This window comes from Nannobrachium achirus (assembly GCF_963921795.1).
Source record: "Nannobrachium achirus genome assembly, chromosome: 17".
Taxonomy (NCBI): domain Eukaryota; kingdom Metazoa; phylum Chordata; class Actinopteri; order Myctophiformes; family Myctophidae; genus Nannobrachium; species Nannobrachium achirus.
The window spans coordinates 40,831,005-40,903,093 of record NC_137824.1 but is presented as its reverse complement, the minus strand read 5'-3'; the positions used below and the strand labels follow the sequence as shown (position 1 = coordinate 40,903,093).

The following is a 72,089-nucleotide window of genomic DNA, read 5'->3' as shown; positions in this document are numbered from 1 at the left end:
GAGTAGACTACGATTCCCTGCATGCACTAGCGAGTTCAACTGGTGACGTCAGGACAGACAGGCACGACTGTGTTAGCGGAAGCAAAACAAGTTCGCACGTAAACTGTATAGCCTGCGGGTTTTCCTCCTCCCAGGAGCTCACACGGAAAACATCCTTAATAGGCTTCTCAAAGAGAGGCGATTACTGTTTTTAATAGTTCCTCCCGCGAGGGCTTCTACGCCACGGTAAATGGCAGCAGCCCTACTATGGTCCAAGAAGCGACAGGAACCATTTAGTAGCTGCTAAGGTATAGCAACTAGCACCTCATAAGCAGCAGCTGTTAAGACGGCCAGAGGAAAACATACACATAACCCGAGGCGAGGCAGAAGCAATATAGGCCCCATACTAACTAGATTAAGCACGCTGCGGGCGAAGCTTGCTACTAGCACGACGCCTAGGCTTGGCATGATAGAGAACTACATTTCCCACACGCAGCGCTTAGTATTTGCTGCCGAACGTCATGCCGTAAATCACCGCTTGACGTGACTCGGCTAGCTCAGGAGCTAGGTGAACTCTGCCGTTTACAGACACCTGCAACCTACAAACTGAATCCTCCTAGCGTGATTCATTACCTGCTACGGGGCTGTGTTTTCACGCGGGCCGCCGCTCTATGCCTTGACATGGCTAGCACATTGATTTACCAGCTAACAGCATCCTTACCGAAATAGCCGGCTAGCAATAGCCACCAGCTAGCTCCTAGCTGACTATACATTAAACCTGTTGTTCCGCGCTAGCCGATACGGCCCGCGGCGCGCCGTTGCAAAGTACTGACATGATTATCGACAAACCCAACGACTGAAATTACTTTAACTCATGGTAGCCCAGTAAAGGCCCACCAGGGCACGAAATAAGTTAGCATTTAGCCCGTAGCCACAGCCAACTTCTATGATACTGAGTTTACCTTTAGCAACTTTAGCAAACCTGTAACACCTTTGAAATAGCTTTAGCAACAAACTGAAAGTACAGAAATCAGCTAGGCACCAGCAACGATAGCAAGAAATCTGAACCTTGAAACAGCAGTTTAGAATTCAGCGATTACCAGAATAACAATCTCAAACTTCCCATACAACCTGGCCAAGAACACAGCTTCTTAGTTTGGCAGCTAAGTTTACAGTTTACAGTTTACAGTTTAGGCATTTAGCAGACGCTTTTAATCCAAAGCGACTTACAATAAGCAGATACAACATCGCAATAATAAACAAGATAATAGGTCAGTACATTAACAGCAATATAACAATGTAAATGGATATCTATCTAGAGAAAAACACAATATAATCAAGTTCTAAAGAAACCTAACAACAAATGTTAACTAGCTTCATGTATGGTCATTGAACATACATGAATTGAGCGATAGAAAAATAGCAGAAACAGACAGAAATACTCAGCCAAGTTAGGCACCCTCTCCAAGCGGTGGGCAGCAGCACAGCTACCTGCAAGCAACAAGTGTGGCACTTGTGTGTGTACTGCAGCATGGTAGCAAGCAGCAGTGCTATGCAACAAGACTGAGTCCCACCATCTGACTTCCCTAAGAACTATGGGTAAGGGGGGGGGGCAGGACCTAGTGACCCACCCCCCTCCGCGCGCGCGCTCCCTTGGGACCGCCCCCTGAACTCGCTTTGATCCTTACGAATCGTCGCACTATATATAGTATGTCGTCTCTTGGGGTTTTTCGAAGACTTTGAAAAAAAGGTGGAGCATCTTTCGTTTCGACATAAGGCTATAGTATGTCGTCTTTTGGGGTTTTCGAATACTTTGAAAAAAAGATGGAACTTCTTGCGTTTCGACATAAGGATATATATAGTATGTCGTCTTTTGGGGTTTTTCGAAGACTTTGAAAAAAAGGGGTAACTTCTTGAGTTTCGACATAAGGCTGTGGGTTTCAACATAAGGCTATATAGTCGTATTACACCGCATATTTTATCATCTTCCGCAACATGTGGTCTCATACACCGCAACACTTTATCATCCACCGCAACACATGGTCTCATACACACAATGGAATATAACATACACTCTTGGAACCCTATAGGTCTAAATCTACAAGCCAAGCTCACAACAATATAGACTGGCTTTTTTGGTGGTTATTTACTGTATAGGTTTTAAGTGCCCGTCATTTAGTATGTTATATAGCTTGTTGAGACGAACGCGTGGATATGAAATTATTTTTCTTTTCTTTTTCCAGATTGTCCCCAAAATTACATAAAAAATACATACATACACAATGTATGTGTAGTGGGTTGAGCATTCACTCCAGTCATGTGACGGCCCCTAATTACACATTCATGACAGCTGAGACACCTGGCTGAATAAAAGGGAGCCACACCCAGCCACCAGAGTAGCTGGCTGGCTTGTGGCGTTTGCCTGGTGGTGTATTGGGTCGTAAGTGCTAGAGCTTCATTGATGGTATGCACTGTCCTCACCTGTATGTTTTAGTAGATATGATTCAAGTTCTGGGCTTAATATGAGTGTTCTTTAATGTTACAGACATGACGGTGGGAATCCCCTTGTGGGATAGGCTGTTATTTCCCCCCACCTGTCAATAGGCCTATTAGCCTTGTATGGGGATTCGCATGCGGAGCCGCTATATCTAGCTCCTGATGTTTCTGTTGCCTTGTGGACCAGCCGGAGCACTGACCGCGTGGACCCCTCCATGCCATGGCTTCATATGGCAAATTGTTTTAGATTGTATTGTTAATATCTGTTCTTCTGTTAATAGGAGGAGCTCTGTGCCCCTGCTGTTTTTGTCCTTATGATTTTGGTTATTTGATTATTTTATTTGTGCAAACCAGCTCTTAAGGCATACACTCACGATATGAGGAATACTTGGCTATGTCAATACCAGTAGTGCGGGTGTGCCATAGTTGTAGTCCCCACAGGTGGTTGGTCCTGGTATAGGATGTAGTGGGGTTTTAGTGTTTGCTAGTGCATGGTAGCAGTGTGTGGCATGCTTATTTCCATTCTTGGTGTGAAGAAAACCAGTTTTTGTGTTTCTAACATACTTTTGTGTCTTACAGTGAGTGATGCGTGTTTGTGTGTGCTCTTGGTGGCGTTGAAACCCCTTTCCCTCACTACCTCACTTCCTGCCTCCTCCTGTGTGCAAGGACACCCTTGGTACCCCTGGCTACTGGTAGTAGGCTATTGTCATTTTAACCCTTGATGCATTTTGATACATTTCGTAATCTCTTTTAAATAGTGTTTTGTAAATGAAATAAATATATTCCTAACCTCATGACCTCTTCCAGTTTGAAGTCTGGAGTACATCCATTCTGACTTGAACTATAAATAAAACGATTGTTTATTATAAACTGGAAACACACGTCTCTGCTCATCTCCTTTACTAAACCTGTGATTGGGTATTCAATATACACTAGCCCTTACCCGTTCAAAGATATGAGCTCTGAAATGATGTGCAGTGTGTGGGTTATGGGGTGTGCACTCGTGCACACAGTATATGAGGGATGGAAAGTAACTTTAACTGGTGCTTGCATGATAATATGTAGGAGCATCAATGTAAGAAATACCCGTTTCGTTTAATGGCTACAGAGATACTGTGTACCGATCTGCATGATTTTTGGACAAAATCTGTAACAGGGCCAGACAACAGACCCCCCCCGCCCACCCACACACACACACACACACACACACACACACACACACACACACACACACAGAGCTGGTTAAACATGTTGCCTCATGCTAGATGCAGAATAGATATGCCTCAAGCTAGATGCAGAATAGATATAGATACACCATAAAAATGCTAATATACAGCATACGATTTGTGAAAGTGACAAACGGGCTTCACAGTTATGTCAGGTGTGTTCATATGCTAATGGTGATGCGATTTCAGATCAATTGCTCCAGCCACTGAGGAGAAACACTGTTACAGACGGACACTCAGACAGACGGACGGACGGACGGACAGACGGACGGACAGACATTCGGAAAATTATGTTTGATGGTCTATATGGTATTCTTTGGGTGAAATTCCCAGAGTGGCGTTGTCTGGTTGCCTGTTTCCGGGCCTAAGTGCCCTGGTCGCATATGTATGTCGTCAAAACATAGATTTTAAGTCTTAATTTTCCGATAGTGCCTATCTTTTAGTATGTTGTATAGCTCCTTGAGACCAACGTGTGGACACATTGCTGTGCGACCCCTGGAACCCGACTTTTTTACGACAAATGCTAATGTTAACAAATGCTAATGCTAAAAATGCTAATGCTAACACCATCCGCTACACAAGGTTGCACACACTTAGCGAGCTGCAGGCACACTTAAAATGTCTTAGAAATGTTCTCCTTAACTCTAAATCTAATCCTAGATTTTTCAAAGTGCCATAACGCGGAAACCAAAAGGTTTTAAGCGCCTGTCTTTTAGTAAGTTGTATAACTCGTCAAGACGAACGCGTGGATGTGTGACACATTGCTGTGCGACCCCTGGAACCCTACTTTTTTTCGTCAAAACATAGATTATAAGTCTTAATTTTCCGAGAGTGTCTATCTTTTAGTATGTTGTATAGCTCGTCGAGACGAACGTGTGGATGTGTGACACATTGCTGTGCGACCCCTGGAACCCTACTTTTTTTCGACAAATGCAATCCTAGGATTTTTGTGTGATAACTCGGAAACCAATAGGTTTTAAGCGCCTGTCTCTTAGTATGTTGTATAGCTCTTCGAGACGAACGCGTGGATATGAAATTAATTCATTTTTTCAGATTGTCTTCAAAACCCTCAAAATTACATAAGACTATAGTATGTCGTCAAAAATTAGATTTTAAGTCTTAATTTTCCGATAGTGCCTATCTTTTAGTATGTTGTATAACTCGCCGAGAAGGAACGTGTGGATGTGTGACACATTGCTGTGTGGCCCCTGGAACCCGACTTTTTTACGACAAATGCAATCCTAGATTTTTCAAATTGCGATAACTCGGAAACCAATAGGTTTTAAGCGCCTGTCTTCTAGTAAGTTGTATAACTCGTCGAGACGAACGCTTGGATACGAAATTAATTCAATTTTATCAGATTGTCTTCAAAACCCCCAAAGTTACATAAGACTATAGTATGTTGTAAAAAAATAGATTTTAAGTCTTAAATTTCCGATAGTGCCTATATTTTGGTATGTTGTATAGCTCGTCGAGACGAACGTGTGGATGTGTGACACATTGCTGTGCGACCCCTGGAACCCTACTTTTTTTTGACAAATGCAATACTAGATTTTTCAAAGTGCGATAACTCGGAAACCAATAGGTTTTAAGCGCCTGTCTCTTAATATGTTGTATAGCTCTTCGAGACGAACGCGTGGATATTAAATTAATCAATTTTTTTCAGATTGTCTTCAAAACCCTCAAAATTACACCAGTGAGACTCCCTAATCGGGAGATAAGTGACCGTTGGTCGCTTATCTCCACAATCTGTCGGTAGATAATGCCGGTCTTATATAAGGGTCATTTGTGTACGGTGTGATGTCATACTGATGTCAGCAGTGTGATGTCATACTGATGTCAGCAGCTATGTCTCTATATATGGAGTTATATGTTGTTCGTGTCCAACTATGGGGCTTGTGAGGTCAGACTTAGTGAGATTCGTCGGTTATCTCCATATATGGAGGGATGTAGGGTAAAAAACATGGTTGCTATGGTAAACAGTTGGTTGCTAAGGTAAAAAAAACATGGTTGCTATGGTAAACAGTTGGTTGCTAGGGTAAAAAAATGGTTGCTATGGTAAACGGTTGGTTGCTAGGGTAAAAAAACATGGTTGCTATGGTAAACAGTTGGTTGCTAGGGTAAACAGTTGGTTGCTAGGGTAAAACCATGGTTGCTAAGGTGGTTGCTAACGTACACTAACAGACCAGCAACAACAGACTGTTGCCACAGCAACGTACACAAAGGTTTGTGTACACATGTGGTGTGATGTCATACTGATGCGGAGATATGAGCAGGGCAAAGGTGTGACGTGTGACCGACCGACGGACGGCCGGTGGAGGTTTTGATACCAGTAAGACTCCCTAATCGGGAGACCAGTAAGACTCCCTAATCGGGAGATAAGCGACCGTTGGTCGCTTATCTCCTGTCACACTGCTGACATCAGTATGACATCACACCGTACACAAATGACCCTTATATAAGACCGGCATTATCTACCGACAGATTAGTAACAAGATGTCAAAATCATTGAAGGTTTACCCTACTAACCAACTGTTTACCATAGCAACCATGTTTTTTACCTTAGCAACCAACTGTTTACCCTAGCAACCAACTGTTTACCACAGCAACCATGTTTTTTTTACCCTAGCAACCAACTGTTTACCCTAGCAACCAATTGTTTACCATAGCAACCATGTTTTCTTACCCTAGCAACCAACTGTTTACCCTAGCAACCAACTGTTTACCATAGCAACCATGTTTTTTACAGGGCCTGGGATTGATGACATCAGAAATCTCCATATATGGGCATGAAAGGGATTTTGTTTCTGGAAATATGTCTGTGGGGTGCCACATTTGGAATAAAACACTTACATCACACATCTGGATATCCATACAGCCCATCTAGTTTGCCTGTGTCCATTTATGCCCATATATCTGATGACATTGGGACAATGATCTCCATATATGGGCATAAAACTTATGTTAATTAGTAAAGCCTGGGGATCTCCATATATGGGCATGAGGGGTACCCTAAAAGGGCATCATCTGGGAATAGCAAATATAGTTATCCTAGAAAGTGAAAATCTTACATCAAAGGCCATAACTACCTACCTACCACCATACTGCATTGCATTCCTCATTAAACTACCTACCAGTAAGATGCCTAAGGGAGAAAAGCAAAGGGCGAGGTTGCACCATTTCTTGATCTTCTGGCCAGTGATGTATATCGGACCATTTAACCATATATGGAGACATCTGGTACCCATAGATATTCACAGATATGGGCTTAATATTGATGACATAAGGGATCTCCATATATGGGCGTAAAAGGGATTTGGTTCCCCTGGCATCACAGGGATCTCCATATATGGGCATAAAATGGATTTGGTTACCCTGGCAACACGGGGATCTCCATATCTCCATATATGGGCATAAAAGGGATTTGGTTCCCCTGGCATCACAGGGATCTCCATTTATGGGCATAAAAGGGATTTGGTTCCCCTGACATTACAGTGATGTCAGTGGCTGGTTCTACAGAGGGGATCTCCATTTATGGGCATAAAAGGGAATGTATGTATGATGATGTCAGATATCATAGACGTCATAGGACTTTCACATAACGAATAACTGAGTAAGCATGTAAACCCGTAAAATCTATATTTGGGCATGGCTGATTTATGACCTCATCATGATGACACGAGCAAACACAGCTGAATTGTATAAATGATCAGTGCAGAAACCAACAGAAGTATTTGACCAAGACTCTTGATCTTCAAGAACCCTGAGAACCTGTATTGTTTGGTATTTTACCATTTTTGGTGTTTGAAATGTTGAACTGGACTTTACATCGTGAAAGTGGATTCAATATATTGAGACTAGGGTAAACAGTTGGTTGCTAGGGTAAAACCATGGTTGCTAAGGTGGTTGCTAACGTACACTAACAGACCAGCAACAACAGACTGTTGCCACAGCAACGTACACAGGTTTGCGTACACATGTGGTGTGATGTCATACTGATGCGGAGATATGAGCAGGGCAAAGGTGTGACGTGTGACGTGTGACCGACCGACGGACGGACGGCCGGTGGAGGTTTTGATACTAAACTGCGATACTAGATTTTTAAAATTGCGATAACTCGGAAACCAATAGGTTTTAAGCACCTGTCTCTTAGTATGTTGTATAGCTCTTCGAGACGAACGCGTGGATAGGGAATTAATTCTTTTTTTTTCAGATTGTCTTCAAAACCCCCAAAATTACATAGGACCAGTAAGACTCCCTAATCGGGAGATAAGCGACCGTTGGTCGCTTATCTCCACAAATAGGCCAAAAGTTTGTTTTACCAATTATTACACTCTATGTGAACATTTACATCAACAAATCCCAAGTACTATGCAGAACGACCCATTTCAAGTTTAGGACTATGGTAAGGCGTCAAAACATAGATTTTAAGTCTTAAATTTCCGATAGTTCCTATCTTTTGGTATGTTGTATAGCTCGTCGAGACGAACGTGTGGATGTGTGACACATTGCTGTGCGACCCCTGGAACCCTACTTTTTTTCGACAAATGCAATCCCAGATTTTTCAAAGTGCGATTACTCGGAAACCAATAGGTTTTAAGCACCTGTCTCTTAGTATGTTGTATAGCTCTTCGAAACGAACGCGTGGATATGAAATTAATTCGTTTTGTTTTTTTCAGATTGTCTTCAAAACCCCCAAAATTACATAAGACTAAGGCGTCAAAACATAGATTTTAAGTCTTAAATTTCCGATAGTGCCTATCTTTTGGTATGTTGTATAGCTCGTCGAGACGAACGTGTGGATGTGTGACACATTGCTGTGCGACCCCTGGAACCCTACTTTTTTTCGACAAATGCAATCCTAGATTTTTCAAATTGCGATAACTCGGAAACCAATAGGTTTTAAGCACCTGTCTCTTAGTATGTTGTATAGCTCTTCGAGACGAACGCGTGGATAGGAAATTAATTCGTTTTTTTCAGATTGTCTTCAAAACCCCCAAAATTACATAAGACTATATAGTATGTCGTCAAAAATTAGATTTTAAGTCTTAATTTTCCGATAGTGCCTATCTTTTAGTATGTTGTATAGCTCATCGAGAAGGAACGTGTGGATGTGTGACAGATTGCTGTGTGGCCTCTGGAACCCGACTTTTATACAAATGCTAATGTTAACAAATGCTAATGCTAATGTTAACAAATGCTAATGCTAAAAATGCTAATGCTAACACCATCCGCTACACAAGGTTGCACACACTTAGCGAGCTGCAGGCACACTTAAAATGTCTTAGAAATGTTCTCCTTAATTCTAAATCTAATCCTAGATTTTTCAAAGTGCGATAACTCAGAAACCAATAGGTTTTAAGCGCCTGTCTCTTAGTATGTTGTATAGCTCTTCGAGACGAACGCGTGGATATGAAATTTATTCTTTTTTTTTTTTTTCAGATTGTCTTCAAAACCCCCAAAATTACATAAGACTATAGTAAGGCATCAAAACATAGATTTTAAGTATTACATTTCCGATAGTGCCTATCTTTTGGTATGTTGTATAGCTCGTCGAGAAGGAACGTGTGGATGTGTGACACATTGCTGTGTGGCCCCTGGAACCCTACTTTTTTTCGACAAATGCAATCCCAGATTTTTCAAAGTGCGATAACTCGGAAACCAATCGGTTTTAAGCGCCTGTCTCTTAGCTCTTCGAAACTAACGCGTGGATATGAAATTAATTCATTTTTTCAGATTGTCTTCAAAACCCCCAAAATTACATAAGACTATAGTCTTATGTAATTTTGGGGGTTTTGAAGACAATCTGAAAAAATGAATTAATTTCATATCCACGCGTTAGTTTCGAAGAGCTAAGAGACAGGCGCTTAAAACCGATTGGTTTCGATAGTGCCTATCTTTTGGTATGTTGTATAGCTCGTCGAGACGAACGTGTGGATGTGTGACACATTGCTGTGTGGCCTCTGGAACCCGACTTTTATACGACAAATGCTAATGTTAACAAATGATAATGCTAAAAATGCTAATGCTAACACCATCCGCTACACAAGGTTGCACACACTTAGCGAGCTGCAGGCACACTTAAAATGTCTTAGAAATGTTCTCCTTAATTCTAAATCTAATCCTAGATTTTTCAAAGTGCGATAACTCGGAAACCAATAGGTTTTAAGCACCTGTCTCTTAGTATGTTGTATAGCTCTTCGAGACGAACGCGTGGATATGAAATAAATTCTTTTTTTTTTCAGATTGTTTTCAAAACCCCCAAAATTACATAAGACTATAGTAAGGCGTCAAAACATAGATTTTAAGTCTTACATTTCCGATAGTGCCTAACTTTTGGTATGTTGTATAGCTGGTTGAGACGAACGTGTGGATGTGTGACACATTGCTTTGCGACCTCTGGAACCCTAATTTTTTTTCGACAAATGCAATCCTAGATTTTTCAAATTGCGATAACTCGGAAACCAATAGGTTTTAAGCGCCTGTCTTCTAGTAAGTTGTATAACTCGTCGAGGCGAACGCTTGGATACGAAATTAATTCAATTTTATCAGATTGTCTTCAAAACCCCCAAAGTTACATAAGACTATAGTATGTTGTAAAAAAATAGATTATAAGTCTTAATTTTCCGATAGTGTCTATCTTTTAGTATGTTGTATAGCTCGTCGAGATGAACGTGTGGATGTGTGACACATTGCTGTGTGACCCCTGGAACCTGACTTTTTTACGACAAATGCAATCCTAGATTTTTCAAAGTGCGATAACTCGGAAACCAATAGGTTTTAAGCGCCTGTCTCTTAGTATGTTTTATAGCTCTTCGAGACGAACACGTGGATATGAAATTAATTCATTTTTTTCAGATTGTCTTCAAAACCCCCAAAATTCATAAGACTATAGTAAGGCTTCAAAACATAGATTTTAAGTCTTACATTTCCGATAGTGCCTATCTTTTGTTATGTTGTATAGCTCGTCAAGACGAACGTGTGGATGTGTGACACATTGCTGTGCGACCCCTGGAACCCTACTTTTTTTCGACAAATGCAATCCCAGATTTTTCAAAGTGTGATAACTCGGAAACCAATAGGTTTTAAGCGCCTGTCTCTTAATATGTTGTATAGCTCTTCGAGACGAATGCGTGGATATGAAATTAATTCATTTTTTTCAGATTGTCTTCAAAACCCCCAAAATTCATAAGACTATAGTAAGGCTTCAAAACATAGATTTTAAGTCTTACATTTCCGATAGTGCCTATCTTTTGTTATGTTGTATAGCTCGTCAAGACGAACGTGTGGATGTGTGACACATTGCTGTGCGACCCCTGGAACCCTACTTTTTTTCGACAAATGCAATCCTAGATTTTTCAAATTGCGATAACTCGGAAACCAATAGGTTTTAAGCACCTGTCTCTTAGTATGTTGTATATGTGATCGGGATGAAAGGAGGGTGTTGTTATTTTTCATTTTTTGTATTGTTTCTTTAACTACAATGATGTTTTCTTTTTGTTTCTTTTATTTAAACACATTGTATTTTCGTTATGGTATTTATGTGTAATAATATTCCTTTCTCCCTAACCATGTCCTCCTTTTTCTGAATGGACTGTGGGACTTTAAGTGAATGAAGGTTCTGGATAGGATAACTAGCGGCTATGTCGCAGCCTATGCAGTGTGGGTTGACGTCACGGCTGACCAATGAGCTGGCAGCTGGGCGGGACGCAGGACTGTGAAATGGGACATTGTGCTCAGTCAAGCGGAGAGGGGGAGCAGCACGGACGGGTTGAGTAAGAGCCGAGGCTCACGTGGTTGAGCGAAGTAGCTAAGCTACACTGAGAGACTTTGTGTGAACCTTGTAGTTACAGCGAACGGAGAGACTGGCACGCCGGTGAGAGAGGCGAACCAACTGCCTGGCCCGCTGTGAGAGAAAGACGACTACCTGACTGCCGGTGAGAGAGGCGGAGAGGGACGGTCCTGTGTGTCGCACGCCTACACCACTCACCGGGGAGCATTCGCTTCCCTGGTGTGTAAGTAACTTTCCATAGCGACACATGAAATTAAGCACCGTACCCTTAAGACAACTATGTTACACCTGTGAGCATATGATCTGGCGGCCTCCCATTGTGTGTTCCAGGAGATGACGTGTGATGTACGCTGTTGAGTACTGCTGAGCTGTGTGGCTACTCTGGCTCCCTGGTGCCAACCCCTTGCTATCAATCGGAATAACGATACTAGTGGATCAAAGAACCTTTTAATAACATTTTAACTATTTAATAAATGATTTGTATTGTGTTTTAGTCTAGTGGCGCCTTTTAGGTTTTTCTTTTGTATTTGTTTTTAGGGCATTTTAGAGACCCCGCTTGTATAGGCACAATAAACTTCTTGTACTTTTGTAACCCCCTGAAACAAACGTCTGGTGTCAATCTCTCTGGGTGTTCGTACCCACTTATTGCTCTCCCAACCTGGTATAATTACGAACCTGTGTCTAGCCTAGTGGTGTGAAACCTTTAATGGTTTTTTGGTTAAAGTCCAACTGGCGTTGTCCGGCAACAAAGGTCCCCCTTTTCCATTTGGGTTTATATAAGAGTAATCATACAACAGTAAAATATATATATTCCTTTAATGGTAAATGGTTAATAGTATTGTATTATTATAATACCGTTATTTTTGAACGTAACAGTAAGACTGGCCCATCTTACATATAGCTCTTCGAGACGAACGCGTGGATATGAAATTAATTCTTTTTTTTTTTTTTTCAGATTGTCTTCAAAACCCCCACAATTACATAGGACTATAGTATAGTTGGTTAAAGTCCAACTGGCGTTGTCCGGCAACAAAGGTCCCCCTTTTCCATTTGGGTTTATATAAGTGTAATCATACAACAGTAAAATATATATATTCCTTTAATGGTAAATGGTTAATAGTATTGTATTATTATAATACCGTTATTTTTTAACGTAACAGTAAGACTGGCCCATCTTACATATAGCTCTTCCAGACGAACGCGTGGATATGAAATTAATTCTTTTTTTTTTTTTCAGATTGTCTTCAAAACCCCCAAAATTACATAGGACTATAGTAAGGCGTCAAAACATAGATTTTAAGTCTTAAATTTCCGATAGTGCCTATCTTTTGGTATGTTGTATAGCTCGTCGGGACGAACGTGTGGATGTGTGACACATTGCTGTGCGACCCCCGGAACCCTACTTTTTTTCGACAAATGCAATCCTAGATTTTTCAAATTGCGATAACTCGGAAACCAATAGGTTTTAAGCGCCTGTCTCTTAGTATGTTGTTTAGGTCTTCGAAACTAACGCGTGGATATGAAATTAATTCATTTTTTCAGATTGTAAGATTGTATTCAAAACCCCCAAAATTACATAAGACTATAGTAAAGCGGCAAAACATAGATTTTAAGTCTTAAATTTCCGATATTTTGGTATGTTGTATAGCTCGTCGAGACGAACGTGTGAATGTGTGACACATTGTTGTGAGACCCCTGAAACCCTACTTTTTTCGACAAATGCTAATGTTAACAAATGCTAATGCTAACAAATGCTAACGCTAACAAATGCTAATGCCAACACCATCCGCTACATAAGGTTGCACACACTTAGCAAGATGCAGGCACACTTAAAATGTCTTACCCATTTTCTCCTTAATTCTAAATCTAATCCCAGATTTTTCAAAGTGTGATAACTCAGAAACCAATAGGTTTTAAGCGCCCGTCTTTTAGTATGTTGTATAGCTCGTCGAGACAAACGCGTGGATATGAAATTAATTCAGTCTTTTCAGATTGTCTTCAAAACCCCCAAAATTACATAAGACCATAGTATGTCGTCAAAACATAGATTTTAAGTCTTAATTTTCCGATAGTGCCTATCTTTTACTATGTTGTATAGCTTGTCGAGACGAACTTGTGTATGTGTGACACATTGCTGTGTGACCCCTGGAACCCGACTTTTTTACGACAAATGCAATCCTAGATTTTTCAAAGTGCGATAACTCGGAAACCAATAGGTTTTAAGCGCCTGTCTCTTAGTATGTTTTATAGCTCTTCGAGACGAACGCGTGGATATGAAATTAATTCATTTTTTTAAGATTGTCTTCAAAACCCCCAAAATTCATAAGACTATAGTAAGGCTTCAAAACATAGATTTTAAGTCTTACATTTCCGATAGTGCCTATCTTTTGTTATGTTGTATAGCTCGTCAAGACGAACGTGTGGATGTGTGACACATTGCTGTGCGACCCCTGGAACCCTACTTTTTTTCGACAAATGCAATCCCAGATTTTTCAAAGTGGGATAACTCGGAAACCAATAGGTTTTAAGCGCCTGTCTCTTAATATGTTGTATAGCTCTTCGAGACGAATGCGTGGATATGAAGTTAATTCATTTTTTTCAGATTGTCTTCAAAACCCCCAAAATTACATAAGACTATAGTAAGGCGTCAAAACATAGATTTTAAGTATTACATTTCCGATAGTGCCTATCTTTTGGTATGTTGTATAGCTCGTCGAGAAGGAACGTGTAGATGTGTGACACATTGCTGTGTGGCCCCTGGAACCCTACTTTTTTTCGACAAATGCAATCCCAGATTTTTCAAAGTGCGATAACTCGGAAACCAATAGGTTTTAAGCGCCTGTCTCTTAGTATGTTGTTTAGCTCTTCGAGACGAACGCGTGGATATGAAATTAATTCATTTTTTCAGATTGTCTTCAAAACCCCCAAAATTACATAAGACTATAGTAAGGCGTCAAAACATAGATTTTAAGTCTTAAATTTCCGATAGTGCCTATCTTTTGGTATGTTGTATAGCTCGTCGAGACGAACGTGTGGATGTGTGACACATTGCTGTGCGACCCCTGGAACCCTACTTTTTTTCGACAAATGCAATCCTAGATTTTTCAAATTGCGATAACTCGGAAACCAATAGGTTTTAAGCACCTGTCTCTTAGTATGTTGTATAGCTCTTCGAGACGAACGCGTGGATATGAAATTAATTCGGTTTTTTTTTTCTTCAGATTGTCTTCAAAACCCCCAAAATTACATAAGACTATAGTAAGGCGTCAAAACATAGATTTTAAGTCTTACATTTCCGATAGTGACTATCTTTTGGTATGTTGTATAGCTAGTCGAGACGAACGTGTGGATGTGTGACACATTGCTGTGCGACCCCTGTAACCCTACTTTTTTTCGACAAATACAATCCCAGATTTTTCAAAGTGGGATAACTCGGAAACCAATAGGTTTTAAGCGCCTGTCTCTTAATATGTTGTATAGCTCTTCGAGACGAATGCGTGGATATGAAGTTAATTCATTTTTTTCAGATTGTCTTCAAAACCCCCAAAATTACATAGGACTATAGTAAGGCGTCAAAACATAGATTTTAAGTATTACATTTCCGATAGTGCCTATCTTTTGGTATGTTGTATAGCTCGTCGAGAAGGAACTTGTGGATGTGTGACACATTGCTGTGCGACCCCTGGAACCCTACTTTTTTTCGACAAATGCAATCCCAGATTTTTCAAAGTGCGATAACTCGGAAACCAATAGGTTTTAAGCGCCTGTCTCTTACTATGTTGTTTAGCTCTTCGAAATTAACGCGTGGATATGAAATTAATTCATTTTTTCAGATTGTCTTCAAAAAACCCAAAATTACATAAGACTATAGTAAGGCGTCAAAACATAGATTTTAAGTCTTAAATTTCCGATAGTGCCTATCTTTTGGTATGTTGTATAGCTCGTCGGGACGAACGTGTGGATGTGTGACACATTGCTGTGCGACCCCTGGAACCCTACTTTTTTTCGACAAATGCAATCCTAGATTTTTCAAATTGCGATAACTCGGAAACCAATAGGTTTTAAGCACCTGTCTCTTAGTATGTTGTATAGCTCTTCGAGACAAACGCGTGGATATGAAATTAATTCTTTTTTTTTTTCAGATTGTCTTCAAAACCCCCAAAATTACATAGGACTATAGTAAGGCGTCAAAACATAGATTTTAAGTCTTAAATTTCCGATAGTGCCTATCTTTTGGTATGTTGTATAGCTCGTCGGGACGAACGTGTGGATGTGTGACACATTGCTGTGCGACCCCTGGAACCCTACTTTTTTTCGACAAATGCAATCCTAGATTTTTCAAATTGCGATAACTCGGAAACCAATAGGTTTTAAGCGCCTGTCTCTTACTATGTTGTTTAGCTCTTCGAAACTAACGCGTGGATATGAAATTAATTCATTTTTTCAGATTGTCTTCAAAACCCCCAAAATTACATAAGACTATAGTAAAGCGGCAAAACATAGATTTTAAGTCTTAAATTTCCGATATTTTGGTATGTTGTATAGCTCGTCGAGACGAACGTGTGGATGTGTGACACATTGTTGTGAGACCCCTGAAACCCTACTTTTTTTCGACAAATGCTAATGTTAACAAATGCTAATGCTAACAAATGCTAACGCTAACAAATGCTAATGCCAATACCATCCGCTACGTAAGGTTGCACACACTTAGCAAGATGCAGGCACACTTAAAATGTCTTACCCATTTTCTCCTTAATTCTAAATCTAATCCCAGATTTTTCAAAGTGTGATAACTCAGAAACCAATAGGTTTTAAGCGCCCGTCTTTTAGTATGTTGTATAGCTCGTCGAGACAAACGCGTGGATATGAAATTAATTCAGTTTTTTCAGATTGTCTTCAAAACCCCCAAAATTACATAAGACCATAGTATGTCGTCAAAACATAGATTTTAAGTCTTAATTTTCCGATAGTGCCTATCTTTTACTATGTTGTATAGCTTGTCAAGACGAACTTGTGTATGTGTGACACATTGCTGTGTGACCTCTTGAACCCTACTTTTTTTTCGACAAATGCTAATGCTAACAAATGCTAATGCTAACACCATCTGCTACACAAGGTTGCACACATTTAGCGAGCTGCAGGCACACTTAAAACCTTTTGGTCACGACTTTGATAGCTAAATCTTTGTTCAGAGTGTCTGTCACCCACATGGAAAATTCATTAAGAAATTCAATAACCATAGTTTCATCGGATACATAGATGAAGACACTACTAAACTAATACACATTACATATTTAGACACATTACATATTTAACATCTACATGTCTAAATTACTAACTACACTTACCCCCAAAATGACTTTTTTTCTATTGATTACTCATGCCATGGAGAGTAGAGTTCAATAATATTTTTTGTTTTTTGTCACATTCCTAAGACAAAAATTTGATTAGAGTAAATTTACCCCCATTGATTCCGGATGGAGACCCGTTTCAAAACGGGTCCACATCCGGAACAAATGGGGGTACATTTATTGTTATCACATTTTTGTCCTAGGAATGCGACTTTTTGTCGCATTCCTAAAAATATTATTGAACTCTACTCTCCATGGCATGAGTAATCAATAGAAAAAAAGTCATTTTGGGGGTGAACTACTCCTTTAAGTACAATCAAACCCCCAAATCAAGTGCAATCAGCAGGACACCACAGGGAATTGAACCCCGTCCTAGTAAAACCAGGAGTGCCACACCAGCGTCTTTTGCTTCTTGACATGAACAGGTTGAAGACACACTTAACAAGACTTTTACTTTTATGACACTGAACTCTTCCACTTTTTTGCCTATTATCACCTGAGCAATAATATATAGTATGTACCTGCAGAATCATTTCAGTGTTTGACAAATTAAATGGCTCTTAACCTTAATGTTATGTAGAACTAGAAAGGAAAATTTCTAAGACATTTTAAGTGTGCCTGCAGCAACAAAGTGTGTGTGCAACCAAACAGTACAAAGTCGTGTGAGCGTTTTAAAGTTGAAATCACGTTGCTAGGCAAAAGTATGCCAGAGTGGTGCCAAAGTATCTGTTTTGTTCTGCTTTCCCCCATTCAAAGTCAATGGGGTTTTTGGGCGTAATTTTTTAGCTAATTACATCGCCATGGTAACGCGGATCGGAAATAAAAGTAATAGCAGACCATTCCCGGCCGAGCCGCACGTTTTGATGTATATATTGCGGGGGTTGCATGAATTGTGCGGCAGTTATTACGTGCCGAAATTTGCAAGAACATTACTGACTTACTTAAGTATGGTGGATTACAATAAGTGTTTTGCCATTGCATGGCAGGCACATTTAATGAAGTATTGGATTTTACAATAAGTGTTTTTGCCATTGTATGGCAGGCACATAATTAATGTTCTTGCAAATTTCTGTAAAAACTGCGGCAAAATTTATGCCACCCCCGCAATATATTCATAAAAACGTGCGGCTCGGCCGGGAATAGGTTGCTATTACTTTTCTTTCCGATCCGCGTTACCATGGTGACGTAATTCGCGAAAAATGCCGCGCAAAAAATGCCGCCCAAAACCCCATTGACTATGAATGGGGGACTCAAAAATGATATTAATAAAAAAGAGAAACTTTGGCGCCAAATTACTCTGGCATACTTTTGCCTAGCAACGTGATTTAAACTTTAAAACGCTCACACGACTTTGGACTTTTTTCGGCCAATAGGGACGAGCTGTAATTGATTAAGCCCCCCCCCCTCCCTGTATTCCTATTGGCTGGGCTTTAAACAGCGATAACTCCAGTTCACAGCATGGTACCGTCTTGAAACTTGGTGTCTGGACTTAAACCGCTTGTGGAAAACATAAGTGGAAAGCATCTGCGCTGTGCCATTTCCACAGGAGAAGGAAAATGTGGTGGATCTTTTCAACTTGGTCAAGTTTTTATTTATTTATATTTTTTATAATTGTAATAAATCTGTATTCAAAAGCTATGACATACAAGACAATACAAAACAGACAGTGAAAGACAGAAAATGCTTTTCGGTGGTCTTGAACCACCAACACTTGATTCTCTAAGCAAAGTTCTTTCCTCTGTGCTATAGAACCAAAGTAAGTCTACTGGGGCAAAAATCCCTTTCCTTTGACACCTTTATGAACATTTTCTGTCTTTCACTGTCCCGCTAAAAGGGGGGAAAAAAATCGCACCCGTGCGAAGTGAGCGGTGCAAAAATATTTAGGGAGTATGATATATTGTGGACTTCGATTTTCAAGCCTTTTCTTTAAATAATCATAAATGCTTTTCCCTTTTAAATTGAAGATATTAAATAATATCTTTATTATTACACACATTACATGTATATGTTTGCATAGAAAATTCTAATGTAGTGCATCATTGAACTATGGGAAGACTGGGATTTGAAAATGGCACCTTTGAGGCAAAGAACCAATCATTAGACCACTATACCACCTCTCAGAATCTCTTGGCACATGTCTCTTATTCAATATTTACTTTTTTCTCTTCTTCTTCTTTTCAAGGCTAGAATAATAGAAAAGGAGAAAAAACACTTTAAAACACAGAGGGAGCTGTACCCTGAGTGTCTGACAGGTAGTAAAGTGGTCTAATGATCTGACTTTCAGCAGAGAGGTTCCATATTCAAACCCCAGTACCTGTAGTTTGATGATGGAGCACTTTGGAATGTTCTTTGTAAAGATATGCATGGGTGACTCAAAATGTGTTTGAAAATGAACTGGGTACTTACAGCATGTGTGATTAGGTGGCTTGGAAGAGCTCTGGACTCATCACCAAAAGGTTGTGGGATCAAATCCCAATGCTGGCAATACTGTATCAGAGCATTGACACTGATGGTTCCTTTTTCCCTCCATCGTCATTGACAATGCATTGGGCGCTTAAAGTTAAATATTTCAAAAACTACAAATTATTTCAAAGTAAAAATCTCAAGCATGCATGTCCACAGTAGGGTGGAATTTTTGAATTGTGAATCAAGTTGCTCGGTTAAAGTATGTAGGAACAGCGAGGTGCCAGAGTTTTCAGATTTAAGATTTTAAAATTAAATATCTCCAAAAGTACAAAACATTTCAAAGTAAAACTTTCAAGTATGTGTGTCCACAGTTAGGAGAATTATAAAAAGTATGAATGGAGTTCCTAGGCGAACGTGTTTTTTTTAGGCACGCAAATCTGCCATTGAGCCCCATGTTAATTTTCCGAATTTTGTAAAGCTTATATCTCTAAAACCATAAAACATTTCAAATATTCATTTTCAGGCAAACATTTCCACAGTAAGCTCAACACGATAAAGTGTGAACAGTGTTTCTAGGTGTACGTTTGTAGCTCTAGTAGCTTGCCAAAGTTTGTAATTTTCCATTGACAATGCATTGGGTGCTTAAAGTTAAATATTTCAAAAACTACAAATTATTTCAAAGTAAAAGTCTCAAGGCATGCAAGTCCACAGTAAGGTTCAATTTTAATGTGTGATTTTACTTAGAAATGTTTTGTAGTTTTGGAGATATTTAACTTTTAAAACTTAAATCTGAAAACTTTGGCACCTCGCTGTTCCTACATACTTTAACCAAACAACATGATTCACAATTCAAAAATTCCACCTTACCGTGGACATGTATTCTTGAGATTTTTACTTTGAAATAATTTGTAGTTTTTGAAATATTTAACTTTAAGCGCCCAATGCATTGTCAATGACAATGGCCTTTTAAAGGAGAGAGAAATCAAGCCATCAATGTCCACTGCTCAGATGTAGAGTTGCCAGTGTTGGGGATTGATTCCATGACCTTCTGATGATGAGTCAAGATCTTTTCCAACAGAGCTACCATGACTCAGAATACACAAGGGCCCAATGCATTCAAAAAGAGATTTTGAGTTACCTATGTATATGTTTGCATAGAAAATTCTAATGTAGTGCATCATTGAACTATGGGAAGACTGGGATTTGAACATGGCACCTCTGAGGCAAAGAACCAATCATTAGACCACTATACCACCTCTCAGGCTCTCTTGGCACATGTCTCTTATTCAAGATTTACTTTTTTCTCTTCTTCTTCTTTTCAAGGCTAGAATAATAGAAAAGGAGAAAAAACACTTTAAAACACAGAGGGAGCTGTACCCTGAGTGTCTGACAGGTAGTAAAGTGGTCTAATGATCTGACTTTCAGCAGAGAGGTTCCATACTCAAACCCCAGTCTACCTGTAGTTTGATGATGGAGCATTTTGGAATGTTCTTTGTAAAAATATGCATGGGTGACTCAAAATGTCTTTGAAAATGAACTGGGCACCTGAAGCACGTGTGATTAGGTGGCTTAGTTGGAAGAGCTCTTGACTCATCACCAAAAGGTTGTGGGATCAAATCCCAATGCTGGCAATACTGTATCAGAGCATTTGACATTGATGGTTTGCTTTTTCCCTCCTTTAAATCTCCATCGTCATTGACAATGCATTGGGCGCTTAAAGTTAAATATTTCAAAAACTACACATTATTTCAAAGTAAAAAATCTCAAGCATGCATGTCCACAGTAAGGTGGAATTTTTGAATTGTGAATCAAGTTGCTCGGTTAAAGTATGTAGGAACAGCGAGGTGCCAGAGTTTTCAGATTTAAGATTTTAAAATTAAATATCTCCAAAAGTACAAAACATTTCAAAGTAAAACTTTCAAGTATGTGTGTCCACAGTTAGGAGAATTATAAAAAGTATGAATGGAGTTCCTAGGCGAACGTGTTTTTTTTAGGCGGGCAAATCTGCCATTGAGCCCCATGTTAATTTTCTGAATTTTGTAAAGCTTATATCTCTAAAACCATAAAACATTTCAAATATTCATTTTCAGGCAAACATTTCCACAGTAAGCTCAACACGATAAAGTGTGAGCGGTTTGTTTGTTTGTTTGTTTGTAGCTCTAGTAGCTTGCCAAAGTTTGTAATTTTCCATTGACAATGCATTGGGTGCTTAAAGTTAAATATTTCAAAAACTACAAATTATTTCAAAGTAAAAGTCTCAAGGCATGCAAGTCCACAGTAAGGTTCAATTTTAATGTGTGATTTTACTTTGTCATGAAATGTTTTGTAGTTTGGGAGATATTTAACTTTTAAAACATAAATCTGAAAACTTTGGCACCTCGCTGTTCCTACATACTTTAACGAACAACATGATTCACAATTCAAAAATTCCACCTTACCGTGGACATGTATTCTTGAGATTTTTACTTTGAAATAATTTGTAGTTTTTGAAATATTTAACTTTAAGCGCCCAATGCATTGTCAATGACAATGGCCTTTTAAAGGAGAGAGAAATCAAGCCATCAATGTCCACTGCTCAGATTTAGAGTTGCCAGTGTTGCGGATCGATCCCTTGACCTTCTGATGATGAGCCAAGATCTTTTCCAACAGAGCTACCATGATTCAGAATACACTAGGGCCCAATGCATTCAAAAAGACATTTTGAGTCGCCCATGTATAAGTTTGCATAGAAAATTCCAAAGTAGTGCATCATTGAACTCTGGGAAGACTGTGGTTTGAACATGGCACCTCTGAGCCGAAGAACTAAGCATCAGACCAATATCGTGTGTGTGTGTGTGTGTGTGTGTGTGTGTGTGTGTGTGTGTGTGTGTGTGTGTGTGCGTGCGTGCGTGCGTGCGTGCGTGCGTGCGTGGCCATGCATGATCAATCAATAGCTAGCTGTTCTAAAAATAAATTTGCCAAATTCAACACTAGCAGTTTAGTATTCACAATCACCAAGTCAGCATTTATCTAGCCTGACTGCAAGCGTCAGACTCTTCACACACTACGTTTCACTTCGTTTTGCCCACCAACAGGGGGTGGTGATGTGCGGACTGATTTATCAGGCTAGCATTTATCAGCAGCGACAAGTTAGCATTCACAATCACTAGGTTAACATTCACAATGTACATCATCAATCTAAACCAATTATATTCAATCATGTACATGATGTCATGTTTACATCACAATAGATGGTATATAGTAGGCGAACGAGGCATCTAGCTCTTTATATATGTGGTAGTTACTGGGAGAGGAAACCAAAGGACAAGGTGACCATGGTGGAGCCTTGGAGCAGAGGGGAAGCGTGTGGATGTCTGTGGATACTTATCTTTTCCAAAATAAGTAGAGCTACAGAGAGTCGATCTCCAGAGAGGCGAGAAGAGGCCAGAAGATGAATATTTTAGTTTTTCAAAGTCTGTTCATTTGTATTTTAAACTTGTATTAGCTGCCTGTCATTTATAACCTGTGAAATTATCCACAGTCTGTCTAAAAGTGTGGTTATTTTATCGCTTATCAGTGATATTCATCTAATACAATTTTGAAATTCAAATTCAATGGCCTAAAGGGTGAACCAATCGGGTGCCTCCGTGTCTATGACATTGTTTTTTATGACGTATTTTCTCCGGCCTAAACGTGTTCTAAATCAGGGTGAACCAATCGGGTACCTCTGTGACTATGACATCATGGACAAAGCAACAGAATCGAAGTGTTTCATTGGTCTAGCTAAATCATGTCATCATCATTAGTGACATAATTTTTTTTTTCAAAAGCTCTTTATTTGTATTTTAAACTTGTATTAGTTGCCTATCATTCATAACCTGTGAAATTATCCACAGTCTGTCTAAAAGTGTGGTTGTTTTCTCTGCTTATGGGTGATATTCATTTAATACAATTTTAAAATTCAAATTCATTGGTCTATTCAGTTTGGTCAATTCATAATCAAGTAAGCATTTGATTGGACACCATGTTTATTTTCTCCGGCCTAAAGGGTGAACCAATCAGAATCAGGTACCTCTGTGCCTATGACATCATTTTTTATGACGTATTTTCTGCGGCCTAAACGCGTTCTAAATCAGGGTGAACCAATCGGGTGCCTCTGTGCCTATGACATCATGGACAAATCAACAGAATCGAAGTGTTTCATTGGTCTAGCTAACTCATGTCATCATCATTAGTGACATCATAATTTTGGTAAAAAAGCGGTCTATAGGAGCGGTTTGCACCGCTCATAAAACGTTTACATTATGTAAAGAAAGCTTAGGCTTCGGAATCCTATGAGATTAATAACTTTGTTGTCCCTTATGGACTTACTATTAGCTCTATAGCACAGAGGAAAGAACTTTGCCTAGTTAACCAAAGGTTGGTGGTTAAAGACTAGTGAAAACATTTTCTGTCTTTCACTGTCTGTTTTGTATTGTCTTGTATGTCATGGCTTTTGAATAAAGATTTATTTAAAGAAAATATATTAAAAAAAAACTTGACCAAGTTGAAAAAATCCACCAAATGTTCCTCCTCCTGTGGAAATGACACATCGCAGAGGCTTCAGAGGCTTTCCACCTATGCTTTCCACCGCTTTCCTCCTTTGTGGAAAACATAGGTGGAAAGCCTCTGCGTTGTGCCATTTCCACAGGAGGAAAATTTGGTGGATTTTTTTCAACTTGGTCAAAATTTGTATTTATTTATATATATATTTTTTTTTTAAATAAATCTTTATTCAAAAGTCATGACATACAAGACAATACAAAACAGACAGTGAAAGACAGAAAATGCTTTTCACTGGTCTTGAACCACCAACCTTTGATTTTCAAGGCAAAGTTATTTCCTCTGTGCTATAGAGACATAGTAAGTTTCCAGGGGCAAAAATCCCCTTTCTTTGACACCTTTATGAACACTTTCTGTCTTTCACTGTCCACCTAAAAGAAAAAAAAAAAAATTAATTATGAAAAGAAAGCTTAGGCTTCTGAATCCTATTAGATTAATAACTTAGTTGTCATTTGTAGACTTACTATCGCTCTATAGCACAAAGGAAAGAACTTTGCCTAGAGAATCAAAGGTTGGTGGTTGAAGACCAGTGTAAACTATCCTCAATGAAAGTATTGTCTGTGCTCAGAGTTCCTCTGAACTGAAAACAGACTGCTGCCTGTGTCACGACCTGGCCCGTAGGCAATGACAAATCGAGGAGGACACACGGTAGTGGTATAAAACATAACAATAATTTATTAACAAAAGATATAAATAATATTTACAAAAGGGTATGAGGTGTGTAGGTCAGTAATCAGTAGTGTCAGCAATGATGTGTGGTAAGTGTAGTGTGGGGTGTTGTAAAGTGTGATAACTCAAACAAAAGGTGCTGTCGTCTGGAGAGGGAGAGAGAGACTGGCTTTCCACCCAGTCTTTTATGGGGAGCCAGGGAGCACTCCAATGCACCTAATCATGATCAGGCTCCATTGGCCGCCACCCATAGGCTCTGTTGAAGAAGCACACATACAGGGATCCACCATACATAGGCTACACAGGCCCTACAGGCCAGGCCAAGGGGCCGTGACACCTGCAACCAGTTTCCCAACAAGATGAGGGCTGAGCTGGAGAACCAGGTACTGACTGACTGTACCTGGTCCTGGCCACCTCTACTGCACAGCTTTGTAGCAGGTCCTGAAGCACACTATTCAAAACACCACAACACTGTTAAAGGTCCCACTGTAATCCTAGAGTGGCTGTGAGATATTACATTGCGTTCATTTAATGTATTCCATATACAGTATAAAGCCATAGATCACTCCTATGCCCTCCTGTGTGGGTGACATTGTGAAATGTAAGTGATATCATCACAGCCATTCTAGGGATGAATTATCAGATAGCGTCCATACTCACTCAGAAACCTGTTGGAATGTCTCCCAAACACTCTCTTCTGCACTGTCAGATTGTTTTCCTTCCTGCTTCTTTTAGCTCCATCCCTTCTTGTAACTGCAAGGTTGTCTTTCCTAGAGTTGATTGACACCTGAATACATGATCTTGGTATAAATCAACACTGCCCCCCTAGTGGCAAAAGAAAAAGAACTTCTGGGAACTCAGATTGATCCAACACATATCTGACCAAGTAGATGCATATCTGCCCCTAGTGGACATGGTGCTTTAGTGAAATGACAAAACTGGGTTAAAGTCCTCATCTGATGATCTCAAGGTTAAGAGATCAAACATCACTCTGACAACATTTAAAGTGTCATTAATATGATGATGATGATGATAATAGGGGCAACAATAAAACTGCTGTTATTATTAGATGCAAAATCTAATAATATATAAATTCACACTTGTTTTACAAAAACTTTGCCATATATGAGATGTTGGCATAATGTGGTGGCTAGGTGGCTGATGAGCTGTAGACCAGCTTTGCAAGCTGGTAAAAATATGACAATTGGAGGCAAATTACAGTTTTGTCTTTATTAGTATTAAGTATTTGTCACTGGTATATGACCATGTTAGACGTCATTATCCCAGCACACAAACATTGTATTGTTTATTACAGTGGAGTATAGAGAATTGGCACAAACAATATATTAATGTTGAATAATCTCTCACATGAAAGTCCCCTGTACACAATAATACTGACTTTAAAACACAGAAAAGAATCAATAAATATGCAGTGTAATAGAAATTAATATAAATCAATTAGTGTCAGAACAGCAAAATAGCAGATTCAAGTTCCACATCCAGTTGTACCAAGATTTCCCCTCTCAGTGCAACATTTGGCAAAATAAAACACGTCTGAAAAAGTTCCTATAATTCTTCATAGAATGTACAACCAACCTTGGTTAACCAGGAAAACCAGGCTGAACATGAGTTTTAACCCATTGACTGTTTTATAAACAGGTTTTAACCTCAAGCAAGTATTCTCCAGCTTTTACCTTGAATATTTGTCATACAGAGAGGCATTTTAAAGTATAGACACGAGGTGATTCAATTAAAAGCAAATACAGCTTCTCACATCTGAAGTCCCCACAGTTGATGAAGGCTGAGCTTCCTCCCATTTGAGATGAAAGTGGTTTGTCAAGAATTTCAGATAAGAGTCAAAACAAATACAAACAAAAGTTAGATGTCCAAGTGTGTGACTAAGGCAAGCAAGCTCATTTATACTGTCAGGTTTACTATTTACATACTGTCTACATTTGGTGAGTAACTTTGCAAACAGTTGTGGGGTATGTCTCCCCCTACTGGTTAAAACTACAGTTGCACTGTTGACAGCAGCAACAGTGAAGTGTCATTCTTCCAAACACTCTTTACACCACACTCAAAAGAAACCTTTAACTAATAAAATAGCATGGCCCAAGAGAACCAAACCACCACCAAAAGAAGATGCAATCTGTTCTGAACTGCCCTCATCCCAACCTCCTAATTCAACGGAATGGTATGAGCAAATATCTGCCTATAAAGTATCCTGACACAAGCTTTGGTCAAGCCAATTCCATATTGTTTACTTGAATAGGCCTATTCCGACTTCCAATATCTGTGTGTTAAGGAGGCATTGTATTAAAGCAGTCGTTCTCAAAGTGGGATCCGGGGACCACAACTAAATTCTTGATATTTAGAAACTAAATGGTCGCTTACAGGTCTTTAACTAAAGGTTTGAGAACCACTGTACGGCGTTTTCCAAGTCATCACATGGTCCAACATACCCTCTACTGTGACACAAACTACACACTGCATTAAGGTAGTGGAACAACTATTCGCCAAACCAGACTGTTGCCATCACAGACATTCCAGTCCTAAAAAGACAAGGATATTGTTTGCAATCGGGAAGAAAACTTGCATGTCCATAATTCATATTATGTTTTATTTTTCCATAAATGAAATCACAAATGATTGTGAGCTTGTAGGTGTAGATTGGGTGTTCTCACCATTTTTGAAAGATATTGAACATATTTTGAAACCCATAATGATATGCCCAAAAAGGGACACCACTTTGCCCGCTGTCTGTTCATTCTAAAAATATTTAAATCAATGAAAAGGATACATTGGAACAATGTAGGCTCCTTTTTCCATTTTCTGAAAAACAACGCCTTTGGACATAAAAGGTTTCAACCTGACAGCGAGGATACGATGGTACTGTAGTGTACACAGTACCATCGTACTTCGCGCCACGTTGTGAGCTTGTAGATCAGCTATTTTCACTACTTCTTAAACATGTGTTTCCTAATTTATGGAATTTCTTAGATTTGTCTTTTATTTATTCATGAAATTACTTTGCTTTATCGTGAAATTGTTTGCTTTTTTGGGGGAATGTTTTTTGAAAATGTTTTGAAATAATAATTAAGGGAGCCATGAAAATGTGTCCGTGACCCACAAGTGGGTCCCGACCCCCTGTTTGGGAAACAGTGGTCTAGACTCTAGAGGACACATAGCTAAACTCCCGTAGTAATGTGACTTGATAGGAAAAAGGTCCGTCAGAGAGAGAGCTCACCTAAAGATGAGGTTTGATCCGTCATCAGAAGTTCTTAAGCGTAACATACTGAAAATGGCAGACTCATGACGCATGGCAGACGCGTTGTGAGCTTGTAGGTCTGCTATTTTCAGCGCGTGACACCGTCGTATGACAGAGCATCAGGACGTAGCAGAGAAAAGTCTGAATTACCCTTAAAACAAGACTCCATGCTAGCGTCCCTCCAGCATTACAGGGAAACAGTGGACCAACAGTATCGATGTCCATGTCCAGTTTAAGTCAGTTTAAAAGTAAAGCACTGAAAAGTGATTCAACCATTAGGCCGATATAAATAGTGCTGTTTAACTAGTTAGTTATGCACGACAGTGTAAGACCCAGTGGTTGCTGATAGTGGTAGGAGTTGAGTGTCGCGCACACACACACACACTGCATGCCTGTGCAGTACTGTTGCAAGAGCGTGGGCTTGGAGAGGAAACAAACAGGTCTCTGTCAGCTTGTGACTAAATGTTTGAGACTGCAGCCCACCTCTAGTCCAGGAATAGAGAAGTCACCACAACATACTTCTAGCTAATTGCCTCGGTAATGACATTACACATGATCTCCAGGTGAACATGTCCACAGCTCTTCAGAGGACCTAGGCGAGGAGCTGCCAACCTGCTCAGTACGAAGAAGAAAGGGGCTTCTCTTCCCTTTCTCAGTTTAAATTTGGTTAAAGTAGTCTGCAGATGATTAAAGCAAAAAGGTAAGACTGGGAAGGTTAGCCAAGGTGGGAAAGATTTAATAAAGCCCACAGACGATTACTGACGCGTGTTTTCTATTTAAGAACAAAAACGAAACAAAACATTCCCTACCACGATAGCACTGGCATCAGTGGATTGTGAGCAGAACCTCGTCACTGGCCTACAGAAGCACGTCAGACTGAAGAGCTGAGCTAACAAACAATCAGCTGATTCAATCAACGTCGTTGTAAAATAAAAAGGACGAGAAATATAAAATGACTGTTGACCCCACAAGGCTTCAAAATCCACACCTGGCTGCTCTCTCCGCACACAAAAATACAGCAAGTGACAATCTCGACATGTGCTTGGTGTGTGTGCATATGTCTGTGTGTACATTATTTTCTGTGGGCAACTTGGATAACCTGTCGTTAGAGTGTGTGTGTGTGTGTGTGTGTGTGTGTGTGTGTGTGTGTGTGTGTGTGTGTGTGTGTGTGTGTGTGTGTGTGTGTGTGTGTGTACGGGCGTGTGTGTGTGTGTGATGAAGACAGCGTAGACCAGAGGATTTAAGGCGTCTCTGCAGTAGCTGTAGGTTTCTTTTTTGTCTGTTTCTTCACCGTCTTGGTTTGAGTCTGCAGGAGGAGAGAGGAAGAACAGAGGGATAGAGAGAGACAGAGAGAGAGAGAGAGAGAAATAAGAAATAATGAATCAGGATGCAGCATATCATTCTCTTTCAACAACTATATTTTCACTTTTTTTGAATTACACTCTTGTACAACGCAGCAAGGCACACTTTTTCTTCTCAACATTAAAGGTTTAAATATGGGGATACCAAGGTTTCTGCCCAACGGTGACGACATGCATTATGTTGCCGTTTTATGTCCCTGAACAAGACTCCTCAAACCTCTAACTGTGCCTTGCGCCGTCAGTGCATTAATGATGTGAATGCACATCGCAAAGCGCACTATAGAAATGCACCATTTACCATTTTACAAGCCACAGTTCAACAAAGGTTGAGCAATGTGTAGAGAATACACGCGCAGAGCCCTGACACACAGCTGCTACTGATGTTCTTAGCTATGGTGTGATGAACAGTACACAACTCTGTGTTACATAACGCTTTCATCATCTCCCACAGGAGCATCCCTGATGGATATCGTAGTAGTCAGGCACACTGCACGTGTGTGTGGTTTGTGTGTATGTGTTTACCTCTGTCTTAGCAGCTGCAGGTTTCTTGGTGGCCTTGACGCTGGCAGTGCGCTTAATGGGCACCTTCTCCACGACGTCCTCGTCTGAGTGCTCAGTCCTGGCGTCTGATTGGTCGGAGCTGTGCTGGGATGAAGCGTCATCGGCAGGGAGTGTGGAGGCGGACGAGAAAGAGCGCGCTGTGGATTTTAGACCAAAATATTACTGGGCAGTCGCCAAGAGTTCTGTCAGAGAAACTGGAACATTATGCCAACAGTGCGCTCAGCCTCAGGAGGTAATCTGAAGGGTCCTGGTTCTATCCCTGGCTCCCCCTGGGTCACTGTCTCGCAGTGTCCTTGAGCAAGACACTGAACCCGTAACTGCTCACGATGAGCAGGTTGGTGCCTTGAATGGGTTCCTCCGCTGTCAGTGTGTGTGTGAATGAATGAATGAATATAATGCACATTGTATAGGCGCCATATAAATGCACAATTAACCATTTTGTTAACCTGATTTCTGGGGGTAGTGTCAGTGTGTACACTCTCTGTCTCATTTCCTTCTGAATTCAGTTCAGAGTTCACGTCGGCCCACACAGTCAGACAGAAGCTGCGTGTCAAGAGACAAAGAATCCTCCTCCTCCACTGGGATCACATGCCATGCCCCACAGCCCTCCCCTCCCTGCCTCCCTCTCCACTTCTTCCTGGCATCCTGCAGAGCTGTAAATCACATGACCCCACCCAGCGCTAGCCGCTGTCTGATAAGACCCGGCCAGACAATAGACAGGCCGCTGACTAGGGATGGGACGAAATGAAAATGTCACATCACGATTATTGGGACCAAAGCAATCGCGATTTACGATATTATCGCGATAATCAAACATCCATTACCCTGGGCCGGAACATTTGCCAAAAAATAGCAGATCTACAAGCTCGGAGATCGGAGATTTGGTAGAAAAGTGAAAAAAGACTATCAAGTACGTATACTGTATTGTAAGTACGTTTTACCAATAGAGGGTTTAAATGGTACTGGATAATGCAGCTCGGCAAATAAAAGGTGAATTGATCCCAGTGCATGACGATACGATACGATACGATTATCATAAGTGTTTTTTTTTATCACGATAAACAATAATATCGCTTATCGTCCCATCCCTAGTGCCGACTGACACTCCTCTCTGGTTGGAAGAACACACCTAGGCCTGTCACAATTATTACATAATCGTCTAATCGCAACTATTTGACATAAATCGCAATTATTGTTATAATCGTCAATCGTTTTCACATTGAAAAATATTCATATATCTTCAAACAAATAAAAAAAAATTGTGGAAATAGCAGATCTACAAACTTACAACGCGACATGTTGTGAGCTTGTAGATCGGCAATTTACACAATAAATGTAATATGTCAGTAATTTCTTTGTATATTTAGGTTATGCGTCATATCTGCCATGTGCAACTTCAAAGCGACAAAAACAGAATTAAATTGTTAACAATTATTTGAGTGACAATTAATCATCACGTAAAATGGCATAATTGTGACAGCCCTAAACATACCTTCGACCTGGTTGGACATACCATTATAGGCAACATTTGTCAAAACATTCGGAAATCTTTGAATGTACACATCTTTTAAAGCAACATTTGTGACTCAAATCGTTGCTTCTGGGCGTCCCTGGAACAAAATATTTTAAGATGGGGGCCAAACACAGTACATCATTTAGAATTCTGGGGGGTTCTTGAAAAGGTTTGAGAACTACTAATATAGCAACATAGGTTTTTCAGAAAAAACGTTTAGATTTAGAAGACATTTATAGAATCGGGTCCTCAGGTCTTAATGGGTTAAACTAAGGAAGGGGTCATGAAGTTCAGGATGTTGAATTACAAGCAAGTTTCAAGTGATGTTCATATTGTGCCGGAATGAACGTAATCCAACGAAGCATAATCCTTGGAAAATCACACAAACGGCATTCTTTGGAAAATGGTTGTCAGTAAATGTGACATTAAACATGTCAGCCAGACCACTAGTCTGATGGTTTAATTCACTTTTAATGAGGTGTAATATATGCAGTGAGGAGTGTGGTCTGTGCAGAGTTGTAAAGTAAATAGTGTCCCATTTTGTGGAATGCATTCCTTCGCTCTTCTGTGTGTAAGACATGCATGCGTGTGTTAGGGGTGGGCGATATGGTGAGAAATATCGTTGAGACGATACAATGTCTCCACGATATGCCTTTTCAGAGATATCGTAGATATCGTGATACAATGAGGGAGAGCTTTATAAAAAATCATTGCAGAATTCATTTAAACCTGCATTTTTGTCTAAATCAGTAGTTCTCAAACTTTAAAATGTCAAGGTCTCCCCTTAACTCTGAAAAATGAAACCAAATGGACCCGTCATTTATATACTGTCAGAGTTACATACTTGTAAGGATCAATTTAGACCTCCCAAAAGGAGTCCCTGGACCCCACTTTGAGGACCACTGGTCTAAATGGTCTGTTACTCCTTTTCTTTTAGTTTGTGATAACTTGTACTGTAGGTGGTTGTACTGTTAACGTGAAAAAATAACCATAAAAACCAACATGATAAAGAATCGTGATAAGATAGTATATCGTGATACAGCTTGTACTCTTCCATATCGCCCACCCCTAGCGTGTGTGTAGTCTTACTTTGCCGCGTGGTGGTCTTGGCACGGGGCAGGGTGCTGGACCCCGAGCCCATGTCGTCCAGGGTGTCCCGCCTCATGCGAGGGTCCGAGGAGCGATGGAGCAGCTCATCCTCAGCATTGATCAGAGTCAGGTCCTGCATGCTGAAGCTACGCAGCTTGTCCGACAGAACGCCTTGCCCCTGGACATCACAGAAAACACATTCAACTCAACTCACTCAGGGACTTACAATACAAACGGAGAGCCATCTATTCCCTCTCTCTGGAGCAATTCACTCCTGTAGCCGTAATTATGGATGTCAACCTGAAATTATCAGGACCAGCGGACAGACCACCATGGCACTCTGTCTGCAACAGCTGTCATACGGGCCACTTTCAACCAGCCGTCCCCATTGTTCTGTTCATGTCATTTGACAACACGGTGATGAGCACAGATTTTCACTGAGGGGCCACGGAGAGTGAAAACTCATGTTCATGTCATAATATTTTGATTAGAGTGCACTTACGACAGGCTAACCAAGGTGAATCTTACATCCTTGTGGTGCAACCAAACAAAGGTGCAGCACTGGTATCAAATGAACTAGTATCAAGGTATTGTTTAATATACGTATACTTTGAGTTTGCGCCCTAACTTAAGAGAACTTCACAGTACAGTACAGTCTCTAGTTATTAGTCTCGGTCCATAGACTCTGGTGGGTTTTATTTTTGGTCCTGGTCTAATTTGGGGGTTGTCTGCATTTGTTGTTGTCCTAACCTCCATTCTGACAATACTGTAATGCAGGGGTCTTCTACGTTTTCAGGCCAAGGACCCCTTAGTTGAGAGAGAGATGAAGCAGGGACCCCCACAACCTTTTCATAGATTCCATATAGTTTCATCGTTTGACAGCACAATCAGTGTATTTTGGATTTGTAAATTTTTGTTTTCACAGATATTTATCCACTTGAGCCGTCATTACCTAATAAACTTGACCTTTGACTCTGTACTATTTTTGGCTACAGTTCTCAGAATATGGACACTAGGGTACAAGTTCTTAATATAAAGGATTGGAAGATTTGGAGGATCCCCTGTAGTAACTCTGAGGACCCCCTAGGAGTCCCAGACCCCTGCTGTAATGATACTGTATTGATACCGTTTTTGCTCTTGGTCTTTGGGGGTTGTCTGCATTCATTGCTGTCCTAACATCCATTTACATGGCAATAATGGAAATAATAACCAATATTGTATTTTACACCACTGTATGTTGTTGATACTTTATTGATTCGATACTGCATCTTTGTGCATCTTTTACCATAGCATATCTTATTGCTACCCATAACTGTATCTCCTCGTCTCTTCTGCATCTGCCCTGTGTAACTGAATCTTCCCTGCGGGATCATTAAAGGTCCATCTATCTGTCTACAGCAGGGGTCCTTAACGTTTTCAGGCCAAGGACCCCTTAGTTGAGAGAGAGATGAAGCAGGGACTCCCACAACCTTATCATAGATTCCATATAGTTTCATCGTTTGACAGCACGATCATCAGTGTATTTTGGGATTCATGTCAATTTGTGTTTTCAGATATTTAACCACTTGAACCGTCTTGACCTTTCACTCTGTACTTAGTCTGCTCTTTTTCCACTCTACACCAAATAGCCGATCTACAAGGTCACAACGCCTTGCGCTGCGAGGCGTTGTGAGCTTTTAGATCTACTATGTTACAGGAAGAAAACTGATTGATATACTGCAAAATGATTTTTATATATAATAGGTGAAAAGTAAAAAATAAAACGGTTAAAAAGGCTTTTTTTTTGTTCTCGATCTTGAGAAACTTTACATTTACAACCCTACCCAACAAACGATCAGTAACAATCACAAAGTCTGCCATGTATTTTAATACATTTATAATCATGTTAAAACGTTATTAACCATGGTCTTCTATACCTTGGAGGCTGCAGTGACGGCAGCGGTGGCAGCCAGGTTGAGACCTCGCTTCCCAAATGTCATCATGGTCTCATAACTCCTGTCTTTGGCCTGCGTTATGTACTCATCGATCTCCTGCAGGCCGGAAGAACGCAACAAAATGAAGTAAACAAAACCAAGAAGTAGAAAACAGTACTGTGACAAATGGTGGTAATTGTTTAATGATTGTCATGGAATTTCTGTTTATTCAGACAGACAGACAGACAGACAGACAGACAGACAGACAGACAGACAGACAGACAGACAGACAGACAGACAGACAGACAGAGCGAGGACATGGAGACATGGAGGAAAGTGTGACATGCACTACACAGGTCCCTGAACAAGATTAAAAACTGGTTGTGGCCGGGAGGAGGAATGGTTAGATGGTAAAATTTGTTTCCAAAGAATAAAGGCCTATATAGCCGCACACTCGTAGCTGCCACTGCCAATAGTTGACACAGACTGGAAATTCACCATGTTTCGGACAGGCTATGCTGCCTTCACACACACACTGCAACTTTGAAATAACCTAGATATTAACCAATGGGTCTGTATGAGAGACTCAGTAGGACCCAACAACATGTAACAGACCTGACGATGCCAGCTCCCTAGTACTAGTCTGTAATGTCCGATTCAGCCTCATCAGCTCAATATGTGAATTATGGGTCATTGTGCAGGGAATTCAAAGCGAGAACATGGGCATGTTATTATTGGCGATATTATGGTATTGAAGAGCCGGGTGGAGCATGTAACTTTGTTACCAATATCATTCAGTATAAACACATAAATTACAGTGCAGTTTTTGTTACGTTTAGAGACATACAGTATATTTGCCTACTTTTCAGAGTATCTACAACTTCCCATCCCATAGATGTCAATTGATCTCAGCTAAGCTCAATGTTCAACAAAGCTTCAAGCTGCACAGAGCATCCATGAATTTGAGTCGTCAGGTAAAAATAAAAAATAAACTAAACAGAAATGAAGGAACAGCGTTAGTTTATGCAGGACATGGGAGTCAAGTCGCCGCCCAGCTGTAGTCAAATGTCAGTCAGCTTTGTTTTCATTCCTCTCTCTCATATCTGCTGTTCATTATGTCACACTGTCCAGGGGTTGACACTAAGGTCTCAGAGGCACTTGCCCATCGTGCAAGTACAGGTCATGTTCTACTTGCCCGAAGGTAATGCCTACTTGCCCGAAAAGTAAATCGTCCATTATAAAATGATAGGTACGATTTTAATTACCTCTCAATTTCACACTTATTTCTTTACATTCTGGGGCTGTGCGATAAAATGTCATACCTCAATACCTCCAAATCCAAATGCCAAATACTTTAGCTATGATTGAATATGTCTATGGGTTCACACTTGTTATTTTTTATTTTTAAATGTAGCAACAGTAAAAACAGTACATTATAGGTAAATAGTGCTCTTATTTTACATTCCACAGACCAGAAGACACAGCGCACTGGCCACGTTCAGTTGTTTAGACAGATATCTCGTGTTGTGTTTATATAGACATTTGTGTCCCCTCTCAAATGAGCACTTGCCCTGTCGGGCAACCTTAAAGCCAACTTCACCTGCCCTGACGTTTTATTTACCTGCCGGGGGCAGGTGGGCAAGCCTTAGTGTCAATGCCTGCTGTCATACTCCATTCAAAGCGCTCACTCAGTAAGAAGGCTCCTTTAAATACGTCTCGCTTTCTCTACCTATGCTTGGTTCTGAAGCTTTAGAACCATTCGCTGCTAGCTGCAATACTGTGGGGATGTACCGACCAGTTCAGAGGTTTGTAACGCGGGTGAAGGGAGAATATGGTTGGATGCAGGACGTTTACCTTCTCCTTGTTGGACAGGGTGGGGTGGACAAACTTGCGGTAAAGGACACTGGAGCCTTTAGTGTACGGAGACAGCAGCCAGATGACAAAGGCGATCTTCAGCTCAAAGTAAAAAGGAAACCTGGCATAAATGAGAAAAGGACACGAGTAAAAAAGAAGAAGCCATGCAGGTACAATCATAATGGACTTTATTATGCTGCAATGATGAAGACTCACCATGAGAGGACCATGTCTGTTACCGTCTCAGCTGTGGTGAACAAAGCAAACACTATCCAGTACATCATCCACTTCACCTGAAAACACACACATACATACAGTACAGTACACACACACGTGACAAAACACAGGGGAGAGAGAGAATCATCACATTTATAGCAAAACCACAGCTTACAGTGTACACACGTGCTTAGGAACATGTAGCCCAGAGGCCAGTAGCATGCATGTATGCACACACACGCACACACACGCACACGCACACACACACACACACACACACACACACAGTTCCAGCCTTTTTAATCATCAAGCTCCCTGAAACAAAGGAAACAATTTATGACATCTGAAACCTAATATATACACACACATTATTGTTTAGTATCAGAACCGTCACATCTTGACCGTATCTGTCTGGGTAACGCTTGTCTTTATTTGTCATGTATTTTATTTTTTATTTTAAATCCCTTCTTTTACGTAAGGACAGCAGTGCACATCGTATGACAGGGGGTGAATCATGCTGTGGCATTAACATACTGTTACATAAATATTCACTGTTGAATAACTTGACTCATTTCAAACGAGGAGGAAACAGAGGCTCAAGAGGCATGAAAACAACACTTCTAAAAATGGCGTCCACCATGCTGCCTCCCCATCTCTCTCTCCTCCCCTCGGTCTGGAGTTAGTAGGTATTGAGAAGGGGTTGCCATGGTGACCCACTGGGAGGAGACTGTTAGCTAGGCAGAGGGCCAGAAATGCTGACTCTCACTCCTCCTGTGGCCCTTTCTCCCCCTCGTTCCTTCCCTTTCTCCCCAGCAGTGAGGTAAGCAGGGACTCCATTTAATATTCTGTGGGGAACATTAGCCGAAAATAGACGATCTCCAAGTTCACAACGTGTAACGCAACGCGTTGTGAACATGTAGATTGGCTATTTTTTGGCAAAGAGATGGGACGGGGAAAAAGCAAACTCAGGTCCAGTTTACCAAGTCTAGAGTAAGGGTCTTCAACAGGGAGTCCGGGACCCCTAGGGGGTCTTCAGAGCTACAATAGGGGGTCTTCCAAATCTTTGTGTGACAGAAACTTTTCTCTTCTTTTTTTATATTAACCACTTGAACCCTATAGTGTCCTTATTCTGGGAACTTTAGCCAAAAATAGCAGATCTACAACCTCACAACCGCCCGCACTGCGAGGCGTTGTGAGCTTGTAGATCGACTATTTTTGGCAAAGAGGTTTGGTGTAGAGGGGGAAAAGAGCAGACCAAGTACAAAGTGAAAGGTCAGCTTAAATATTGACGGTTCAAGTGGTTAAATATTTGAAAATACAAACTGACATGAATCCAAAATACACTGATGATCGTGCTGTCAAACAATTAAACTAAAGGAATCTCTGAAAAGGTTGTGGGGGTCCCTGCTTCATCTCTCTCTCTCTCTCTCTCTCTCTCTCTCTCTCTCTCTCTCTCTCTCTCTCTCTCTCTCTCTCTCTCTCTCTCTCTCTCTCTCTCTCTCTCTCTCTCTCTCTCTCTCTCTCTCTCTCTCTCTCTCTCTCTCTCTCTCTCAAATAAGGGGTCCTTGGCCTGAAAACATTGAAGACCCCTGGTCTAGAGGGTATAAGTGGTTAAACAGACATGTTAAACAAATCTGAGTTGTATCCTGGTTTCCACAGGAAAAAGTGCATGTCCTATCCGGGAAACAATTTAGCGATGCTTTTTCCACTGACGCTGGCATCACACTGGGATCCAGGGTACTGCTAGAGTTCATGGGTGTTCATCTAAAGTTACGTCTGTAGACGAAATAATTTACAGGCCTTTATTTCCCCTACTAGAACAAATAAGGTAGTGGCTCCTGAGCCGTCAGAACACTGGTTCTACAACATCGGGTCTGGAGACCACTACAGTAGGTCCAATTGGACCATCACAGGTCTGTAAAGGGCCATTCACATCATAAAAACTATTAACGTATAGTTTTAAAAGTGGATGGCAGTGTTCACACAGACTATAAAAAATAAAACAAAACAATGGTGAATAAATAGTTAGTGCCCACAATGCATTGCGTGAACAGCCAGAGCCCAGATGAAAAAGTGCAGTTTTAAGTTTAAATGTTTTGTTTGGCCAATGACAATGATTTAAGGATTCAAGTAGATAGAAGAGCGTGACAAAGGCGGTGCAATATGGAAATGAATATGTACTCACATATTCCTTCACGTTCTTCGTTTTCACAGCCTTGTAGGATGAGTAGGCCGGGTAGAGAGTCCCGAAGGCGAGGCTGGAAAGACGAGAAGGGCTGGGTCAGAGGTGGAGGCTCTGAGATAGACCTCAGGGCTGAAACACTTCAAACTCGTTCCTGTATCAATACATTTCTACTATGCATGTGGATTTAGACAATTTAACTTAAAAATTAAAAAATTAAAATCCTATATAACTACAAAGAACTTGACTGTGTGTTTGGATATGAGAGAAAAATAATTACACTGGGATCTTTTCAATTTAGCAATCAATCACGATATTTGATCAGGAAAAGCAAAAAAAAGTAAATTGTACACAATACTTTTTTTGTAATTTTTGTTTTGTTTTCTGATACACATTGGAATGCCTAGCATGGTGCGTCATCATTCACTGAAACACAAAACCTTGCGTTTTGGTACCCTGGTTTTCCAATTAGCCTGGACTGATGTGATAACTCCGCCAGGAAAGAGAAAAATAATGGAAACAGGACACAGTTTGACTGCAGTCACTCAGATAAACTGGAAAAACACAACAGACCGACAGAGAGGTCACCATGTGCTGGTGCATGTGGCTCATGGAGACACCACCACACACACACCAACAGGCGCACACAGACTCTCACACAGCTTTGTTGTGTGTATTTGGTCTTGTCCGCAGTCACTGTACGGTGATTTGTGCTGATGTGACAGGAAGCTGAATGCTGAGCGGGGGGAGCTCTGCCACGATCACAGCGAGTTACCAGTGTCTTTCTCACTGATCCTGCACCCGTCCTAAAATGTATCAGGCCTACACACAGGGGTGTCGCACCAAATTCTGGGCACTTTAACTATTGAAAAATATCAAATACACAAGCTCACAGCGCGGCACCGAGCCGTGCTGTGAGCTTGGAGATCTGCTATTTTTTTAAATCGTGAAAATGTGTGCAAGTCTTTGAATATTTCAAATCCTTCTAAGGTTTTTTAGAAAAACCTGTTTCTATGTCAGTGGTGCTCAAACTTTTTCTCGTGAAGGACCCCATTTCAAAATATTTAGTTCCAGGGACCACCAGAAGCAAAATTTGAGTTACAAATGTTTGCTTGAAAAATAGATATATTCAAAGATTCACAACTTTTCAAAAATAGCAGATCTACAACTACAAGTACTTGTATATCTGCTATTTTTCAATAGCTAAAGTATAAAATCCACCTTGGACCCTAGTAACTCGCTCCCATTTTTCCCCCCCTTGTGTTTGTTTATTCCCTCCATTTTTCTGGGCATTTAGCTCCTCTGTCCTACTATGCGTGTGAGCTGCCAAGTCAAGTGTGCAGAGCAGAGCCCCTCAGCCCTGCACTGTAAAGCGGAAGCTGGCGGAGGCCGCGTGGCAGTGCCAGCCAGGCCTCTGGGTAAGTGTAGCAGACGCCCTGTGTCCCTTTGTGTTCCAATCTCAGGTTCACTCACCACCACAGCGCGCCCTACGCTCCCGCTGCGACATTAAGCACCATGATGATGCCGAGGACTGGGCAGGTTCAAGTTACACACTGCTCAGTCACAGCTAGTCACTGAGAACTGCGATGAGAAAACAAGCTTTATACCCTTGCGTTTGAGAGTTTCTTGCCTATAATGAAAAGCCCAAATTCGGGACACCAGATTGTAAGTGGCTATATGAGCATCACAAGCATCACTTATAAGCAATCATGGTGTAATACAAACCTAGCAATGTTAGGCCAGGTACTACATGCCGAGTGGATTGGTGTGTACTGTACATGTCTGCTGTGCAGCTGCATAAGGGATTTGCCTGTGTTGCATATTGTAGTACATAATTAATTAGCTGGTAGGCTACAACATTTACAGCATCACGTTGTGCATGTCGAGACTCACTGGGGTTCAGCGAAGAGCCACCTGAACATAGTGCTAAACAAATGTTACTCTCCGCTTATATAATCATGCACATTGTGTTGAGAGGAATGGCACAAACACACAATTCTGCACCTGTGTATTAAAGGGCCCCTTCTTTAACATTTCAGGCACCACCAAGGTCTAACTCCCATTTAACCAATGCCAAGTTCACAGCATCATTAGAAATGTAAATCTAGTGGTGGTGAGGAACAGATCCAGACCAGACAACATAACCCAGTGAAGTGGTGCTAACGTGAAAACCACATCGATCCACAACACAAGACAACTGCACAAGCCAGGAGAACACAGGATGATAGCATCTGGGAGCTGGCTTTAGTTGAGTCATCCATAGATGCATGTCTATGTACAGGTGGACTCGCTCACTCAGGCCTAGATACTGTATATCGTAAATGAATGATCACAGCAAACATATTTTTCTATGGGAATAACGTAGTGAGTCCAACAACAAAAATGTAGTTATTTCTAAAGGCTAGAACGATTAAAAGAACAGTGATGGTGATGGAGGTTTGATGGTGAGTGGATGGGAGGACTTGCATCAGCCATCATTACTCCCCTGTCTCCCCTGTAACATATGGTACTGATCAAGCTACATTTTGTCAGCCAGCAACTATATCATTAACATATTAAAGGTCTTTCAGCTAACAGACATTTCGTTTGTTAAAGTGTATGATCATATTTCCCTGCCATATGATCTCATCATCATCATCATGTCAGGTGGCTAGTGAGAGGAGGCTAACATGGGCTAGCAAGTGCTTGCTACAAAATGTAAATTATTATATTATATAATATATACGGCTGTACAAATAGGAAATGTGTCCAAATAGTTATATCAAATAAATTACTTTGCCACAGACCGGTTTCGATATCACACATGCTGCTTACTGACTGTCATTTGTTGATGCATGGTTTCTGGATAAAGCCTTATTTATATTCAGCGGTACAACGGTGTCGCTTGCCGAAACGAGATGCTCTGCAAGCTAACGTTTTTTAGCTTTATAGTCTTGTAGATCGGCTCTTTTCGGCAAGCAACAGCGGCATAAATCAATCCATACATTACTCACACAACCATCCTCGAAATCATCCAGGACACCATCTTGACTGTTCCGTTTGCCTGCTTCTTCTTCTTTGGGGATCTAGTGGGTTGAGGTGGCCGTTAGGTCCCCCCCATTCCTCCGTGACAGTTACTTTGTTGTGATGTGGATGATGTTGTCACAGGTACTGTGGTGTGGTGTGGTGTGGCGGCCGCGGTTGCCGTCTGTCTGCGCGGGTTGTGATTCTGCTGCAGTGGACTCTGGACCGGCTGCAAACTGCTACACTGACTCCTCCCATTAAAGACACAGTGCAGCTTCTCTGGTCAGTGGTTTTCAAAGTGGAATTCAGGGACTGTCTGGGTTCTGGGGGTCTAAATTGACCCTTACAAGTCTGTACTGTCAAAGTTAAAGGGAGACATTCAAATTTCAAAGTTTGAGAACCACTAGTTTTGTTTTGATTTAAAAAAATAAAATAAAACAATCCCAAACAAGCAAAATCTTTAATTGCGACCGTCAGGGAGCAGTTTACTATGAAAACCTCCACCGGCCGTCCGTCCGTCCGTCCGTCCGTCACACGTCACACCTTTGCCCTGCTCATATCTCCGCATCAGTATGACATCACACCACATGTGTACACAAACCTTTGTGTACGTTGCTGTGGCAACAGTCTGTTGTTGCTGGTCTGTTAGTGTACGTTAGCAACCACCTTAGCAACCATGGTTTTACCCTAGCAACCAACTGTTTACCCTAGCAACCAACTGTTTACCATAGCAACCATGTTTTATTACCCTAGCAACCAACTGTTTACCATAGCAACCAGATATGCAGAGCAGGGATCTCCATATATGGGCATAAACAGGTGACATCACACTGATGTCAGATACTCAGAGCAGGGATTTCTCCATAATATATGGGCATAAAAGGGATTCTGTTAGGGATCTCCATATATGGGCATAAAAGGGATTCTGTTAGGGATCTCCATATATGGGCATACAAGGGATTCTGTTAGGGATCTCCATATATGGGCATAAAAGGGATTCTGTTAGGGATCTCCATATATGGGCATAAAAGGGATTCTGTTAGGGATCTCCATATATGGGCATACAAGGGATTCTGTTAGGGATCTCCATATATGGGCATACAAGGGATTCTGTTAGGGATCTCCATATATGGGCATAAAAGGGATTCTGTTAGGGATCTCCATATATGGGCATAAAAGGGATTCTGTTAGGGATCTCCATATATGGGCATAAAAGGGATTCTGTTAGGGATCTCCATATATGGGCATAAAAGGGATTCTGTTAGCTGTTAGTGATCTCCATATATGGGCATAAAAGGGATGCTGTTAGGGATCTCCATATATGGGCATAAAAGGGATTCTGTTAGGGATCTCCATATATGGGCATGAAAGGGATTCTGTTAGGGATCTCCATATATGGGCATAAAAGGGATTGTATCCCAGATGATGCCCTGTTAGGAGATCCACACTAACAGAATCCATATATGGTCCTACCGACAGCTGCTATAAGCCAACCCTGGCGATAAGGTCTGAGTCAAAGAAATGCTTCTTTCCTGGCAAGAATTGCCCCTTTATACTGTAGGGCTCGTTTGTGTATTGTATGACATCACGCCACATCATCGGCTGAGGACTGTGTGATGTCATCATATCTCCATATATGGAGACATAAGTTGCTCATGCCCAAATATGGGCTGGTGAGGTCAGACTTAGTGTGATGCGTAGGTTATCTCCATATATGGAGATTCAACTTCAATGAGTAACCATGGCAAACTGTCAACTGCCCGTATGTCTTGATAATTGGTAAAACAAACTTTTGGCCTATTTGTGGAGATAAGCGACCAACGGTCGCTTATCTCCCGATTAGGGAGTCTTACTGGTGAATTAAACTAATTCAGATATCTTTTCAGCAATTTCATGAAGAAATAAAAGAAAAATCAAAGACACCCATACATTAGAAAAAGGTTTAAGACATCCCATTAGTCTTGACACTGGTGAACGCTAACCTGGTGAATTCTAACCCTAACCAATGTAGGACTAATGACGGACTTATGGGCAGTCCCCGTGAAAACTGCAGTCCTACAATCTCACGACACGCTGTGAGCTTGTAGATCTGCCGTTTTCACTAGTTTGGGTCCCGGGAAAACATCCGATTTCTCTTTTGGGTCATGAGCTGGATGGGAACCACAGTCCCATCCATGTAAGAGATGACTGCAGATGACTCAATTAACTCCAATTAGTGAAGGCAATTAAAGTCACAAAACAAGGCCGCTCCTCGTAGACCTTCAGATTCGTAGTGACAGATGTGCGGTGTCTTGCACAAAACAATGCAATGGTAATATTGTTTGTTCCATTTTTCCTATCCAAACGATTGGACATTTGGTGTCTAGAGGAAGAGTGCTAGAGTGCCAGTGCGACTGCCCCATTTTTGTGATCCACTTACTAATTCAGACACAAGCAGGTGATTCTGTGAAAGCTGGGTCAAAATAGACAAGATAGACATGCATACTGCATCAGCAGCAACACACATAATTTAAAGCACTTACCAGTCAGATAAGATGACAGATCAAACAACCAAGCAAAAAGCAGTCACTCAGAACAGCCTTTCAGTGAACAACGCCTCCATCGTTCATATACAGAATAATGAACCGACAGACATTTATTTTTGAAAACTTTATTTTGGAAAACAAAATCAAAACAGACTGCTAAGATCAATATATATTGATACAATGTTAATGGCCAGTAGTTCTGTTCGGCTGGAGTCGTGATACTTTTACAATGTTGTTGAGAGTCTGCAGTGGGCCAACAGTGAGGTGACCCAACCAATGAAGACGCATCTCCAGATCGGTCCTCACGGATGCATTCAATCAAAACAAGCTTCTTTATTACCTTTATTATCTGGATTTTTATACAAAACAAAGTAGATAACATACTTCTGAAAGTTTGAATTCTAAAAGTGAAAATAAGACAACTGAAAATAGAAAACTTTGGTCTGTTTCCCTTCACTGGCTGTATCACAAACCCATTTTCAGCCAGAGTGCAAAAGGAATCAGCTGGTGAAAACTTTTAAACAAAACAAAATTAAATCTCTACATAAAGAAAAAAAAAAAGAAAAAAAAGCCAACCGCTCTTCTACTGAAGAAAAATAATATTGACGTTGTCAACAAAGGAAGTTAGCCCAGTGCTCACATTTTAGATGCTCAAGCAGCAGCTGAACGTCTCTGCTCTGAAGGCACAACAACATTCTGCCTCACAGTCCACCTCCCTTCGTCAACTCAATTTATTATAACAACGATAAAAACAATAAGAGCAACAAACACGCTGACCTTAAATACAGGGTTAATCAAAAGTGAATTGGAAAACAACTAGACGTGTTTTTTGAGCATATGGTGTAACAGTGATGAAGAAGGTCCTTCATCAAAGCGCTGACTAACTACCCCTAACCCGCCCTACCTCCCTCCCCGTCCCCCGTTCCATAAGACCGCGTCCCACCTCAAATTAGTTGTGTGAACAGCAGCATCTTCCCACATTTCCCTCGTCCCCATAAAACCTAGGCCTTCACTGCCCTGCGCAACCCCTATTCTTTATCACTGCAGTGTGTGTGTGTATGTATGAGTGTATAAGTAAAGGTATGCAACTGATACATGTGTGTACGTATAGTCAGAGTGGTCGTGGGTGCCTGGAGGTCTTGGACAGTGGTTAAGCGAAGGTAACTAAGGGCGCTTCGGCTCGTGGCATTTCAGAGTCCCAACGGCGTCCTTCACTGCATGATAAATGATGTTCTTCACCTGAAGAGCACAAAACGTACATTATGACTCTGAGACACATGGAAATGTGGCACACTCTTACTCTGACAGGTTAAATGCAAGATTGTTATTAGTAAAGGTAAACAGAAAGTGGAAAGACCAACCTGTAGCTTATCCTCGTGGTTGGAGTGAGTGGTGGAGAGATGTCGGAACTCCTGGGTCAGTCTGAAACAGTGCCTCACGTGCTCTGGAGATACAAAGTCCTCTGCCGCTTTGATACAGCTGTACAGGTTGTGCACCTATAGGCATAATGCAAAAAACAAAACTAAATCACAGATTGACTAACGGACTCAAGATTCTGGAGGAATGCTGCAGGAAAAAAGGGTGGATACCAATAAAAGATCACAAGTTGTTCATTAGGATGCCATTGCTCAAGAGGGACCAAATTATACGGGCAATCGTAACCTAAATATTTAATCCAGATAATCAATTTTATCACATACTACAAAATTGCACCTTCTGCTTCCTGTCTGCATAACCAACTATAACTTTCCACATTCACTACACTTGTACTTATAGTTAGGGATGTTTTTGGGCCAACTACTGTTGGATGCTGCTACAGTTAATAGTTCACGGTGGATGAGGGAAAGAAAAGACAACAGTTGTGACTGGATCATGTTGGTCTCCTAGCACCTAAGGTTTATGTCAACACTGTTAAACCACCACAGCCAGTGACACAATGTGTCCCCGGTTGTGTTTTTCTTTATCCAGATCATACAGTATGTTATCACACTGACCAGAATATAAACAACTGATTACATAAGAATGAAGCTCGACCCATTTTCAACTAGACATTTAAATACAATAAAAATGTAATCCTTGCCTATACAATACATTTTAACTCCTTGATAGAGAAGAAACAATGCATTAACTAAGGGTTGCTTCGGTTTCAGGTTCTCTCCACATCTGTCATTATCAGATGAGATTGTCTTATACTATAGTCCTAAATTCAGGCCAATACAGTAGTACTACAATTGGACAATTACCAGTTTTCTACCTGACTCCTGTCATTCTATTCATGTTAAAAGTAAAGCAAAGGGTCTCACCTGATGTGGAGCCCCAGCAGGAATAAAGACAGCATCTCCTAAGAACTGGACGATAGCCCAGCCCTGGACTCCATGTTCCTCATAAAGTCTACGGCGGAGGACTTGGTCCAGATACCAGCTCTGGTCGTGGATGGGGTCATGGTCTGCAGGGTTCTCTTGACCCTGTTCCTCTCCCACCTGACACAAATGGGGAGAAAGTACAGGACATTATATTTCAATATCAACATCAAACACACAGAGACTACATACAGTAAAAACACCCTGATTACCGAGAATATTTGGGTGAAGGCAAAGTTGGTTTACATTAGAAATTCCTTGTACAGTTTTCTTTATAACTTTGTTTACTTAGTTAATTGCACATTTCTCTAGAAGCAGAATCAAGTATAGGCCTATTTAATTTATTATTAGGAGAAGAGTGAGGATTTGTGGCTACTAGCGGCTGCAATGATCGGTGTTGCCAGATCTGTTTATTATAAGCGACCTCTTTCTGTAAAGTAGATTGTAAAAATGGGGGGTCCTTGATCTTGCCATGAAAATGTTTGAGAACCACTGTTATAAAACAAAATTAGACAATAAATAGTCGCACGTGTGCTCCAAATTGTGCATTTCCCAATTCGATCATACTGCAGCCTGAGCCATAACGTTTGATCTGAGATATAGAACTACTGCTAGCTGACCTTGCGGAGCAGCTCTCGGATCTTCTCGGCGTCCTTAGCGGCGTAGATGTGCCAAAGTGCTCCAGGTTTCTCCTTCGCTTCATACACTCTCCTCTTCGTCATCTCGTCCACGTCACCCTCCTCAATGGTGGTCATGACCTCTGGAGCACCAGACACACACACACACAGAGGGTATAGCAGGGTCACTATACGCAAGTTGAACACTTTGGTTTGGCGCTGCATTGTTTAGTTGTGCTTTAAGTATTGCTATTTGTGTGTGATGTGACACTTTGTGCGTTGAATGTTTTTTATTTCTTTTTTGACACCATGTACTGGGCAACCGATTTCCCCCTTGGGACAATAAAGGTATCTATCTAAGTTCTAATATGGACATTCTAGACAACTACATTTGAGCTATATCTACTGTATTGGAGCTATGGCTACTGCCTTTGAGCTATGGCTACTGTATCTGCTGCCACATTTGTGACTCAAACGACTAACACCCAAGTGTCTTTGCCTTCCGATTAGATTCTGAAAACGCTGACAACCTGTAACTTGACTCTTGAATCCTTAGGAGTCATCTCAGGCTTAGGGCTGTCACAATCATTACATAATCGCCTAATCGTGATTTTTGTACATAATCGTGATTATTTTTCATAATCGTCATAATCGTTTCCATGTTGAAAAATGTTCATATATTTTTTTAAAGTAAAAAAAGTAGTGGAAATAGCAGATCTACAAGCTCACAACGCGTCGCATCGCAGCGCGTTGTGAGCTTGTAGATCGGCTATTTCCACTATCAACGTTATTTTTTAAGTAGTAAGTTGTCAAATATGTCAGTAATTTCTTTGTATATTTAGGTTATGTGTCATATCTACCATGTACAACTCAAAGCCTAAAAGCCAAAAAGAAATGTAATTATCAACGACAAAAACACAATTAAATCGTTAATCGCCAATTATTGGAGTGACAATTAATCGTCATGTAAAATGTCATATCGTGACAGCCCTACTCAGGCTGCCCGCTTAAAAAGTTAGATTACAGTATAAACAATCTATAAACAAACACACAATGCACTGTACGCTACGCTGAAACACAGCTGTCATGATGTTCACAGTCTGGGATATGGCAGCTACACAGATGACCAACACTACATATGGATCCAGCACTAGTCTAAGTACCAATTCATTCAGAAATAACAGATGACACATTACATCCAGGTTTGTATCAACTACCATCGTTTAATCAAATACAAAGGCTGAGCATACGTAGGCGCTTAAAGGGATCCCTGGCTAGTAAGCCTTGTATGGCTTAAAACATTATAATGGATCTCATGGGGGAGCCATTGCAGCTTTATTCCAGAAGATGGCAGTAGTTTGTACCACATCATATGTAGCAGAGCCAAGCTCTGCTAGATATGTTGAGGGCTGTTTCACAAAACCAGAATGCAACAAACTGACTTGCGTTCTTGGGATGATCGTTCTCATCAAGCCAAGTCTGTTACAACTACAGTTAATATAATTGGCTCATATTCTGTAGAAACACGTTCCTACACGGTATAGGAACGTGAGTGAAGTCTGACTAATGCCAGGCTAGGGTTGCTTAGCCAGGGCCCACAAATGTTTAAAGCAGGGGTCTTCAACAGGGGGTCCGCGACCCCTAGGGGGTCCGCGGAGGTACTGCAGGGGGTCCGTGAAATTATTGCTAAAAAAAAAAAAAAAAAAAAAAAGATTTCATTCATTTTTTATTTATTTTTTTACATTTGTTAAAAAATAAATCATGATTCTATCCATTTTGAATAGCTTTAATACATGATTACTATGCAATTGACAGATTGCTGATATTATTGAAATTGGTTCTCAGTTAATAAGTAGTATGTTTAGAAATGGTAGTGGTACGGCCCACCCTACGAGGTGGTAAGGGGTCCCTGCTCCATCTCCCCATCAGTTTGGGGGTCCCCGGCCTGAAAACGTTGAAGACCCCTTAAAGGACCAGGTCACCTCTGGGACAACCAGATCTTATTTTATTGTTGTGTGGGACACGATCAACACAATCCTGAGTTATTTTTTGTGTTCAATCTGTGTTTTTAGATATTTTAGTATTTCAGCCGATTTCAGCATGCTACAACTGGTCATATGATGCAAAATGCATCATATGACCAGTTGTAGCATGCTGAAATACTAACATATCTAAAAACACAGATTGAACACAAAAAATAATTCAGGATTGTGTTGATCGTGTCCCACACAACAATAAAATAAGATCTGGTTGTCCCAGAGGTGACCTGGTCCTTTAAGTCAGTCATAGCCTTTTGGAATGGAATATGAAAACTGACTCATACTTAATCCCATGACTCCATGTAGTCCAATTTCTAGCAATGATCACCATCAGATTTAGAGCTTTAGGGACTCTGAATGTTAATACCATATCCCCTTTATTCACAGCTCATCTCCCCTAATATAACTGCTCTTCTTAAACCAACAGGACATTTTAAATTAAATTCTAGTATCTTTAGATACATTATTTAAATATTCAAGTTGGCTAATCTTTTCTTTCTTTTTAAAAAAAGAAAAAGAAAAGTTGCATATTGCAATTTTTAAGCCAACATTGACATTTACTGTACAGGTGAGAAGAATTGAAGAGACGAGTATTAGAAAAAGGTGAAAAGAATTTGACACCACTGGTCCGTGCTGTGTTCTGACCCCTTACTACTCACTACGCGGCGGAGAAAGTGGGAGTTAGACAAAGAAGAGGCATGCTACAACAGTGATGTAATTTAAAACTCTACAGACCTTTGCGTCCTGCCACACCTTGCCCTGAGAATGAGAAATTTGGCCACAATCAAAAAGTGAGACCCATAGCCAGGTCTTTTCAGGGGTCTGATTGACGACCGGAAGGACTTGGGACATGAATGGATGGACTGTGTCCAGCAGAGCTGCACTCGTCGATATTATTCTATGGATTACTTTTTTTGATTAATGAAATAATCGAGATGTGCAGATTTAAAAAATAAAAATGTAGTATATATATCAACAAATCTATTAACCACAAAGGCACTGTTTGCATTGTCACTTAAGCAAACTTTGGCATACAACAGTGTGCAGAAATAGCTGACATACAAGCTTGCAACGTGTCCGCAACGTGTCGCAACGCGGGCTTGTAGAACAGCTATATTCACAGCTATTATTTTAAATCTTTGTGTGCGCGTCACAGCACAGTACACTCACCCTGCACATCATCATCTCCGTTTCCCTTAGGGATGCCAACATATACCATAACGTTGACGGCGTCGGACACATCCAGGTGGAGGTTGGTGGTGCCAACCTTCCTGTCTTCTGTGGAGGCCAGGCCTGAAGGAAGAGCGGAAGTGTTACATTTGACAAAAAATTTGGATTTAGTTTTAGTCATGGTCTTTTTAACTCAGTCGGTGCCATATTTAAAGTGGAATGACCTCTTATATTGCCGGTTCGCCAACAAAGGGTTAAAAAAATAGTGTGCACGCTGGTGCACACATTCGTGCACAGATCATGCACTATGCATGTGCATGCTTTTCACAGCTTTCAAACAAAAAAATCCGCTTGGAAATCCGTTCAGGCATTCAGGAGAAAGGAGCCCTTATGTTTTCTTCAAATGTAAACAAACATGGCTGCCATGTTTGAAAGATGGGGTTGGTATGGGGGTTAAACATGCAATTTCGCGATCGCGATCATGCCTAGTACACTGTTGGAGGTCCAAATTTTTTTTTTTCAAAACATTTTTTTTCAATTTTTTTTTTTTTTTTTTTTTTATTATTTTTTTAAAAAAGACGTTCAGAAGACGTCTGGCAGGGAGGTCCATAGTGAAAAAGACGTTTTAAAGACGTTTTTATTATAGAAACATATTTTTTGGCAGGGTATGAGTTAATAGCTTTTTGAATAACATTTTCAAATTTTCATTGCAGTCATATTTTAGTCAGCTGAAAATGTTAGTCTTAGTCTAGTTTTAGTCGACTAAATATAAGATTTTAGTCGACTAAATCCAATTGATTTTATTTTTTATTTTGGCGGGTCTTGATGGCGTCGCAATGCCGATTTTACAGTTGCTAAAAATAGCTGATCTACAAGCTTGCGTAGATCAGCTATTTTCAGAGCGCAACACCCAAGCGCAACCAAACACAAAATGACTTGTCTTAGTTCTATTGGATCTCTTCCCCACTTGTCCCCATTTCAGTTTTTATTTGACAAAATTGTCAATTTAGTCTTAGTTTGAGTCATCATAGCTTTGTTTAGTTTTTTTCCGTCAGTGAAAAGTTAGTCGACAAACATTTTCCGTCATAGTTTTAGTCAACGAAATTAACACTGAAGAGATCGTTGGCTGTGTGTGTTTGGGGGTGAAAGTTAAACACACAAAAAGATGAGGAGCAATTATACAGAGAAATATAAAAGGAAGATATCCTTTGTGAGGGTCAGTCTTCTCTCTCACCATAAGCGTTGTACATCTTAGGTCCCAGGTCGGGACGCACAAAGAAGTTGGGCAGCCGCGCGGCCAGGTTGAGACGACCATCTCTCTTTGTGTACTCGGGCAAGGGGAGGTTGTCCATCAGATCATCAAACCTGGGGCAGGAGAACAGCAGGTGCAAATAAATTAAATGCTGAACAACAGTCCATCAGCCGGACAGAATGGACCACATCTAGGTTCTCAAACATTACTCGCGAGGTGACACATTGTGAGCTTGTAGATGAGCTAAGTAGACATGGTCCTAACACATTCACCGCCGAGGACGTACAGATCCATCTCATAAAATTAGAATATTGTGTAAAAAAGCATTGCCGATGCCATAGCACCCCAAATCATAACTGACTGCGGAATCTTCCCACTTCGCGACTTCAGAAGGTTGACATTTCTCTATTATAAATCCTTGTTTTGAGTGGTCTTGTGTAATATGGTAATATTTTGAAATATGGACTTTTGATGGATTCATGAGCTGTATGCCATAAAATTCAAAAGTTTAACAAAAAAGCTTTGTAATAATTCACTGAATGTGCAATATATATATATATATATATATATATATATATATATGAAAGTTTCAAGAAATTTTACTTTTACATTCTACTTTTTTTTAGATGGATCTGTATATACGTTTTACTTAAATCCAACGCTGGATGACACTGTTTGCTAGCCTATGGGTCACCAAATATTTTCAGATTCCGGGGTACGTCACCTAACGTAACCGGAACAAAAACAGCCTTTCCTTTTTTAAGGGAAAAAAAAAACACTGCATAACGTGTGTCTAAGTGGAGAGGGGCTGAGCGCATGCTGGACGCTGAAGAGAACCACTGTTTTTGTGGAACATCGTAGTGGTGGGAATAGTTTAAGTGGCTTGCTGGGCAGTCCAAGCCAGTGAGAGTCATAAAACACTCATTCTCATTTCTCACCGTGTCAGCATCATATCTCTGAAGTCTTCTCCAGGAGGCCAATCCTTCAGTTTCAACACCATGGGCTGTTCATCACTACCTTTCAGACGCTCTGCAGACACAAATACAGACCCGGCCATCAGTCAAAATGTAAACAGCATGGGCTGGACAGAAACAAGCTGAGTGAATTAAACGGCAGTACATGACTCACTTTCGATGATCTCGAAACCGTCGAAGAAGTCTCTGACCTTGACATCGGAGATGATGGAACAGTTTCTACAGTTGACCAGATCTACATCCTGATCTCCAAACTCCAGGCTGAACGCTGCAGGGTTCCACAAGTGGCCTTTCAGACGCTTGTGTATCCCTGACACCAACACAGGCTGGAGGCGAACACAAGAGAACTAAACTTCGATATCAAATGTAAAAGAACTAAACTTAAGACATCAATGTGCTCATTCTACTGTTGGCCCCAATGCTTGATTTATACTTATTTGTCAAAAATAGGATATCTGCAAGCTCACGTGTTTCCTTGTGACACTTTGTGAGCTTGTAGATACAAGATAGATACTCATTTTATTGTACCCCCTAATCCAGTGGTCCCAAACTTTTTAGCTTGTGACCCAAAAGAGAGATTAGACGTTTGCCTAGGACCCAAACTAGTAAAAACAGCAGATCTACAAGCTCACAAGTTGTGAGCTTCTACATCGGCTATTTTCACTACTTCTTAAACATTTGTGTCCAATTTGTGGAATTTCTCAGATTTTTCTTTGATTTCTTCATAAAATTACTGAAACTAAATAATAATAATCAATGGATTTTTTTAATTCATGATTTTGCTTGCTTTTTTGGGAATGTTTTTTTTTTATATTTTTTATAATAATAAAAAAAAAAAATGTAGATAACAAAAAAACACCCACAAAAATGGGTCCCAACCCACTGTTGGGGAACCAGTGCCCTACTCCATCCAATTCCGACATATCTGGCTTGCAGTTCTATGTATGCTGAATCTGATCTCTCACCTGCCCCTGTTTCCAACACTCTCTGAAGATCTTCCAGTTGTTGGAATTGCCAGGATCCTGAAGGCAAAGGAGTCGCCCGTCGCAGAGCCAGGTGTGGGAGGTGTGTGGATCCAGCACACTGAGCCCCATCACCCCATCCCTACGAGGTCCTAACACACCCAGCTCCCCGCCCTCTGTGCCAGCGGGACGCCGACCCTCCGCCTTCTTGGTCTCCACCACCGAGGCGATGATGTGATCCAGGAAGTTGGGCAGGCTGCCCTTCATTTTGTCTCCCTGACAAGACAACAGAAAACATTTGGGTCAATGAGGAAACTCTGGAACACTAATCACCTCATTTTTAATTACAAATGTCAAATGTTAAAACGTATTTTCAACTCATTACTAGGCCCTCCAAACAGTCTTCTAACAGAACATTTTCAAGCAAATATTCAAGCAAACACATGAGGTAATCAAATTTACATTTTTTAACAGTGGTGGCCAGGCAATGGAAATGAATTCAAATAGCTCTCATCTCAGCACATGACATCACGACTTAGAACCCCCTTGTTTCGATAAGAGTATCGATTAGCTGAGACCTTACTGATTTTCAGGCTTTGAGAAATGTAGAACAGGGTTTTCGATCCCCAGCCCTAGTCACAATGCTTTTTAGGTGTGCCGCTTACCCCTCCTGAGGTAAAGACGGAAGGGAAAGGTACCCCGCTGTCTCCAGGGCCCTGCGTGAGTCGGCCAGGACCGGAGTTGAGCAGGTCCCGGAGACTGGAGCCCTCAGGCTTAGGCTGGGCTGTGCTGGACCCAAGTAACAAGCTGTTGAAGAGCTTAGGGCTGGAAGCAGAAGGCTTGGATAGAGCGCTGAGCGAGTCCAAGCCAAAGGGTGGCCGAGAGTCTCTGCCCATCATGGAGCGGAGGGACCCGGTTTCTGGTAGAAAAGGGGTTAAGAATTACTCTAAACCTGATATTATTACAACACAGTAAATATGAAATGACAGGTTAAACTGATTTAGCTTTAAACCCTATTTTATACTTTGGAAAATAAAATAGCTGATCTACAAGCTCACTTTCTTTTTCTGTTCTTTTTTTGTGAAAATGTGTTTATTTTTTATTGTGGAAAAAACATCTTAGGAGGGCAGGGTAATTAAGCTGACTGGGAACGTCTAAAATACCTTTAGTGTCATCCTTGGCTTTTTGTGTGGCCAAGTCTGCCAGCCAATGCAGGGCAGTGCCGCCCTCTCCCGTAGAGGAGCGAGACTCCTTGGCAGAGGTCTGAGTGAGGTTAGCGGGAGCACTGGTACTACACGTTGGGGCACTGGTACTCCCCACCGTCTCCCCGCCCGCGCCCCCTCCTCCGTCTGATGCTGTGGCTTCTGTTTTAACCGCTGGCGTCTCTCCCTCTGGTTTGCTGGTAGAGCCAACGCTCGAGGCCGCAGCGCTGACTCCAACACTGTTACTCACTGTAGACTGCTGACACAGTAATACGATAGCATGGCATTGATCAAGACGATATTAGAGCCTGACAGTCAAATGCATTTAATTAATCAGGTAATGATAGTAGAGCATGACAGTCAAATGCATTTCATTATATAGGTAATGATAGTACAGCTTTGCAGTACCTGTGTAATCCCATTGGGGGCGGTGGGGCGCACTAGAGGCTTGGTCTGTCGACTGGTGCATGGACAGTTGGCCTTAATACCCCACTTGCCCCTGGCTGAATGGACCATGTCCCCAATGTTGTACAGAGCTAAACAGGAGGGAGGGGGCACTTTCATTCAATACAACAGGAAGGACACAGACTACAAAAGCTAAACATTAAGCTCAACTTATAATCCATCACTTTCTTCCCAGCAAGCAGCACTGTTGTACTAAGGTGTGTGAATTAGGCATTAGGAAGAAGGATTTTGCATTCCAATTATTTTGATGTACATGTCCGATGTGTGTGCGTGTGTATAAAGCTAGAGGTCTTACCTGCTCCTGGTATGATCTGTGTAGGCATGAGGTTCTGTGGTTCATGAGGTTGACCTTTGGCACACTTCAGCCAAGAGAAGACCTCATCCTCTGGAACCTCATCTACATCTGAGGGAAACAACATATTTACAGTACATACTGGACGTTTCAAACACAAACATCAAGATAAAAAGATTATAGACCATATAATATATTGTAAATTAAGCCAAATGTCTCCAGTAAGCCTCACCTTCCCGGGGTCTGTTCCTGCGGAGTCGATAGCAGTCCAGACAAACTCCAAAGCCACACTTGCGACACACCCAGTGGATGTTGAACAGGGTGGTCTCACACACGTCACACATCTCCCTGATGCCTCGCACCGCCCGCTTCCATGCTACTTTCTCTGCAGGACAGGCCAGAAGACAAGACACCATTACAAACTAGACGGTACAGAGTAGGGACACAACCAAGCCCCCAGAACCGTGGAAGCCACAGAAGCCTGGTGGTCAAATCTGTGGTGCAGGACCTCCGCATTTAGGATGCCACAGTGCATGCTTCTATCGTCTGAAATGCTAGTGCGCCTGCTCTATTGGCTCCAACGTTGGAGACAATCCAGGAAGAAGAGTGTACTTCTGGGTGCTACATGTGCCAAGCATTGAAATAAGGTAGGTGGGGGCCGTCCAATCTCTAGATATATTATAACTCAAGTTTTTTCCATTTTAAGCAACACAATGGCATAAATGGACCTTGCAATGGTTAATCACTTTTAGCCTGGTATCCCTAGTATTATAAGCAAAAATGTTGAAAGGGTTAGGTTTTTTTTGGCTATATTGACATGCTCAGATAGGGATGCCAGGGTTAATGTGGTTAATTGGAATTGGACTCGCTACTCACGGTGAGGCTCCACCATCATCATGGCTTCCTTCTCAGACATGACTAGCTGGCAGAACTGATCTCCCACGTTGGCCAGGATGTACTTGGAGGTGTCCAGGTCCAGGCCCTCCTGGATGGCCGGAGCGGGCAGCCACAGCCCCATGGCCATGGCATCGCTCTGCTGGGGACTCAGGAAGCCTTCCACGCGCAGCACACCTTTACGAGTGAATGCCAGCCTGGACAGCGAAGACAACGGTTGAATAAATTACTAGCGAAGTTACAGTTCGGAGGACGGCGTTATTATAATTGTTGTTTCCGAGTTCTTTTGGCTCAAGGTGATGGAAAGACAAGAACTCAAGGAAGACATGATGTAACATGACAGTAGGGAATAGGGATGATATCATGAAATCTTCCTCCGCCATGCACTGGGATCAATCAACCTTTTATTTGCCGAGCTCATGCGATTTCTTTGGTCACAATAATCGTGATGCGACATCTTCATATCGTCCCATCCATCCCTACATGACAGTGGTAACCATGTTCGGGTACATACTTGCGGAAGTGGAAGAAGCGACAGGCCACATTGGGATCGTCGTCGTCATCGGTGTCGTCGTCCCGGTATTTGCGGTAACGCTCCAGACGGCACTCCCGGCACTTGTGCAGGTGAGGAGCGACATTGATGCAGGAGCCGTCCTGGAGGAACGACTCTCCCGACTGCTTCAGACGACGGACCTTAGACTGGTCTTTTAACACTGACTGGCCCACTGGAAGGACACAACACATAGACAGCCGTTATAGGAAATGCAGTACGTTTCTGTCTAAAATCTGTCTAGAAACCGACTATTTTACTTGAGGCTCCAACAGAACAATGACAATCACAATGGATAGAGGGTTGTTTGACATTATTTGCCGATTGCTATAGGCTACTGTATGTGTATCTGCCTAAGAGTCTTATTTAAAGTTAATAGAGGCGTTTCATATAAGCTACCCAAAGATCAGTATGATACATGTTGTACATCATTTCATGTCATTTATTTGTTTATTTAGACGGGACAATGCATATTAATTACACAAAGCAATGTAAATACACAGGATTTAGCAAGAAAGATGCTAATTTTCATCTGTAGTCCCCAAAAATCAAACATCAACAATACTGACATAACAAGGCACAATAAGTATGCAAATACGATTTCGAAAACAGTAGAAAAGAAATAAGAAAAAGAGAATAAGGAAAGGTTTTAAGCTCGTTATGATTGGCTGCTCATTTCATGCTTGATAAACACTTTAGCTTTTATGAAAGACCCTCCATATTCCACCATTTATATTGTGGCACTCTGAACATACAGTATAAGATTATGGACTTCCCAATACTGTTCAAAACATACCTTTGAAGGGCGTGTTGCGTGGACGGCTCTTTGCAGCCGCAGAGATCTTAGGCTTCTGAAGGGCGGCAGGGTCCTTGGGAAGGCCTGATGTTCCTCCTGGACCCTGGCCTCTGTCTGTGCCCTCCTCATTGTCACTCAGGTCTGAGAGGTCACTGTTTGTGCTGGAGTCAGAGTCACGCTTGGATGCCTGGCCCCTTTCCTGGTTGTTCTGGTCAAAGGACACAGGTGCCTCTTCAATTCCATCTCCACTTCCAAACACAGGGATGGCGGAGGTGGAGGTCGGCCTCTGGTCCTCTTCTTCCTCCTCAGGCTTGGGTCCTTCACTCTGTGACCTCTGAGAGAAAACAGGGCCTGGAGAAGAGGAGGAACTAGTGGAAGTCGCTGCCGAGAGAGCAGCAAAGGGGGAGGGAAGCATACCTTTAGGTGGCTCGGCCATAGTAAAGAGGTTTGGCTTACTGTCCAAGCCAGGGCCCAGATTCTCTGCCTCGGACCCAGAAAGGCCAGCAAAGGAGGTGTGTGTCGTCTTGTCTCCATATGTCAGGAAGGGGTTAGCGGGCTCTTTGGAGCCCTGCAGGAACAAATTCTGGTGGCTGTCTGCAGTCTTGGAACAATTACTGTCACTCCTTTTAGCAGAACCTTGGGCTGTAGTTGCGGGAGCCACGCCACCCATGTTCAGACCAGTAGCTCTCATCGCTCCCGCCCCACTCATGCCTGCGAATGTTTTGTCTCCTCCAAAAGGCTTGTTGAGCACTCCATTTCCAGTCGGATGGGCCTCAGGCACTTTGGAGGCTTGCGCCGACCCAAAGATCCCTGCTGATGTCGGGGCCATGGCAGACTTCTTCAGCCCGTCGGCGGGAGCAGCAGGCTTGATTAGACTCGGAGGTGCTTTACTCAGGCTCTCTGACACGGCAGTGAAGTAATTAGTGTCCTTGGATTGTGACTGACCGGAAACTGGAGTCTGGTTGGAACCAGGGCTCTGGGTCATGCACTGTAAAAACAAGTTCTGGTCTTGCTGTGTTTGGGACCCATTCTTGGCCCCTCCAAAGCCAAAGCCGAAGGGCCTGGAGGAGTCCTTGGTGGCGGCTGAGGCTCCATTGGCCTGGGAGGTGACTTCTCCAAATACAGGTGCAGCTCCAGGCAGCGTCTGAGGCGCACCAAAGCTTGATGTGGTCTTAGGGCCCTGGAGTACAAAACAATGGAACAATATATTATTAAATCAGTTACAATAACAAGGTCATGTCTGATAAAATAGACATTAGACATGAGGCCTCCACAGGGGGTCCTAGCATAGCAGTTTAATACCACTGTAATTTAACACACTAGAAAATCCCGCTTAAGAGACTTTAACTAATGTTATCTCCCCACCTGCACTTATGCAACAATGCATACCCGGCGTCAACCAACTATGTAATTCTTAAGTAACCGATTAAATATGTATTCATAAATCTTGCCGTCTTTATACTTGCATCATAAAGTCGAAGTAACCGAATACACGTTCAGGCTATTCATCATTAACCCAAAATATATATTTGCATAATGAGGATATTTGATATTGTAGTCCTGAAACTGAGGTACTGAGATACACTAGGCACAAAGCACTAATGTCAACGTGACCAGGTGTAGCATACAAGAACATACAAATTAGGGGTGGGGGGGTGGGGGCTGAGTTGTTGACAGATGTGTTGATGACTTCTTAACCGGCGTTGATTCTGAACAGAACATAGAAGGTGTGAATAACTGAGTACTTACATTGCGTTAAGTGGGCTAATGACTGAGTGCATTTTGTGAGTCGACGCGTCGAGGGCAAAAATCGATGTCAATTGATTTTAATTTGTATTGATTTTCTTTTCTGATGAGAGGTACTCCTAAACATAAGCTTTGGGGCATGGGTCCGGAGGCATGTGAGGCATTGGTCCGGATCTATACTAAATCATGTCCACAACATTATGGATGTTCTTGGTAGAGCATCTTATAACAAGGCTTTATACACATCTATGAGGTGAACTTTGACAGGAAAGTGAGAACTCCTACTATAAAGACATCCATTGTACCATGGTTGACCGGCTGGCTTACCTCAGTTGGGTTCCCCCAAGTTGATGCTTTGGGGCTGATTCCCTGTGGGGCTGAAAGCGCCACACTGGGACCCCCACCATGAGAAGATGAAGAAATGGTCACAGGCCCCGGGGACACAAGAGCAGCAGTTTTAGGGTATGATGACTGGGATGGCTCCTCTCTGTCTGACTGAGGAGCTGGGGCCTTGGGCCCGGGTGCTCCAGGGACCAGGCATGGCATCTGGCCTAGTGAGGGGAAAGACACGTTGGAGAAGGGAGAGGGGGCCGGTTTCAGGGGAGGAGGGGTGGGAGTATGAGTCATGGGGGTGGTGGAGTCCGCCGGCCCTTGCGTGGGCAGCGTTCGGCCGTTTTCTTTGATGTAGGCATGGTGGCGAGGAGGTGCGTTTGATTGGTCCATTTGGGGTGAAGATGTGGTGCTGGGGCTGGACACTGCTTCTCTAGAGCTGCCATTTTTGGTGGTGCTGTTGGTTCTTGCTCCTGCTCCACCTGCATCTCCTCCCCACGTCGCCACACTCTCCACTAAAGTTTTGGTGGAATCACCACAACCTTCAGCCACTGCCTCCCCTGCGCCTTTAAATCGTTTCATGTTCATGTCATCCTCACCCTCGGAGGTGGTTCTACGCCGGCGGCCGCTGTCGCCCTTGGCCGTTTCACCCTCCTTCCTGCGTCGACCATTCTTGCTGAGCTGAGGAGAAAAGTAATAAAAGTCAGAAAAGGAAATGCTGTGACCCAAATTAAAACATCCTACTTATGATTTCCATGAGTTAAGACTTACCTCATTCTCTGCCAGCATTACATGCATCACACGAGGATCTACCATCTGATTCTCATCTCCCTATTAACAGAAAATAACCAATAAATAAGCCCTTTATGTGACATCCATCCATACATGCAAATTAAGCCAAAACTGAATTTGTTTATGGTTTACCTTGTCCATGGTGATCTCCATAATGTGTGTAACGAGGTCATGCTGGGATACCAGTCCAAGGGCCCACTCTTCACTCTCTTCTGGCTGGTACACCCGAACCCTGCGCCCCTGTATGGTGTAGGAACCTAAGTGAAGCAGGAAATGCAATGATTAAACTCTGAGGCATTACAAGTCAACTGCAAACAGTTGACATAGTCTTTACTCCAACTCCTGTGATACTGTCCTAACACAAAGACCCTGGCTCACCCTTCCTGAAGATCTCCTGTAGCTCAAAATCACTCCACCACCTCGAGATGGCATCCTGAACGGTGGGATGATCCAACAGCAACCTGTTATTGATGTCCTTATTCACCTGCACACACAGACAAACCACAGTGTAAATAAAATAGGCTACAGAGATGAAGAGCGTTGCAGTTGTGATGGATTTAATTAATTAGGTGTACACACCTCAAACCTCTCGACGGATTTGTCGTCAGGGAGGAATTCAAAGGACTTGGTTCCGAAGAACTCAACTGGAACCAGAGATCCCAAACCCACTCTGTCCACTAGACAACGGAAGGCCTGATGAAGAAGACATAACATGATGACATAACATGATGACATGCTACAACTCCTAGGTAAGCAAGGGTGTCAAGCTGGCGGCCCACAGACCAGATGCAGCCCATAATGGGGTCCAATCCGGCCTGTAGCATGGTTTGGGGAACAAAAGGAAAGAATCCACAATCCACAACCATTTAAAGGGGAATACCACTCATTTTCAACATTGAACTATGTCATTAACACATTCCCCGCCATTTAACAATACCTTCGTACTCTATGGTGCCTCTGGTCTCCATAGACTTCCATGTAATTCATAGTGCACGGATCATGCACACCCATGCCTAGATAATGCACCACGTGTGTCCACATTGCTCACAGCTTTCAAACAAAAAAATCCGAATGGAAATCCGTTCAGGCATTCATGAGATACAAGCCATTATGTTTTCCTAAAATGTAAACAAAGATGGCTGCCATGTTTGATAGATGGGGTTGCTATGGGGGTTAAATATGCAATTTCGCGATTTCTATCATGCCTACTACATTTTTTGGGGTCCAATTTTTTTTTTGAAAAAAAAATCTTTTTTTGATTTTTTTTTTTTTTTTTTTTCAAAATGGCGGAAATTCTCGGGACTATCGGGCCTGGCAGGGAAAGACATTGAAATAATCTCGGGACTATCGGGCCTGGCATGCAATGAGTTAAAGGTGCATGAAAGTATGAAACCCAAAATCACTTTTTGTATGAATACTGTATATATATCAATGAGTCACTTGTGATAGGGAGCAATGATATGGCTCAATTTGCGCATAGGCTTGTGGATTCAGAACTTTCTGCTCTTTCTGTAGCCATTTCTGTGTACTTCCAGTTTCTGTGTAGAAAATAAGTATTTGGCGCCACTCATTACATATTTGCTGACTCCATTCTATTAATTCGGCATGACGCAGGCATATCTAATTAATTTCGTCGTACGGATCGGTGGACAAACAGACAATTTACAAGCTCACACAACGCGTCGCCCCCCGCAACGCGTTGTGAGCTTGTAGATCGGCTATTTTCTGTGCATGTGAACATCGTGTGTCACCACAAACACACACACTGACACAGAGAAAACCAGCTCTGCGGTTGTCCCAGTGGACAGACAGTAGGACGTTTGGCCGTAAACAGTCAACATGAGCACGGGTGGAGAAAGTTAAACCACACATAACATCTCAGAAGGCTCGTTGGTAAAATACTTGCAATTTTTTACGGTAAATATGCCACGGACGCACAGAGTTGCAGAATCTTTATCATTTTTACAACTGCATTGATGGACACATGAGCAGCCATGGTGAGTTTAATCGATCTTTATAGGCTATTATTTTGTACTCGCTATGATTGATTGTTTTATAGGCTATATTGTTGTTGCTGCCTGTGTGTGACCCAGTCGCAAGTTCAGTGACTGACTGCGCTGAGCTGCATATGTGTGTGCGTGCAGTGTGTAACACAGTCAGTCTCCGATCATCAGATTGGTTGGGATATGTGGCAAAGCCTGTTGAACATATTTGTTGGGTGCTTTCGTATTAGTAAATATGACTGGTGTCGTCAGTGTGTTATTGTTTTGGGCTATGCTGGTGCAGCAGGCAGCACTCTGTCATGCTACTGTGCAATATTGGCAGATCGTGGTGGATTTCTGCAATCATGTGGGCTACTCACGTCTGCAATATACTGTATTTTAATTAACTCTTAAAAGTATTACGTTTTGTGTTGAATCAGGTTATTCCACTCGGTGTTGTTGCCTAGTTATGTCGAATGACACTGTATAATAACGTGAATTCTAACTGTTGAATTTGTGGGAGGATTGATTCCTATTGAAGACCTGGGTATAAAATGCACCGCCTGCCACTGACACTGTCATGTACTTCATTCATATGACGTTGAATACAAGTTGTACACAGCAATTCATAGTCATACAGTTGTTTTCATTAACTTAGCAGGTATAGGCTACATTATTTTTTCTATAACTTAATCTGCCTGTTGGCATTGATCTGCAGATTTCATAAAATACCTCATTTGTAGCCTCGTCAAGCCAACTGTTTGGACAACAAGAGTCGAGATCCAAACTTAAGATGACACACTCACTTAAAGGAGCTATAGTCAACTTTTTCTTTCCACAAAAAGTGTAAAATAATGATAAAATAATCATTTTGGCCATTGTCAGGCTGACTTTGTTTACATCCCTCATTCTATTCTTTTATTTGGATTGATAAGGGATGTAAACAAAGTCAGCCTGACAATGGCCAAAATGATTTTATCATTATTTTACGCTTTTTGTGGTAATTTCTTTTATAGAAACACATATATGAAGCTTAAAGGAGCTATAGTCAACTTTTTCTTGAAAAATGGATGCTAAAATAAAAATGTCTCAAAAATATTTTATAAAACAATAAGCTTCATATATGTGTTTCTATTCAAAAATGACCACAAAAAGCATAAAATAATGATAAAATAATCATTTTGGCCATTGTCAGACCGACACTTTGTTTACATTCTAGTCTATAGACTAGGATGTAAACAAAGTGTCGGCCCTACAATGAAAAAGTTGACTATAGCTCCTTTAATCTTTTTTAGAAAATATTTTTGAAACATTTTTATTTTAGCGTCCGTTTTTCAAGAAAAGGTTGACTATAGCTCATTTAAACTGAAGTTAACAATGATCACTACAATACCAAAGATATTTATGATATTTATTAGAAGATTTATTATTATTATATTATTATTTTAGTGTTAAACCAGTGCAACATTTAATATATTCCAAGTACTCTCAAGTGCTGCATGCACTTACCAGAGCAGGCCAAGCAGCGGCTGAACCTCCTCCAGTGCCAGCACCATCAGTGCGGGTAGCCCAGATAATGGAGTCTTCCACAAGCACGGCTCGCACCCCATCCCCGTAAACCTGCACCCAAGACCGCTGCGAACGGTTCTCTATTTCCAGATACACCTGCAATGGGAAAAACAGGGAGCATGAAATAAATTAGAATGACTGAAGTGTTAAGTGCGTAAGTAGAAATTTGAAGACAAGGCACACACGAAAACAAACTCAGACGAAAACAAACTCCTTTGTTGTCACAGGTTGTGGGGTTTCTATAGAGCAGTGGTTCTCAAAGTGGATTCAAGTCACTTTTTGGGTTCCTTTATGGGGGTCTAAACTGACCCATACAAGTCTGTTAAGGGTTAATCTGAATCTCTGCTGTCTGATGCTACGCAAAAGGAAAAGGAACTTTTCTTTGACGATGTCAAGCCACTAGCCAGACTGGTTAAGGGGAGACCTTAACATGTAAAAGTTTGAGAAACACTGCTATAGAGCACACCTCCAAAAGAGCTTTCGCTTATGACTGCAGGAGGCAACATTAAAAACATGGAACCGTTTGTCATAAACGCTATTTGTCCCTGCGGATTCCTTTAATATCGATGGCTTCAGTCAGGGCAACCATACGAAATAAATGTCTCTAAATTGTCAAATTTGTATCACTTTCAAAATGCTTACTGATCAGCTGGTTGCAGCGATTGGCTGCCTGCCCTACCTATGAATTACCACCTACCGACTAAGTTATTTTTCCTTTCATCTTAATGTCTGCTGCCTGTTACTTTGAGTCAATAGGGAGAAAAGAAAAATAGAATGTTTAAATGGCCTAGAATGTTTCAATGGCAAGGCAGTAGGCCAAGGTTGTTGGGGTGGGTGTTGCCACGCCCAAGATCCAATGTGCAAGTCCGCCACAAGTGACAACAATCCTCATCCTCCCACCCCTCCTTTATACACCTATGGCCCTGTCAGGCAAGTTTTCCCCAGCCTTAGGGCTGTACAGTTTTGTGCAAAAATAAACATTTATCAACTTATACATGTAGTGTATAGATAAGATTTGAATGGGAAGACAGGTTTAATGTGGGACATATTTCTGTTAACTGAGCGAGAGAGATATGGAGATGAATGAAGAGGTGTGCGTTAGGGATGGGACGATAAGCGATATTATCGTTTATCGTGATAAAAAAACACTCACGATAATCGTAATTGTGGAGATCTCATTTATTGTGATATCGTCATCCGTCATGCACTGGGATCAATTCACCGTTTATTTGCCGAGCTGCATATCCAGTACTACTTAAACCCTCTAAAATTTGTAAAAGGTACTTATAATGGGAGGCTCTCTCCATTCCGACATGTCGCCACTCCGAAATTGACTTCTTATTGTCGGAGTGGCGACACTCCCATGGGCCTAAGGTTTAGGGTTAGTGTTAGAGATAGGGTTAGTGTCGGAAAGGAGACATGTCGGAAAGGAGACATGTCGGAGTGGAGAGATGCACTCTGGGGCGGCATAGCTCAGGGGTAGAGAAACCGTTATTAGAGCACGAAGGGTTCTCAGTTCGAATCCGGGCTCCCCCTGAGTGAATGTCGAAGGGTCCTTGAGCAAGACTCTGAACCCCACATTGCTCCCGGTGAGCAGGTTGGTGCCTTGCATGGTTTCCTCCGCCACCGGTGTATGAATGTGTGCGTGAATGGGTGAATGTAATGCACAATCTCTGTAAAGCGCTTTGGATAAAAGCGCTATATAAATACACCATTTACCATTTACCATTTATTCACTCACTTATAATATATGTACTTGATACAGTCTTTTTTTCACTCTATCAAATGTCTTTGCCAAAAGAAAGCCGATCTACTGTGTGAGTTTGTAAATCAGCTATTTTTTGGCAAATGCTCCGCCCCAGGATAATGGATTTTGATTATTGCGGTAATATCGTAAATCGTGATTTCTTTTGACACAATAATTGTAATATGAAATGTTCATATCGTCCCATCCCTAGCGTGCATGCAACTCAATCTACCCCAACCAAGCCCAAAGTGCATTGCTCTATGAGAATTTGGCCGTATGTCAAACCTTTTGTATGAACCCTGTCCTACATTATTATCTTTTTCTCTCTAGTCTACACTAGTCTAGAAGTAGTAAGAGTTCTGGTCAGATAACAAAATGAACATAATTGCACCATTTTGCATAGGAGGAGACTATAATAATAATAAGATATAATGAGTGTGTGTGTGTGTGTGTGTGTGTGTGTGTGTGTGTTCTCTATCATATTGGAGAAAATGACACATGTACAGTAAATAAATATTTGTCAGCAGTTTCATCATTTATGTAACCTATTTTAATCAGCAGTTTCAACATATATGTACAGGTAGCTTAACTTAGTTTAACAATGTTTACTATCCTGGTATGACTGTACTGTATGTATGGAACACATTTTGTAAAGGTTAATTGCTCAATTGGAATAATATACTGTTTTGGAAATTAAGATCTGGCTGCAACTGTTGCACTAAAAAATAAACATATATTGTCTACCAACCAAGCATGACTAAATATAGGCTAAATATAATTGTCTTGCATGTTGCACTTTTGTTTTTGTCCTGGTTGGATAATTGGTACTTTGCTTTAGGTGGGGATAAGGGTATATTTTCTTACTAAGTATGAACAAGACTGCTCTGTGCTGGCAAAACACATTCTGAACATCTCATCTGACTCAGCAGAGGACAAGGATCTGACTGAATAACAGACTAGGCTTTTTTATGGCTCAGCAGTGATCCATCTGGCTAGTTCCCTGAAGGAACTATCTGTCAATCATTAAACGGCTCTCACTGACCCACTCCAATGTATATCCCCAGTAAAGAAAATATGCAGTCAAGTATTTTGTAGTAGAGATTACAGAGCACCCCTCCCAGTTTAGTGTTTAAGGAAAAACTACACAAATGCAAAAAATAAAATTGGTCAACCATTCAATCTTAAGAATAACAAACATGACAATGATGGTCTGACATAATAACTCGCACCATATACTGTACTTGCAATAAATACCTTTAAGGCCTTTAAAAATGAACTACTAATGACGAGAGCTTGGTACACGCAGTGTGACTGTCAAAGCTGTGGTAAAACTGTAATACTGTTCTTTTGGTGTTCACCTTTGTTGCTTGTAGCAATGAATGATTGCACTCTCCCACAGTAATAAGGAAAAGAAAAAACACATATTCACATATTGGCCATTTTTACACTTTGTTAGTGTTAAGCTCAGTGTCAGGGAAGCACAAAACAGTAAATGCCAGCAGAACAGTATTACAAGCCATTTTGGCAAAATGTTGGTCTGCGCTACCCACGTTTGGCTGTGTAGCTCATGCCTCAAATGCCCGATGCTTACAAGCTGTACCTCATTGTAAAGGTGGCAAATCAACGATAGAAATGATGACAAAAGTCAAGTTTCCTTTCTTTTTGTGCAGAGTTTATATTGAAACTTATATCTTCTCAGTCCTGCTTGCACCTAAGCAGCCAAAGTTGGTATTAAATTCAGACAAAAGTTAATTTCAAGGCTAGTGATACTATCAAATCTTCCAAAATGTTAACTTCCCATGGATTAAGTAGTAAAGTACTCAGTCAGCATCTTCAGTGATTGATCTCCAATTATCTTAAGCCGAACTTTACTCATCTAGTCTCTAAGGGGACCCATTTAAATGACTGCCTGTGGTTCCCAGGAACCACTACAGGCTTTTACTTTAGAAATAAATCTTTCTTCTCCTTAATTAGAGGAAATGCCTTGTCTGCAACCTTTTTGCCACCGATAGATAATGGTGACTTGTATATACCTGTATGAGTGCTTCTTCTGCCCAATTTTCGCGGTCGCTGGACACTGCATCACTGTGGATTACGATTTGTCACTGCTTGTAAACATCTTACCCACCACTGTTCCTAGTGAGAAAAATCTGATTGGCAATCTCTGTATGTAAGAATGCTATACCCATTTCCCCTCAGTTATCAATAAAGCTCTGATCCATGAAATCAGATAGTGAAATTCAATTGTGTCCTGCATTGTTCAGTAGCATAATAGACATAACGCGTATATAATATAGCCTATTTGTTCCTATGATATTAAACTTTGCCATTTTCCTTTGCCATACCTCCAAACAAGTAGAGCAATTTATTTAAGCGAATGCAAAGTCCTTAAGCCAAGCAGTGTCCTCCTGGTGTGCTGTATGGAGGGTGACTAATCCTCCTTTCTTTGGAGAGGACAAACTTCAATTATGTGCTCCATTGTTGATTTTGTTGACAAATGATTATGAAAAATGTTGACCTTTTTTCACTGACGAAAACAAAATAAAAACCTAAAACTAAGACTAAATATATTGACAATTTCGTCAAAAAGAAACTACACTAAAATGTCAGGGAGGGACTACTGGAGAAGAGATTCAGTAGAACTAAAGGACAAAGTAATTTATTGTTTGGTTGCGCTCTGAAAATAAAATCAGCCATTTCGACACCATCAAGGCCCATCAAAATTTTAATCAACTGTAGATAGTTGAATAAAATCTAGTTGACTAAAACTAGACAAAAACTTTTCAGATGACTAAAATATGAATAAACTAAATGAAATTGTATTCAGAAGACTATGACTAAAACTAAATTAGAATGTCAAAATCAACTGTATTTTGCTCCTCTCCACAAGCAGACAGTGGGCTTGCCTTGGGCTACTGCCCCATTTGTGAACTTGAAGGCTAGGTTGGTAGGGCAATATCCATGCAACAAATTGTAACACTAGAATCACTTTGCACCTACAAGAACAATTTCCACTCCAGGATTATTTTTGAAGACTGTGTGAAATAATGGCTGCTCCTCTAAACAAAATCTGGAATTGGGTCACGATGACCTTCTGCATTTGACAAATATTCAGAAATTAATTATATATTCTGATTAACACACTGCATTTCTGATATACTAGACTGGCAATTAATTAATATACAGTATATCCATGTTTATGCATGGATGCACAGGTTTAAATGGAAGTTCTCTCACACACACACACACACACACACACTTAACATAACAGGTCAAATTTCCAAAGCCAGGACAAACAAATGTATTTTACGGTAACTTAAATAGTGTGACTGTGACAGAGGTTGACAGAGGAAATAAAAGCAAAACACACCAAAAAAGTTGTTTAATTTTGTCCTTGGTGATGTAGTGCTGCATCAGCATTACCTCACTCTGCAGAATGTTATTTTATTTGCATATGCAAGGGTACCGTGTATTATGTCATGTGCGTTTTATTTTGCGTTATGTATCAATATAAATAACAATTACAAAGCAGTCTGTGGGAGTCTAGTTCCATTCATTTGACAGTGTGTTCATCGTTTATAAATCCTAAATAAATGTATACAATCTGCAGGTTTTAGTCTAAACATATGGTCATACCAGTGTACTATCAAACAACATGCATGCTTTCTTCACAAGTAAGTAATTGACTCATTTCACCCTTGGTTGAACTCACAAGGCCTTGGACTAAAAACAAACCATCACCTAGATGCTAACGCTAGCCACTCTGCCCCTCTCCTCCACGGGGTTGTTTATGGCAACATAACAAACCAGCTCAACATAAAATCACTCCCTTTTAATAAACACCAATGCAGCCATCATGTTTTGCCCGCTTATTGACATTACTGCAGCGATACTGCGACTACCATCCGACGTTAATGACGCTGTTAGTAATGAGCTAACAAAGCAAGTCAGAGCAGGCAGGGCCCAATCCTCGGCCTGTTGTAGTTAACGACTCATTTATACCTCATCTTATCGTGTGCACTCAAACGAGGACAAAGACAATCATGACGTGAAAAAAATTGTCTAAAACACGTCATTTTCTTTTTACCGAGACAAGCCAGACATGGCTTGACGTGACGTCTCTTGACCCTGTTTAGCCGAAAGCGGTCGACGTTAAATGGAGGAGAGAAAAAATGTACCAAAATATGTGGTGGTGGGAAAAGTACTCACGTCTTTTACTTGAGTAAAAGTATCAATACTGCAATGTAGAAGTACTTGAGTAAAAGTACTTATTATAATAATAATCCAAATCTACAAAGTAGCTAGTAAGTTTATAAATGTAAAAATGGTATGTTTATAAATGTTTCAAATAATTGTAGTGGAGTAAAGTACAATATTTGGATCTGAGATGTAGTGAAGTAGAAGTAAAGGTATTGGAAATACTTGAAGTAAAGTACAAATAACTCTAAAGTGCACTTTCATATTCTTTAATTACAATCTAAAATCTGAACCCTTGTTGTAAAAAACTAAAGTTGTCCTTTAAGTTAGTAAATGTACTTAGTTACCTTACACCACTGGAAATTGGAAACACTCAAGTGAAGTACAAATACCTCACAATCGTAATTAAGTAAATATACTTATTTACTTTACACCACTGTTAAATGGATGGAGAGAGAAGATGGTACCAGAAATACATTATGTGGGGGGAACCTAGCAGTGCGTGAGACTGGAGCTTCTGGAGCTCCAATGTAAACACACTGACCGTCAGACCCGAGGCTGTTGCGGCGGCTGTTGTTGTCGTCGTCTCACCGCCTCCGGGAGCCTCCGAAACGGGCAGGCCGATGACACTGACCGCCCGCACCGTGCCCCGGTGCCAGGCGCCCGGCGGCGGAGGAGCGGCGGCACGCTCCGCTCCTCCGGCGGCCGTGGAAGTGGAAGAACCGCCGGCCGCGTCGTCGTCGAGGAGCAACAGCAGCCTCTTCCCTATGAGCTCCAGAGAGTCCCCCATGTTACTGCTACTGGCTAGCACCCGTTAGCCTGCTTTTAGCCTTCAAGTAGCCACCATGTAAAAAAGCCTAACGCCCGCGGAATGAGAAGTCGCAAACGTCGGTCTCAAATGGCACGCGAGGGTTCTCGTGCACGGCCCGGTTGCTCTAGTCACGGCGGAATTCCACTGAGTTGAAGGTGTTATTGTTGTCCTCCTCGCTGCTAACGCCACTACTACTACCATCCCGCTCTGTCCGCCATTGAGCCCTGCAACAATCAAACGCACTCACTCCTCGTAGACGCCACACTGCAGACAACACCGAGAGCCACGTAAGGGAAACAGCGCCCCCCAGTGCAAGTACCGCGTGCTGCGCATAGGACCTGTGCCTAGCAGCTATTTATTTCATTACAGTCTCATCGGAGGTGGAAAAAGTACTCCAACTTTTTACCACCCCCAAAACGACTGCTTTTTCTATTGATTAGTCACACCATGGAGACTTGAGGTCAATAATATTTTTGTTGTATTTGTCACATTCCTAAGCAAAAAAAAATGATCATAGTAAATGTACCCCACTACCCCCATTGATTCTGGATTGGAAACAAAATGCATGGGCCTGGATGGGGACTATAAAACGTTTATCTAGTGAAAAGAAAGTTTCCCCAGAACTACAGTATTGCCCTTCGGGCAACCACACTAACTAGTAAGACGTCTCAGGGCGACAAGCGACTGCGCCACTGTGATGTGGACATCAGGGATGTGGACATCAGGGATCTCCATATATGGGCATAAAAGGGATTGTTCCCCTGGCATCACAGGGATCTTCATATCTCCATATATGGGCATAAAAGGGATTTGTTCCCCCTGGCATCACAGGGATCTCTCTAACACTAGAGTTCTCAAATTCTTTCGAAACCCGACCATACCTGACGCAACCCGAAGTTTTCGGGCCGGGTAGGGCCTAAAATGTATGGTAACTAGTCAGGCCAGGTAGGGCCTCAGGCCGGCTGCCAACAGGCCTCCAACAGGCCTTTACTGGCTTAAGTATGACATTAAAGGAGCTATAGTAAACTTTTTCATTGTAGGGCCAACGATTTGTTCACATCCTAGTCTATAGACTAGGATGTAAACAAAGTGTTGGTCTGACAATGGCCAAAATGATTATTTTATCATTATTTTACGCTTTTTGTGGTCATTTTTGAATAGAAACACATTATATGAAGCTTATTTTTTTATAAAATATTTTCGAAACATTATTTTTATTTTAGCATCTGTTTTTCAAGAAAAAGTTGACTATAGCTCCTTTAAGGTATCTATTTTTTTATTGGCCTAAAATTTTGTCTATATATATATATACATTCATGAAACCACCTGCTGACCGCCTGTCAGCATTGAGCAATTT

The 72,089-nt window shown here is 41.3% G+C and overlaps 2 protein-coding genes across 3 annotated transcripts; both read right to left on the bottom strand.

The window, feature by feature from the left end:
* Positions 1–28,488: 28,488 nt before the first annotated feature.
* On the bottom strand, positions 28,489–41,599 carry reep2 (receptor accessory protein 2). Its single transcript, XM_080745693.1, has 8 exons — positions 41,451–41,599; positions 38,461–38,533; positions 36,276–36,352; positions 36,060–36,180; positions 34,209–34,322; positions 32,293–32,470; positions 29,652–29,827; positions 28,489–29,074 (listed from the first exon to the last, which is right to left on the bottom strand). Exons 1-8 carry the CDS (start codon positions 41,480–41,482, stop codon positions 29,009–29,011), a joined length of 837 nt encoding a protein of 278 aa, XP_080601819.1. The 5' UTR covers positions 41,483–41,599; the 3' UTR covers positions 28,489–29,008.
* A 2,507-nt stretch (positions 41,600–44,106) lies between these two features.
* kdm3b (lysine (K)-specific demethylase 3B) lies at positions 44,107–70,941 on the bottom strand. Of its 2 annotated transcripts, none has more exons than XM_080746194.1 (25): positions 70,466–70,941; positions 63,918–64,073; positions 61,006–61,119; positions 60,805–60,910; positions 60,559–60,683; positions 60,406–60,465; positions 59,632–60,315; positions 57,559–58,738; positions 56,727–56,937; positions 56,195–56,409; positions 55,551–55,703; positions 55,322–55,429; positions 54,970–55,097; positions 54,523–54,820; positions 54,025–54,278; positions 53,363–53,635; positions 52,552–52,723; positions 52,362–52,452; positions 51,406–51,536; positions 50,172–50,294; positions 49,737–49,760; positions 46,966–47,105; positions 46,289–46,465; positions 45,347–45,481; positions 44,107–45,224 (listed from the first exon to the last, which is right to left on the bottom strand). In XM_080746194.1, exons 1-25 carry the CDS (start codon positions 70,709–70,711, stop codon positions 45,150–45,152), a joined length of 5,379 nt encoding a protein of 1,792 aa, XP_080602320.1. In that variant the 5' UTR covers positions 70,712–70,941; the 3' UTR covers positions 44,107–45,149. The 2 variants fall into 2 exon arrangements, with proteins under 2 accessions (XP_080602320.1, XP_080602321.1); XM_080746195.1 differs by having other exon boundaries at positions 54,523–54,817.
* Positions 70,942–72,089: the final 1,148 nt, after the last annotated feature.

Coding starts and splice junctions, on each gene's coding strand:
- reep2 (XM_080745693.1), bottom strand. CDS start 41,482: ATGGTGTCCTGGATGATTTCGAGGATGGTTGT. Junction 36,353..38,460: donor CGAAGAACGTGAAGGAATAT/GTGAGTACATAT, acceptor GTGTGTTTTCAG/GTGAAGTGGATGATGTACTG. Junction 29,828..32,292: donor CAAGACCACCACGCGGCAAA/GTAAGACTACAC, acceptor TAAAATCCACAG/CGCGCTCTTTCTCGTCCGCC.
- kdm3b (XM_080746194.1), bottom strand. CDS start 70,711: ATGGGGGACTCTCTGGAGCTCATAGGGAAGAGGCTGCTGTTGCTCCTC. Junction 52,724..53,362: donor AGTGTTGGAAACAGGGGCAG/GTGAGAGATCAG, acceptor GTTCGCCTCCAG/CCTGTGTTGGTGTCAGGGAT. Junction 46,466..46,965: donor TCCGAGAGCTGCTCCGCAAG/GTCAGCTAGCAG, acceptor CATTTGTGTCAG/GTGGGAGAGGAACAGGGTCA.